Here is a 71,868-nt window from a genome sequence, read left to right on the forward strand (position 1 = left end):
TACATTTGCCCACTGACAAAGAAATGATCAGTCTATAATTTTAATGGTAGGTTTATTTGAACAGTGAGAGACAGAATAACAACAACAAAATCCAGAAAAACGCATGTCAAAAATGTTATAAATTGATTTGCATTTTAATGAGGGAAATAAGTATTTGACCCCCTCTCAATCAGAAAGATTTCTGGCTCGCAGGTGTCTTTTATACAGGTAACGAACTGAGATTAGGAGCACACTCTTAAAGGGAGTGCTCTTAATCTCAGCTTGTTGCCTGTATAAAAGACACCTGTCCACAGACGCAATCAATCAATCAGATTCCAAACTCTCCACCATGGCCAAGACCAAAGAGCTCTCCAAGGATGTCAGGGACAAGATTGTAGACGTACACAAGGCTGGAATGGGCTACAAGACCATTGCCAAGCAGCTTGGTGAGAAGGTGACAACAGTTGGGGCGATTATTCGCAAATGGAAGAAACACAAAAGAACTGTCAATCTCCCTCGGCCTGGGGCTCCATGCAAGATTTCACCTTGTGGAGTTGCAATGATCATGAGAACGTTGAGGAATCACCTCAGAACTACACGGGAGGATCTTGTCAATGATATCAAGGCAGTTGGGACCATAGTCACCAAGAAAACACACTAGTAACACACTACGCCGTAAAGGACTGAAATCCTGCAGCGCCCGCAAGGTCCCCCTGCTCAAGAAAGCACATATACATGCCCGTGTGAAGTTTGCCAATGAACATCTGAATGATTCAGAGGACAACTGGGTGAAAGTGTTGTGGTCAGATCAGACCAAAATGGAGCTCTTTGGCATCAACTCAAACTCGCCGTGTTTGGAGGAGGAGGAATGCTGCCTATGACCCCAAGAACACCATCCCCACCGTCAAACATGGAGGTGGAAACATTATTCTTTGGGGGTATTTTTCTGCTAAGGGGACAGAACAACTTCACCGCATCAAAGGGACAATGGACGTAGCCATGTACCGTCAAATCTTGGGTGAGAACTTCCTTCCCTCAGCCAGGGCATTGAAAATGGGTCGTGGATGGGTATTCCAGCATGACAATGACCCAAAACACACGGCCAAGGCAACAAAGGAGTGGCTCAAGAAGAAGCACATTAAGGTCCTGGAATGGCCTAGCCAGTCTCCAGACCTTAATCCCATAGAAAATCTGTGGAGGGAGCTGAAGGTTCGAGTTGCCAAACGTCAGCCTCGAAACCTTAATGACTTGGAGAAGATCTGCAAAGAGGAGTGGGACAAAATCCCTCCTGAGATGTGTGCAAACCTGGTGCCCAAATACAAGAAACGTCTGACCTCTGTGATTGCCAACAAGGGTTTTGCCACCAAGCACTAAGTCATGTTTTGCAGGGGGGTCAAATACTTATTTCCCTCATTAAAATGCAAATCAATTTATAACATTTTTGACATGCGTTTTTCTGGATTTTGTTGTTATTCTGTCTCTCACTGTTCAAATAAACCTACCGTTAAAATTATAGACTGATCATTTCTTTGTCAGTGGGCAAACGTACAAAATCAGCAGGGGATCAAATTATTTTTTCCCTCACTGTATAGGCCGCATACACATAACCCGCAGACGCATATACCCCGCAAAAATAGCGTTTTTTGTAAAACAAATTTAAGATAGCCCACACCTCCATATACCCCGCATGCATTCATATCTTAACGTCGTTACTGCAGCTTAATTCCATCATTAATACAAAGTTAACATTTGTAATACATTCCACTATCAATCATAACGTGCACAAAGAAAACAAACTAACCGGAAACGAGTGAACTTAAAACAGTGAAGTAACAAAAGTAAATATCCAATAAATAAGTAACACATAACTGGTAGATAAGTAAGCGTACTGTTAGACTTACCAGCATTCGACCTCATCATATTACAGCTAATGGACCAGTAGTTACTGATAGATTGCGCAATGCGCAGACAATAGCGGCACTACGGTAACGCCATTGCCTCCTGGCAACAAAGCCATTGGAAGTTTGAAACAAAGCTCATGGTCGCGACTGTATAGTGCTCAGCCAATAGCAGCGGCCTAAGGGACTCGGCAATTATGATTCCGCGTCTGGTAGATGCTTGTTAAGGCTCTTCCCATTGTGCAATCCATAGTCTCAGCTAAAACTTTCGCACCCCTCTACAGCCACTGAAAGTATTACGGTAAACAAAGTGCGCCCACTTCAAACATTGTCGTTTCATTGTACAAACAATTTGAATCATTTAAAACGTGATAACATGTGCAATTTTAGTGCGAGTGGTTTATTCAGCAGTGCTTTAGTCAAAGGTAAGTGTTGCATAGCGGATAGTGTAAAAAGTGGTATACTCCGCGGGTTATATGCGGGAAAATACGGTACTCGTACAGACACACAGAAACCTACAGAAAACCATACTCATAGAGACCCATACAGACACAGAGACCCATACTCAGAGGCTCATACTCATAGCGAACTGTACAGACCCATAGAGACCCATGCTCAGAGAGACCCACAAAGACCCATACTCATTGAGAGCCACAGAGACCCATACTCCTAGAGACCCATACTCATATAGACGCACAGAGACCCATACTCATATAGACGCATAGAGACCCATACTCATAGAGATCCATACAGACCCACAGAGACTACTACTCATAGAGACCCAAACAGACCCACAGAGACCCATACTCATAGAGACCAATACAGACTCACAGAGACCCATACGCATACAGACTCACAGAAACCCATTCTCAGAGAGACCCATAGAGACCCACAGTGACCCATACTCCTAGAGCACTACAGAGACCCATACTCCTAGAGACCCATTTTCATATAGACGCACAGAGACCATTGCCCGCCACTTTCAGATGATCTTCTGCGGCCATCTGGAACGATTCTTCCTTCAGATATTTGGAAGCCATTTGAGCACTGTACTTTTAAATGTATTTACAAACTCATTTATTTAGAACTGCTTTTTGTGCTTAGTTTGTTGTCCTTCAACAGCACCTCCGATTAGCGCGGTTGGCTACGTACAGTGCGATAGAAGTTCAACATACATACATGTATGTTAGTGCTGTATGTTGTGCATTGGTGTTGCAGCCAGCCAGAAACCGGCGCTACCAGCAATATTGCCAAGCTCTGTGGTCCTACATTGGGATTATTTGTCGATACCGCGTTGGCAGTGGTGCACAAATAACAAAAATCACTGAACACATTCGTTAATAACACGGCTGCCTTAAAAGGAAAATATATCATGGGCGATGTTTCAGGCAATGGGCCCGACTGCATGGCATTTGTTTTCCCAGTTCCATTCTAGAGCGAGTATACATGTGAGAGGAGAGAACCAACGCGTGCAAGGGGGAAACATTCAATCCCCGAGAGATGGAAATATTTCCGCTTGCTGCGCTGCCGTACCCTGGCTAAGCCAGGAGATGGCGACCTCAGCGCCCACAGGGAAAGGAGTTTCACCAAATTTGTGTGGCGATCCACACGTGCACGCACACACACACACAGACTCACTCACACATAGATTCACTCACACAGACTCATACAAAGATCCCCGTATATCCTTAACAGACTGTTGGGGCAAGTACTGTTAGCGAGCACCTATGCAGGCCGGCACGGCACACGAGGGGGTGGGTAGCCAGCACCACGCCCAGCCGCCTTTGTCTCCCTAGTGGCGATGTTTACACACAGCACCGCGCTAACCGCTGCACCACCGCTCCCCCGCTGTTCAGTGCAGCACTGTCCCCAGGTAAGATGGCCGCCCGCCCCCACGTGACTCTACGCGCACTCGGCACGCGGTGTCAGCACCACGTGGTGTCACCCAGAGCGCGCAGTCTCGCGCCGCCGTCCCTGCTCACGGAGTCGCTGCCGCGTGAGTCTCTCGGCCTCTCGTGTCCAGCGTCTGTCGGTCTCTTGGGGCTCTGTGTTCCAGTCGCTGGCTATCTGTAAGGGTCTCTTCTGGGTCTCTGTGTGAGGGTCTCTGGGCCTGGTGCAAGGAACAAAAAATGGAGCCTGCCAATGTCCCCCTCTGCTCCGCGTGGCACTGCAGCAACTCCCCGCTCGTGTGGGCCCATGCAGTTGCACCGCCTGCACACGCGGTAGTAAACGCAGCCACTGGTGGTGTACCGCGTGTTCATAGTTTTATGTACTGTATCGTCATTTCCCGAACAGGAAAATAAAGGTAATTTTTATAGCACAATACAGGTTTATAGCACATAGTTTTCTTTGGGTAAAAATGTACGCAATCTAACCCAAAAAAAACCTGTATTATGGCTATTCATCACGAAAGCCTACGTGTTACACAGTTTATAGCACAGCCTGCGTGTTAAACTTTATTGCATGCGCATGTGTTTTAGTGTTGTCGTTGCTCCCCACACTCCGATTAGCACCGTTGGCTACGTAGAAAGAAGTTCAACACAGTACAAGTTATTTTACTTTCTACATCCATTAAAGGAGCAGGTGATGGCAAAAGTAACAACTAAAGTCTCGAGTAAGGCAATGTGGCCCTTACAAACAGACGACTTTAGCTCATCTGCATATAAAGTAGAGTCTCATTGAGACACAACATGAAGATGCCCGAAGGGGAGAAACAGCGGCAACTCGAATACATTTCTGGGGACCTCGCTTATGTCAGCTCGGCCTTAAATGAGTACCCTGCTCGCTGTGTGGACTCGGAAGACAAAGACGACTGTGATGCTGCTTACATTACCACTAACACAGCACGCTGCTGGCTTCCATAGAAGCTCTCTCGATGCCCTTGATGTTCAGAGCTTAAAGCACCAAATTGAGTCCCCGAAAGACGATCTGAGCAGGTCATAAAATAAGCGGACTAAACTCTGAATAGTTGTTTACGTTTCTTGTCAACACCCACCATTGTATAATTTCAAGTAGCATTGGTTCAACACCACCAGGTAAATGAGTTACTAGATGTACTGTTAATGTATGAAGTTCATAGGTTAAAGAATGTATTCATAAGTACTGTAATTACTATTGTAGTAGCTTAACCCTGCACCCCCCCTCAGCCCAGAGTTACTGCACCACTCACTGCTGGCCTAAACCGGCCCGCGCCTGGAGCAGAGCACGTGGCGAGCACGTGGAGAGGATATCGTAGTCATCCCTGAACACAGGTGCCGCGGGGATGCATTTGCGCTCTTGTAGATGAAGCTTCCGAAATTACACCCTGGCATGTGAGTTCCAACTACACCCTGGCATGAGTTCAAACTACACGACGCGGAGACGGAACTTCTTGTAAGGGCTTTCGCCGGTTTATTAACAGGGGTACATACTCTTTGGTTCTATTCGGTAAAGTCACGTAGGTAAAAATAAAACAACAAAAATCACGACGTTTCGGCCACAACACAAGTAGCCTTCATCAGGTGAAGAAACAGGACTGTCCAGAAGACAGCGCTTGAGTGAACACTGCCAAGCATGGGCCGCGTCTTTTAATCTGTGTGGGAGGAACAGAGTGCCTTGACAAAGGAGTTAACATATAAATTAGCATGTAACTGGGGGATTGGCATGATATTGGTGTGAGGGATTAGCACCACGTAGAACTACGAGCATGTAACTGGGGGACTAGCATGATGTTTGTGTGAGGGATTAGCAGCAGTTTACATATCAACAGTAAAAAAGCATGTAACTGGGGGATTAGCATGATGTTAGTATGAGGGATTAACACCACGGAGAATGACGAGCTTGAAGAATTAAAACATGTACATCTGGCCCTCAAGAGAAACGGATACTCTGACCGTACCATCCGCCAAGCTGTTTCTCCCTCCATACAGAAACAACCACTTGATACTCCGGTCAAAACCATCACACTACCATATATAGCAGGCGTTACTAAAAAGATCTCCAAAATCCTAAACAAACACAAGATCCTGGTCCGGTTCAATACAGTACACAAAATCCGTGACCTGATCCCATCCGTGAAGGATGTCATTCCTGACTTACAGTACCCTGGGGTTTACAAATTGAGCTGCACTTGTGGTGATTGCTATATCGGGGAGACGAAGCGACATGTCTCTGACCGAATTCGCGAGCACAAATCAGATTTGAAACACGGCAGAACGAATTCTTCTGCCGTAGCTGACCACTGTTACAACGCTGTGGGTGATCACGATATAATTTTCTCCGATACCACTGTCCTTTGCAAACTGACAGGTTATCATCAGAGATTCATCCATGAGGCAATTCAGATTTACAAACACAGACACAATTTCAACCGAGAAGATGGTTTCAAATTAAGCAACCATTGGAAAGATGTTCTAAATCGAACCAAACATTAAACTAATTCATATTCTTAGCTCTTTCGGTAAAGTCACGTTGAAGGGAAACAATAAAATATATAAAACAAAAAAATTATCACGACGTTTCGACCATAACACAAACGGTCATCACCAGGTGTGAAACTCAATGGCAAGAAACATTTGAAAGAAGTGGCGGTCTGCATTTATTTATTTTTAAACGGTGTTTGTATTTATTTTTATAAAACGTTAGCACCACGGGCAGCGATTTGGCAGTTTGTTTAAAAGGACGAGTCCATCTATGTTCTGAAAAGAGGAGGGGGGAGACTAAAAATTCATGTATGCTGTTTGAAAGCCACCGTAAGCGTGAACAATCAAGATCTGAAATGGTTTCTCAAATCCTTCCAATGATTGCTAAGCCAGAATCCATCTTCTCAGTTGAAATTGTCTCTGTGCTTGTATATGTGGATAGCCTCATGAACGAATCGCTCATGGTAGCCAGATGGCTTACAAAGAACCTCTGTCTTGGAAAAGTCAATGTCATGTGAGCCTACTGAAATATAACAATGATCTGCCACGGCCGAGGTGTTGGTCCTACCGTGTTAACTTCGCACTCCCCCAAATATGAATTCGCCATTTCTCAAACAAAGCAATTAAATGGCAAAATCACGTAACTTCTGATTCTCTGCATTGTTGCTGTTTGTAAACCATAGGAAATAATATGGATAAACTTGATTATACTACACTATTCTGGTCAATACAGGTTGGGGGAGCATACACTTTGGAGTATAAGTATTTGATTTAGTTAATTGGATTAATTAATCAATTCCATCATTGTGGGTATTTTCTTTCGGGAGGAAATTAAAAAGTTGGAATTGCAAACTATTCTTAAAGTAATGATTGTTTTTTTTACAGTTCATCTTATCACTGTGAACGGTTGAATCGGGTTTCTAATTCTCCTATAAACTGAGGTGAGTAAATCCTCCATAAATGATTGCAATTAAATGCTTATTTATGTAAATACATGTTTTTAAATGAATGTGTAATAAAAAGAAAAATCGGTGGCAGAATAGCTTCGTGGTTGGCAAGTTTACCACTCCACAAATTTTAAGTGAATTGTTAAATGCTGCCAGCCTCCAGGAATGCGTGGGTTATTACCAAACCATGGATTGTGTAGTAACATAGACAAGAACCCTGATATCGCTTGCAAGCAAGAGCATACTTTCAACATGGTTTTATACAATCATAATGTATTGTATTTCGAAATAGCTATTATATAATGCTGTAAAATATAGTTTTTTGTGACTGAATACTAGTCAATAATTAAATTAACTGTCAGGATTTGTGGTCACAATATAATTCAATAACTATTATTTTTTACTTTTATGCAGGAAGATTTGGCTACACCTGCTTCTTACATAGTGCGGGTCATCACCAAGAATTGGAACCATAAACAAATGCAGCACTTACTGATTCATTCCAGTCCGTGTCTCTTTCTGCTTCTTCCATAGCACTGCTCGACTTTGGAATTATCCCATCTCTTTTCGAAAGTTCATATAATCTTACTCAAATAAAAAAAATGTATTACCTTTCATTAATGCTAACTTTTACTTGAACTTATTTTTGCATTGAAAAAAGAGGCCGGTACAGAGCACAAGCAATGAAAAAGGGAGTAGACATCAACCGAGTAAACTAACATACACACCGAGTTAACGTGTCATCATCAATATAAATCTCGTAGGGCAGCCAACTACCTTATGTCATGTCCATGGAGTGGTGCATCAAGAGTCTGTCCCCTCCACCGGTCTCCTCGGCCATGCACACCTTCACGGCAGGTTCAATAGGGACGGGGACCATTTAGCCTTAAGTTCCCGTTCCCTGCCCCTAAGCTTATGGCTAAGTTGCTCTGTTCCTGTAAGGGCTAGGAAGGCGTTTGGCCACATTTTCCAGGAGGGAGGTTCATGATTCGTCCGATTTGCCAGGATAGTCTTCCTTACAGTGAGATGAACGATTTTTAGTCATGCGTGCTGGTGTGTTTTGATGCACCGTTTGGTTTGAGGCCCCATCGCGTTGATTTGATTGAGGGGCTAAGGTTAGTGCCACAGATGTTATTTAAAATAATTCGTAATGTCGGAGTAGAATTTCAGTATATCTGGGCATGACCAAAAGGCATTAAGGTCTGTCTGAGCCATGCCTGGAGGGAATAAAGGGCAGTCTAGGGAAGCTTCTGTGAATTTCCCCTTTCATTGGTCAAATAGGTGCCGTGCATACATTTGAATTGGATAAGCGTTATTGGTAGCGATCTTGGGCCTGACACAGCGGCCTGGCAGATTTGAATTAATTTCTGTTGGAGGATGGCCCAGGAGCTTATTCCAGAGTGTTCTAGTGTCACATGGTACAAGTAACAAGGGAAAATATAATGGGGAGGATGTGGTCCACCTGTATAGGGAAAGGGAGTAATTGAAAATTATGAAAGTGTGCAGCAAACAAGGTGTCAATCACAATTGAGTGTGCCCAGCTTCCGATAAATATGGACCACCCCACCACACAAAGCCCAAAGTGGGTGGTGAACGTCATCTAAGGCTAAAAGTGCCTTAAGGGTGTGTGAGTGTTTGGGAACGTGTAGGCTTAGGTGTGAGTGTCGGGATAAAGGGGTCATCCTGTAACATTGTGAGCGCACCGTGTTGTCCCAGAGATACGCTACTGCGTGACAACTGGCAAGGTGGCTTGTCTAAAAATTTAAGACAGACCAACCCTATTGAATCGCCTCAGGTAAATGGGCACGACTGTTCTCACTAGACTTGACCCACAATACACAGGAGTGACTTGGCTTACCGAAAATATAATAGTAACACCGATAAAGGTGAGCCTGGAACAGCAGGCAAGAGACTAGGTGCCACACCTAATGCTGCGTATAATCCAAAATCCCTCACTGTCCACAAGACGGTATGCTTCTAGTCTATAATTAAGTTTCGGTGCCTCTAGCCGGTCGAGGATAGGGGTGTGCAGAGTGATCAAAGTTCTTGTCTGGGGTTTTGGTGATGGCATCCCACTAATCTGTCGGTTCCTTAAGAAATGCGACCAGGGGATGTTATAACTTGCCTGTACTTGCTCAAAGGATAACAACCCTACTTAGATAAGGGGTTGTCAACTTTTTCCACTCCTGCCACTTTCCAGCTGGGCCATTTGATGCCCTTACTTACCCCTTATTCTCAACGAAGTGTTTACCCCATAGCGGGGATCATTACATCAGCCATACGAAAGAAGATGATATTACTGGTTTTTAAAAATCCAAAAAATGTATTTTTATTATTTTACGAGTGTTTTTAAGTCTGCACGCTCTCCCGTTTTATGTACGTTAACGAGAACGTACTCAACTTATTTATACCCTATCCCGTTTTACGTACTGTGGCACGTTGCGATAACATACTCGAGATTTACGAACTTTACCATTTAGACCCAACATTGTTTACGCTGTTTAGCGACATTTACGTGCCAGGTGGCGCCGAAGCGTTCGCGTCCCTGACTGATCCACCATCCCATCTCTTTACTTCGATAAAATTTCTGGTTTTTAGGGATGCATCCTGGGCGTAAATCGGGGAATGTCTGTTTGTAAAAGTATGGTCTTAACTTTGCCGAAGTGCCTTAAACTTTGTGGATGACATGTGCTCGACAATAAAGATTTAAAAAATGTCGGACTTGTGTATTCACCCATTACTTAAAGGATACACAATACTGCATTACTTTGGCTGTTGAAAATCACTTGTTTTTCTTGTAAAGGATGATGGCCTATTTAGGTTGTTTTTCATGGAGTAGAGGGTAGCCCTGGCCTTTCTCCACTCTACTTACTGGTTGTTATTCCACCATTAGTGTCACGCTTGCTATGTTGCCCACCCTCAACAATCACCAGACATCATGGGACCTCCCTTGCCAGTATCAAAATATAAGAATATTTTTTACCCTTTCTGGCAATAAAACAGGTGTTAAGATTTTGATTTAAAGCTTTCGTGACTGCAGGAATTCATATAATAAAAGGTGTTAAGATGTTAAAACACCAAACTGAAACATTTTGCAAGCATCCATGTCTGCATCAAGCACATATACTTGTGGTGAGCATGCAAACAAACACGTGCTCTGATAGTATATGCATTGTCTTTGAAACGGATTGATCCACACCAGAGATCGCTTTCTTTAAAGCCAAGTCTCAAACAGTGTTAGACCAGAAGAAGCCAAAGGGCGAACAGCACAGAGACAATCAAAATATAAGAATTTGTTTTATTGCCAGAAAGGGTCAAACCTATTATTATATTTTGATACTGGCAAGGGAGGTCCCATGATGTAGCTGCTCACCCCGAGCTCTCACTGTCCTCATAGTGGCATTGTCTTTGTGCTGTTCGCCTTTTTGCGTCCTCTGGTCTGTCACTGAGATTTTGGTCTCCACTTCCATGCTGGGGCAGACATGTTGGAAGAGGTGGGAGTACCTCTCAGAAGCCAAATGGCACGGGGGCTTCCACAAACTCCTAACATTTCTGTCAGGCTGCGCCTATACAGCTGTGCAGTATACTATAATAAAATTTCACATAATACCACCAGATTTGGGCATACATCACAATGCCTGACCACTTCCTACACAGTATACACTTTTATTATATGATACACTAGCTTTACTACCCGGCTTCGCTCGGGACTTGGATTCACCACGCCTGGCCGCCTTTGTCTCCCTACACCAGTAACTCGTTTGAGGCTGAGTCGACCTAGGGGAGGCCTAGGATCGGTTCAAATAATCGTCACCGGTGGTGGCCATGAACGGGAATCGAACTCAGGTCGCCGGGTTCGTAGCGCAGCGCGCTAACCATAGGTACACATACATAGGTACACATACACGCGCTTGCTGCAGACACACACAACTTTCAGGGTGCATTCGGCAGTAAACGACTGAAATAATAAAGCAATGCTGCGTGAAGAACGCCTTAGACCTGCAACACATTTGTATTTCACTTGAGCCGCGATTAGCAGGCACACTCCGTTTCGCTTCCGCACACGGGTCACATGACAGATGTGACATCACAGCTCACTTGCCGTGCAAAAAATATATGCATTATTGAGCCCCCCCCCCCCAACATACAAAAGTCTGTTTTATACTTTTTGCATGGTGTACAGTCTGGAAAGTACCCACATGGCAAATTTAAAGTTTGTTGCATGTCGGGAAGTACACTAAACATTTTGAACAAACACACAATCACAAATTTCCCTTTTATATATATGGAGATTACAGCACTTAGGGTGAAGCAATACACAATCACAGTGCAAACTGGAGAAAAATACCAAGCTGGAACTAATGCCAAAGTTTCCAATTAAATAAACGGCAGCGACAGCAAGGCCATTTTCAATCCAGAAAAACGCATGTCAAAAATGTTATAAATTGATTTGCATTTTAATGAGGGAAATAAGTATTTGTCCCTCTGCAAAAGATGACTTAAAACATGAGTAATTGGTGACAAAACCCTTGTTGGCAATCACAGAGGTCAGACGTTTCTTGTAGTTGGCCACCAGGTTTGCACAGATCTCAGGAGGGATTTTGTCCCATTCCTCTTTGCAGATCTTCTCCAAGTCATTAAGGTTTCGAGGCTGACGTTTGGCAACTGGAACCTTCAACTCCCTCCACAGATTTTCTATGGGATTAAGGTCTGGAGACTGGCTAGGCCACTCCAGGACCTTAATGTGCTTCTTGAGCCACTCCTTTGTTGCCTTGGCCGTGTGTTTTGGGTCATTGTCATGCTGGAATACCCATCCACGACCCATTTTCAATGCCCTGGCTGAGAAAAGGAGGTTTTCACCCAAGATTTGACGGTACATGGCCCCGTCCATCGTCCCATTGATGCGGTGAAGTTGTCCTGTCCCCTTAGCAGAAAAACACCCCCAAAGTATAATGTTTCCACCTCCATGTTTGACGGTGGGGATGGTGTTCTTGGGGTCATAGGCAGCATTCCTCCTCCTCCTCCAAACACGGTGAGTTGAGTTGATGCCAAAGAGCTCCATTTTGGTCTCATCTGACCACAACACTTTCACCCAGTTGTCCTCTGAATCATTCAGATGTTCACTGGCAAACTTCAGACGGGCATGTATATGTGCTTTCTTGAGCATGGGGACCTTGCGGGCGCTGCAGGATTTCAGTCCTTCACGGCGTGTAGTGTGTTACCAATTGTTTTCTTGGTGACTATGGTCCCAGCTGCCTTGAGATCATTGACAAGATACTCCCGTGTAGTTCTGGGCTGACTCCTCACCGTTCTCATGATCATTGCAACTCCACGAGGTGAGATCTTGCATGGAGCCCCAGGCCGAGGGAGGTTCTTTTGTGTTTCTTCCATTTGCGAATAATCGCACCAACTGTTGTCACCTTCTCACCAAGCTGTTTGGCAATGGTCTTGTAGCCCATTCCAGCCTTGTGTAGGTCTACAATCTTGTCCCTGACATCTTTCTGATTGAGAAGGGGTCAAATACTTATTTCCCTCATTAAAATGCAAATCAATTTATAACATTTTTGACATGCGTTTTTCTGGATTTTGTTGTTGTTATTCTGTCTCTCACTGTTCAATTAAACCTACCATTAAAATTATAGACTGATCATTTCTTTGTCAGTGGGCAAACGTACAAAATCAGCAGGGGATCAAATACTTTTTTCCCTTACTTTTTTCCCTTACTTTTTTCCCTTACTCGTTCAGCACACCGGTTGTGTGTTGGAGAGTAAACCCACACCATTAAAAAGTCGAGTACGACGTTTCGACAGTAATTACAACCATCCTTATCAGGTTACAGCCAGAATTGGCTGTGTTTTGTAAATAACATCGCATCAGTTCATCTTATATGATAAGTCATCTCGCCAGGTAGCAGAGCACCCATCCCACAACAGGCAGATAGATCATATGCTAGTCGGAAGTTGACTCAACCCATCGTCCATTCTGGGGTAAGACAAGTAAGGAGCACTTGGATAAGAATGAATATCAGTGGCCCTTTGGAGAGACTATGTGGTGCCACAACAGCAAAGCTGCTCCGTCGGAGCCGTTCCTGCAACGCCACCACGGGAGAGCGTCCGGACCGACGCTGCTTCTCCCTCACCACCCCCCAAATGAGCACACACAAGACACACACCCCCACGTAGGACCTCGTGGGGAAGTCACCTGGCCTCCAGGTTTTCACCCAGGGGCCCTCTTCGTAGGGACATCCCCCACGGTTTCCTGGGGCCAGGGAATTGGACGACTTCCCCCAGGTTGAATTACACCGCGGAGCCATGAATTGACGTGCAATTGCATGGTCACGACGAGGCTACTCAGTCACCGCGGTTAGGTCCACACGAGCACAAGGGGAAGCATCCGTTTGGCCGGAAAAGTATGTTTGCACGCCGTGGCCAATGGCAACGACCCAACGGCGGCCCCTGTTGATGGGTAGAGAGGGAAGCGGATGTCTGTGAAGGCACCGAGGCGGGCGCACCAATGGCGGTGGGGTATCGTGGGTTAGCCGGGCAGACCTTTGATGTAGAGAAGGATATGCCTCACCAAAGAGAAGCAGTTCCAGCCATCACATTAGGGGGCGAGTTAATTAAATGTTTGATCAAATATAACAGGCTAATTTTAAGTTGATAATTTTGTATGGCCTGCGAATGATGTTATAAATATACAAATGGCCCTTGGCAGATAAAAGGTAACCCACTCCTGCCTTAGGTGAACGCAAACAGTGAGTGTGCAGTGAGTTGGAACCTTGCCTCATATAAATTAGCTCGAGTAGGATTTGCAGTTCCATTTATAAGGTGCTTGCCTCAGAAACTCGCATCTTCCATCTCATCTCAATCATTCCAATACTTAACTTTATTTTTAGCCCAGGGGAGCCCCTGATGGCAGCTGTCCCCATATGGCACAAGGTGAACACAGCCCCAGGCTGCAAGTAGGTAGTAGTTTGCCAGTTGCCCGAAATGTTTCTATGGGTTTTATCAATTGAGTAATCTGCAAATATTTGTATTTATTTGAACCATGACCCTAGTGCACGTGGCCTACTCTTTTTCCTAATCGCGTCACGGGATTTGTCACATCCACTTTGGAGCATACGGCATATATTTTCTGGTAATACACCCACGGCATTAACCAGGGTGGCCACGGGGATGAATCGTGAACCTTGCCAACGAGCGGCAATGCCACCGCCAACAACAACTTCTGTTGCTTCCACCGTTGCTGATCGGGGTGTGGATCATTCGTTGTATTTGCTGTGCAGGTGTCCCAGTGCAGGAGCTGCAACAGGAAGTACCAGCCAGTGCTACGGGACAGGGAGTGGGGGAGTGGAGCACTCTTCAACTGCACAACCTGCGATAACACCTTCAGGTTGATGGCGATAAAAGGGACAGCTTGTATGTGTGTATTGATGCATTGATTCGCAAAGCTTACGCGAGTTGTGCGCGTGTGCGCATGAGATCCGGTGTTTTATAAATAAAAAATGTATATCGTAATACGAGAGGAGCAAACCATTTAAAAGGATGTCGCCACTCAAATACATTTGCATAGTGATGTAGAGTATAAAATGGGGGCTGTGAAAGCAAACTGAGAGCAAATCCTCTGGAACCACAAAAGTCGTGTTGAGGACAGATAGTGGCAGCAGGCAAGGAATGAAACGCATCTCAGAGACCGTCCACTGCGGAGATGGAGCGACGACATCGGCTCGCGCACAGGTGCTCGTGTTCGGTGGATTATTAAATTGTTTGGGGGAGGCCTTCATCCGGCAGTGGATTGAACATTGCTGCTGATGATGAGAACGAAAATAATTGAAAATAATTAGCGCAATGTATTTTGTATACGATTACGAAAGTAGTAAATATAGAGCATTATCAAAATAAACAAAAGATTAATAATGAAGACGTATCAAATAAACCTTCTGAAGTGATCACAAGCATGGAACAAATCGATGGGGTCGTCAAGACCTTCCCCAAGCATGGCACGTCTTCTGATGCCCTGGGCACTCATGGTTCAGAAGGCCTTACCAACTATATATTGTTTTAAACTGCCCCTAATTTGTCCTGCTGTCGTGTTTTTGTATTATTTGTGGTTGTAACGTTCTGATCCGCCCCTAACTGGACATCTGTGAAAAAGAGCTTCATAGCTCATGGGATTCCTCCAGTATAAATCAATATTCTGCTTGTTTGTGAGCAGCGGCTGGGGACAGATGGGCGTGCCCACATCGCCGTGCTACCGGTGCCAGGCGGCGTGTGGCCCACGCGTGTGCAGCGCCCTGACACGCACAGCGCTGCGCGCCCTTCCGGGCAGCAGCTCAGCTGCATGGCCGAGGACTGCTACAACCCCCAGGGTGAGCGCAGCTGGAGGGCCACAGCGCCACTCCGCCGACTCTCGCGATCGCCAGCCACGAGCATTAATAAGCGACGATCCAATTATCTCTGTCTCGCAGACCCGCAGGAGTTTTGTGGGGGGGAGTGGGAGGGGGGGTGATGTTGCTGTGCATTTCTCCCAATGAGTGGCTTTTGCAGACAATTTGCACAATTTGGACCGTGACGCCGACATTCCCTCCCATCGTCTCTTTCCCAAGATCTTGTAACCTCGCTCAATGCAAGAAATATTTTGTTTTTTTCAACTTCAGGAGTGCTGTTTGTTGATGGCCGATGGGCATTTTGGGCCTGTGCTAAGCAACTGTGATAGAAAAAAAGATTTGGGCAAGGCAGCATATTGTTCCGGGGGTAGTTACCGACAGCATCCCGATGAAGAAATTAACACTGCAGTAAAGCGCGTGAGTGAATCGACGATTCTCTGATCCGTTCTCTATACCGCTATCGTTTTATCAGCATAATATAAACACAAACCTCACTTTAAGACATCATGACATGCATAAATAACCAACCCAATAAGTTTTGTTGCTGTAATTGTTTGGGTGGAGCAGTATAGTAGCATTTAACACGTACCACTGATGAAAACCCCGTGACCCTAAGTTTGATTCTCAGCCAAGGCTAACGTGAGCGACACTTGAACCAATCCTATTTAGTTTGTTGTCCTACCCCCGCACCCCCGATTAGCACGTTCTCTACGTACGGCGTGAAAGAAGTTCAACATACATATTCATTGGGTAACAATGATTACGATGACAAGTCTCGGCAGATGGTTGACGTTGGATGACGATCACGAGAGACGGAGATTGGCTGCCTCATCATGGGGGCGGTGAGGACGGATAGGAATTGGCTGACGACGATGGTGGTGAGCATCTTTGTAACGATGGCAGTGGTGAGGATAGTAGTAGAGACGTACGTACGTTGAACTTCTTTAGCACCGTACGTGGCCAACCGTAGACGACTGCGATACGCTGGTGGCAGTGTGGTGAGAGTCTCAGGTCGGTGTGCTTTGTGCACCGTGAGCACGCGTGGCAGGGCCCCCGGGTCCCCGGGACACACTGTGTGCACGCGTGCACCCTGCACGTGACGAGGCGCGTCACGTGCTGTGTGCACGCGCGCACCCTGCACGTGACGAGGCGCGTCACGTGCTGTGTGCACGCGCGCACGCGCGCACCCTGCACGTGACGAGGCACGTCACGTGCTGTGTGCACGCGCGCACCCTGCACGTGACGAGGCGCGTCACGTGCTGTGTGCACGCGCGCGAGCCGCACGTCAGCAGCGCCTCCACGGTGGCCACGTGCATCAGCCAGGGCAGCCTCGTGGAGCACGAGGACGTCCTCATCGAGCAGGACCTCTTGGAGGAGGACGAGAATCGGCGCCACTGAGCGTGCCGCGAGCGAGGTTCCAACGCGAGTAACGCGCGAGCCTCCTCCGCGCCTTTGCGTTGGGTCGTGTTTTTAAATCGAGCTGTGAAAGTGCCTTGTTTTCTTCAGCTTTTAAAAAATAGCACTTGCCTAGAGTTGATTTGCGTTTAACCGAAGCACAATATTTACACTGCGTTTCTAAAGCCAACGATGACCCCTTGTTTATCGAAGATGGGGGTGGATGAACGGCGCGGTGGTTTTCGTGCATTGCGCTGTGAACCCAGCGAAGCAAGTTCGATCCCCGGCCACCGCTAAAAAGCAGTGCGGAGTGGTATCTGAACTGGTCCTGGATGCCCCCTTTGTTAAACAGCACTGACAAGCTGAGTGAAGTATGGTCAAACATCCCTCGTGAACCGCACTGCTTGAAGATATTTGACCATTTCTTTTTTGGCCCAAATTTTCATTCATGAAAAATATTTTATTCCACATCCTCCCTCGCTTCATACATTGCAATATTTTGACACTCCGGGCAGCAGTTCCAAGGGGCATCTAAGGTATCGGGCATACCGGACTTATCAGGGCAGGCGGGAGGTTTTTTCCTCCTTTTTAAAGTGCTCTTGTAATTGTTTTGATTTTAACCGTGTTTTTGACTTTTTGTGTTTATTCACATAATAAACAGTGATGCGCACGAGGTGAAAAATGTTACGAAAAAAAAGTATTTACAGTCGGCATGTGAGACGTGATAACAATGGCTCTTTCATGCATCATGCTACCGTGCTGTGTAGTCAGAGGGAAATTCAGTAGGCACCTTGAAACACGCCGTAATTGTTTCTGAGGTGGGGTGGTTTATTTGAAATGTATCGGTTAGTGGAGGTCCACTGGCCAACTGGAGGGCATCTACTCTATAAGTGGCTAATCTGTATGCTTGGCTGTACGTTTGTTTCTATAATCTCCACGAAATTCAATTAACAAGGAGTCATTTTAAAACTAAAGTAGTTTATATTATATTAAAACAATACAAATACTTGTTACCTGATCAATCTTCTAATTTGGCGTTTCGGGCCCCTCGGACTGCTTAGCTGCTCTATCATTTACAATAGCTTGGCATGTGATGGCAAGCTCTTGTAAATTCGTACAATAGATAGGGTTATAGAGGGCGGGGTGGCACAGAGAGCTGTTGAAACTCAATGTCTTCTCTTTAGTCTCCAACAAAACCACCTCCATAACAAGGATAGACAACTTATATACAGCACAGCATATCTCAAAGTAAAATCAAATACACTTGTATGTACGTGTAGCGCAGGGACGTGCGGTCAGGGGAGGCACAGCCTCACCTGTCATACTCCAATGAGAATAGCTGTTACGAAAAAAAAGAATAATCAAATAAAAATTTACATTTTCCCACTGATCTGTGTTATAAATGTCATTTCTGTACTATTCCAAACATTTTTATAGTCAAAGTCGCCAAATTTGCGGAGCTCCGCTGCAAATACAGGAAGAGACGAGAGGTGAGGCAGCGACGCGCTCAGCCTCCCCTCTGATTGCGCAACCCCTGTTCTGTAATGCTGCGTGTTTTCATAAGGCGAATTGGATATAATTCTATGAATGTATTAGGGAACACATTTTTATAACGCGCATACGAATTAGTTATAAAGCAATCGAGTGAACAGAACTACGTTGCGCGAGTAGGAACAAGCAGTTGTAAGGCGACCTCGGTGTAGCATCACACAAGGTGGGATGCTGCTGGATGCTCTTGATGCTACCCACACGCCTCAGTCTTTGTTCAGGCTGCGTACGCACATCACGTGTTATCGCAGACATTGCTTTACCTTATATTATGCAGGGTGCTTCAACATGTTTTTAACACTTATATGGGACTATCGTTTTTAATGGAAAAAGAACGGATAATACACTAACATGATAAAGAAATGTATGTTAATAGCTGCAAAAAGTCAAAGAGTCTCCACTTGCTCGCCATCATTGTCAACACATGCCTGGAATCTTCTCTAGGTGGTCTCCAGAGCCCGGAGGCACATTTCTTGTGGTATTGTTGCACATTCTCACAAGTATTAAAACAATTTAAGCACCCCGTACATTATTTATTGTAACGCGATTTTCCATACGCGGTGTTCTTCAGGAACGCAACTACCGCGTTATAGGAGAATAGAACTGTATAATCATGCAGGGTCTCGAACTCAGGACACTAGAGGTCGACTAAATTTAAGCTCGATTTCAATTTCTAAGGAATATTTTAAAAAGTGATTCAATATAAAACTGCTACATCTTCCGTGTCGCCTCATAATGAGTTTATGGATAGGAAAGGGGTAGGGGCAAAACCATTTCTGCTCGGGGTCACCAAATAGGCCAGCACCACCACTCAAGGGTGGGAAAAACCCGATTTTTTTGCCTGACAAATTGGGTTATTGGTTTTAATGGAATTAAACCCAATTTTGCCGATTAAAACCTGGTTGTATTATCGGCGTCTCGTGCACACTTCAATCCTGCTCCTCCTCGTCGTCGTCGTCCGCCGCCGCGTCGTCTTCGTCGTCGCTCTCGCCGCTGGACTCGGTGTTGTCGTGGCCATCGCCGGGCGTGGGGTAGTCGTAGAACGCGTTGAGGTTCGACTTAATGAAGACGAGCTTCTCGACTGTGCTGGGCGCCAGGCTGTTCCTCAACTTAGAATGGATAAATCCCATCGTCGAGAAGTTTCGCTCAGACGCAGCAGCAGCGGCGGTCGACGTGGCCATGCCGCCGTGCGCGTGACTCACGCGCACGGCGGCTGAGCCCGGGCCCCGGCCCGAACGCTGCTAATGGGTGCGTGCGACTGAAATCCCGACTTCACTTTAATAAAACTGAATAAAACCGGATTTGGGCAGGATCCAGGTGCTCCGGTTTTATATAAAAAACGATTAAAGCCCGAATGAATAAAACCGGGCCGTGCCAGCCTTGCAAACCACTGCCTGCATGTACCACGAGGAGACGTTTCAATGTCTTGCGCTCGCAGTCTCAGTCTCGCATACTAGACATGCCCCTCACCCATCGCCCACAAACACCGCCTTGTTGTGAAAGAGCCAACGCAAGAAGATCCCTAGGTTTGATCTTCCACGAAGCTCATGGTCCACCCTAAACTGTATCCACTGCACAAACCACGGCAGTAGATGCGGATACCTGATGCACAAGTGGAAAATTAAAAACTCCCCAGTAGTGTGTGACTGTGGTCATCCAGAACAGACCGTACAGCATATAACGACGCAACGCCCGATCCACAAATACGAAAGAGACATCTCAGTGATGATACACTCCACTGCTCTTGGCGCGGTTGTCTGGCTTGACCACCTGAATGTGAGATTGCAGTTGTTGCTCTGCGTCTATATTAGCCAGCTTGAGGGCGGGGTGGGGTCTAAATCAGGAATTCACCATAAAAACACATGATTTCAGTAAAGCAAATCCATATGATCTCGCAAGTGCGTGTCACATAACGGCATATCAAACACAATGTGACAACGAACTCACCTGCGATATAGCAAACTCAAGGTATCCGTGTGCTACCGATTTTGTCTTTATAGTACTGTATTCGCTATTCATGGTTTCCTGCTGCAACAAAAAAATGTTACAGCAATTGTTTTTACCTTTAGCTGGATCCAAGATAATGGATGGAGTGATGATGCAGTGGTTCATGCACTGCGCTATCTGAGTTTGATTCCTGGCCATGGCTGACATCGGTGACATCTGAACAGATCCTGTACCCCCCCCCCAACCCATACCGAGCAGCATGGTAAAGTATGGTCGAACAACAAAAATGACCGACACGGTGTGTGGAGGCCCTTGTACAGCAGTGGACTCGCAAATGAGCTGTAAGGTTTGCTTTTGTAAATGAAAGTGTATTTTGGCATAAACTGAAAAATCTGAGTCTTGCTGCTCCAAACGAGCATGGGGTGCAATGCCATTCTGTATGCAGCTCTCAGCAAGGTGGTCAATATTCCACTTTCCTTTGGGAGGGGGAAACTCGATGTAACCACCACTTCTGCTCCGCCCACTCTCGTCCTAGGCTCTGTGTTCGATGTGTTCAATACTCACGTGGGTCTCATTCCTTTGACATTTGATGGTGCTGTTTGTTGCTGGACGCTTGGCGTCTTTGGGACTCTGCGCAGATCAACTTGAATATTTTGATTGTGTGGAATAACCTCCAATATTTGCAATTAATCAATTACACTAATATTCGATTCTGAAGATTGCAATTTAACCGCACTGTATAGCAGCACTTTCAAAACAATTTTGCAATATGACCCTATTTGAATACAAAATTCCTATTAAACTGACAATAACCATAATTTAAAAACATTTCAAGTGACAGGATATTCTGTACGTTCATTTTGTGTCGGTATTATAGAACAACAAATATGATTTTTTTTTTAATAAAGAAATGAAGCAATAATTTGGACTCACCAGGTCGAGTGTCGAGACGCGTGTTGCTTGAGGCATGCGACACAGCTTCTCAAAATCTTGCGGTGTGGCTGACATTGCACATCCCACCTTCAGCGGTCACATCCAAAGTCAGTGCGCTCACTCACGTGTACACTACATGCTTGCAAAGGGTACCATCGGTTTCGAGGCACGCGTTAAGATGTCGGGGTTTGCGGATTCTCTCTTTTCCGTGAGAAAAAAAAAACTCATCACGTGACATTTCAATGAGTTGTTTCGTTTCAGCCGCGGTCACATCCATTGTTTTAGGCTGGGCATTGAAATGGGTTTCGTGCCTAGTGACACCTTTTCACGTCGAAATCAGGGAAATTGGTTGCGAAGTGTGCGTCCAGGCAGCTGAGGTGGTGAGTCTTCGCCCAAGTGGAAAGACACTTTGGAAATTGAGTGGAGCCGGCAGTTCAACTTCAACAAACTCATCTTGCACACACCATTTCTCACGGATGCTGTGATTTGATCGCTCATTTGTATATTTGTGGTTTCATTGCAACATTTGCATTCACGTCGTTTCGTTTCCCAACCACAGGCGCGTCTCGCTTAACGAGCGTTCTCCTTCACGAGAGTCTGCTATAACGCTCAATTTGTTCGCAACACGAGAACATGTTCCCGAAACAAGCGGAGGCCGATCAACCAAACGCGTCCCGTGTTGGCAAGGGCCGCTACGCTACAACAATGGGATCGTATTACCACGTGCCCTGCGCCCAGCCGTCAGATTCTCACTCTCCTGTGCTGCGCATGTCGCTTGAGCACGTGACGCCTGAGCGCGTGACCCAGGTGGGGGCCACGTGGTGTTGGTGGCGGCACTGTCATGGCGGCGCGTGGGGAGCTACTCGCGACTCCCGCTCACGGCCAACACGGGTGACGATTGTACGAGGTGGTCCTGGGACACTCCGAGGTCGACTCGGCATCAAATGAGTACGGTGTGTAAATATCGCCACCGGGGAGACAAAGGCGGCCGGGCGTGGTGTGAGCCACCCACACCCGAGGATCGGCGGGCGGGGCCGCCATCGCAAATTGCCAGCCCTCGTAAACAACAGCGGTCGGTAAGTAAGCTCTTGACTATGCATACATTATTGTTGTGTTACATATAGATTTTATATATCAGGTATGTAGTCTTCTCTTTGTGCCCGGCGCTTAAGGGCTGCAGTTTTTGGTAGCGGCAAGTTTGAGTAAAACTCACGTGTACAGTATTTTGGCGGGACAAATGCTACTGTACTAACATTCGTGGACATATCACAGAATCGTTTTGCGCGTTACCCCCTCCCCCCACCTAGAGGTTCACTCAATGTTTATTTTACTTTCTATCGAAAACAAGTGTTAAGATAAGCGTTTAAAAGTCAAACTTAACCAAGTCGTCAATTTAAGTGTCTTTTGTACATTTATGTTCGTAGGTTTGAATATATTCTGTCTAGATTAGTTTAAAAAGAATGCAACCTTCTCTGGCTACTATTAGCCCTCTTGTAGAATTGTGTTTCAACCGATTACCCTCGCTTGCCTGACCCATCACGGCTCTGAGAAATAAATGTATGACTAATGGACATCAATGTTAACCAGTTGTCCATTTTGTGAGGTATCCCTAACTAGCCAGTAACTTGTAAGCGGATAAAAAAAATCAACGGCGTAATTTGTTCGCGCTCGCTGGTTACTTTTGGAAACAACATTGTTGATAATTAATTTAGAAAGGTCTTTTATACCGATCTAGGTCACGATATGGACTTCGATGTTAGCGTGGCAGATTCATACGTGATTATTCACCAGTGACTCATGTTTGCTATAATTTCACACATTTATAAATCACCTCACGTACCCCCCCCCCCCCCCGGTTGCGAGCCACTGGCCTAGAGAAGCCATTAGTGACAGACATTACCATCACATCGACAGTGAGGATGGCTTTATGAGACCCAAGGCGACATGGAATGCACAAAAGACGTTTGAAATGCCAATGTGTTCTTTGCGCGGCATTGACCTGCAAGGCTGTGAGCCTGAAATCGGTGAAATAATGCAAAACGATCCCACCCAGTTGTGTCGCGTCATTGACAATGACCCTGAAGAAGAATGCAGTCGTGTATTTTGACGGTACAATATATGAAATGCACAATCGATGATTCATCTAGATGAAGGGTGAGCAGTCAGATTCATTCCCTCACCCATGTTAACAATTTTGGTCTACCGCACCGACTGTTTGCTCTCATGTACACAGCGCACAGCGAATGACTTGGTGTTTCTACTTTGGCAGTGGTACACAAGCACAACAACAAATACATGGACGCATTCGTCAATAACACTGGCTTCTTCCAGGATAAAATATGGACAGTAAACCCTCTCAAACCACAAGGGTTATGTTCTTGAAAACGCGCGCGAATGTAGAAACCTTGTTGACCAGGAAAAATGGGGTTGCGTTCCTGGCACGAGTGAACATAGGGGGGAATAGTAAATGTTTAATACCACTGACTACAATAAATAATAAAATATGAATGACAATTCGTTTTTATTACCTTTCATGATGATTTGATGACAATGGAGATGGTGAGGAATTCAGGTGGACGACTCATCGGGAGATGCAGGTGTTTGATAACAACAACGCACAGTTATCATTTTAGCACTCGAGAGCACGTCTGTCATAGGCCGACATTTTGGCGTGGACTGTGAGATCCATCAAGAATGAGGCGAATGCAATCAGGGAAAGTGTTGCGGCTATCGCCCCCCAGTGCTGTGTTCTCTTATCAATAACTATCACATTTTTACTGTGAACAAGATTTCTACATATTCTTGGTTCTTTCGGTAAAGTCACGTTGAAGGGAAACAATAAAATATATATAAAACAATAAAATTCTCGCGACGTTTCGACTGCAACACAAGGCTGTAACCCTCGTGAATAGAGAAGGTTTACTATATTGGCATAGTCACTCTGGTTTGTCAGTGCGTCGTCAACCGCGAGCCGGTGGGGAGTGTCAGGGAAAGCTGTCCCAGGTAGTCCAGGAAGCCGGTAACATGACTTCTATGATTTCATGGGTGCCACATTTCTATTTACAGCGATGTTCAATGTACTGCTGGATCACGGCTTTCCTACTAGAGCTCCTTCTACTGGAGGCCCCTTCCACCAACAGTGACGTGAGCAAGCAATTCCAGGGTTGCACCTTTACATTTTTAAAATTAATGTATTTATTTGGTAAGAGCGTGTGTGTGTGTGCGAGTGAGTATCAGAGCATGTGGATTCTGTATGTTCGCCCGCTATTCCGCAGTGTGAGTATGCAAGAGGTTGAGTGAGTGAATATAAGAGTGAGTATAAGAGAGCGTGGAGTTTGTATGTTCTCCCCCATTAACATTGCATTTTACTATATCAACATTGATAAATGGTAACATATATTACAATACAGTAGCCTCTTGACTATCCGTGCTAATGCCGAGGACAGCCATGGCTAATAAAAAATTGCGGACCATCCAAAAATATCCATTTTACGTGGATCTCTTTGCCAAAAACCACTAATATAGATATACATTATGTTTAAGTTAAGGAAATTGAGTTTGTTAATGAACAACATTTTTTTAGTAAAGAATGTATTGATCTTGTTTTTTGTTACAAAAGTATTTGATTTAGAACGAATGCTAACGATCGACCGAACGATGCACATGCTCAGGGATAACTTTCCTGCTCCCGCGCAGAAGACTCGGCCCACTAAGTGGACAGAAGCAGAGCCACGCCAATCAACATCAAACTCCGCCCACTGTTGTAAAGATATGCAACTAAAGTACCGTAGGGGCGATCACATGGATTTCAGATTAACCGGAGCACGTGACTTGTAATAAACATTTCCATGAATAAGTGTATCACTGTTTTTAGATTATTAATTTGGGATTAAGGGAAACATCCATGAGTTATTAATTTGTGTCAATATCAGGTGCGTGGTTAATCCTCAAATGGGATAAAACGCAAGCGGATAATTGAGTCAACTGTATTATGAACTAAATCGACATTAACAACATTGCATTCTTCTATATCAACATTGACAACCTTTATAACATTCTTAACATTGTTTAGAACAATAAACTATGATAAAATTAACAACATTGCATTCTACTTGATAAACAACGATAATATTTCGAAGGTGGTAACATTATTCATGACTATAATAAACTGTTATAACAATTTCTGTGCTCCCCTCTGTCACGCGCGCTCCTTTATGGCGTGCCTTCCTCTACTACTGCTGCCACTAAACACTGAGGGGTTAGCATCTTCATCATTAGACCTCCTTTGCCAGTACCAAAATATAATAATAGGGTTTTTCCCCTTTTTTTTGGCAACGAAACTGAAACCTTTTTACAAGGATCCATGTCTGCATTAACCACAATACTTGCAGTCAAAATGCAAACAGGAAAACATACTATGATAATATATGCATTGTCCTTGAAACTGATTGGTCCACACCAAGGGACGGCTTTCTTTCGAGCCTCGACCCAATTGGTGCTCGACCAGACATGAATCCTTGTAAATAGGTTTCAGTTTCGGTGCCAGAAAAAAGGGGAAAAACCCTATTACACTGAGGGGTTGTTTTCATGGAGGTGGACACCACCTGCATCATGAACATGGCGAGTCCACCTCATCGGAAGCCAAGTTCACATTTCTTCCTGAGAAGTGGAGCTGCTTTGGCTGCATCTGCTGCTGCTGCTGCTATAGCAGACGGACAGAGAATACTACATCCGTGCAGGCCGCCCCGTCTGAAGCCACACTCGGGCACTGCAAGCCTTTCCTCGGTGTGTTTGGCGAGAGGGCGATGTTGAACATTTTTTTGCTAGGACCTTTCCCGGCACGCTGAGTAGGAAGATGCTCCGGTAGTACGGTCCCCCTTATAGAGGGGGACCACTAAGGTATCCTTCCAATCCTGCAGCACGTGTCCTCTGTGGTCCAGAAAGTTGTGATTATATCATATCGGGCAATCTGCAGACACACGCTACTTGGGAAAAGTGCTGTTCGAGAGCACCTGTGAAGGTCGACACATCACACGAGAGGGTGGGTGGCCAACACCACACCTGGCTTAGTCTCCCCAGTGCTGATGTTTTACACACAGCACCAGGTACATGTCGTCCCCGGGTTACGAAAGGGTTAGGTTCCTGAGAACGATCCGTAACCCGAATTTTCCATATGTCAGTAATTGAACAATTTGTCCCTGAATTAAAGCTAAAATCCAATAGCCAGAAATAGTTGTGCCTCCCCTACCTGAATACTAGTTCGTTTTCCCTCAGGACTGTATTGTGCTGTTTTCTATTGCTACCTATATTCTATTGCTCTACATACTCTGCACTTCATATTCGTTTTTCATTTAATCGAATAACACTACCCATAATTAAACTAATGGGACATATTCTGGATCCAATTGTTTATGAATACCAGGAAACATTTTAATAAAAATCGTTAACAGAAAGCAGTCACTTCCGAATGTTTGTTTACCGTGCATTAGGCTAGGCCTAGACTTTACATACACACGCACACACATGCACGCACATTAAATACAGTAAAAACCTAACAATAGAAACATGGGGGAAAAGATAATTCGAAGCATAGAGAACAAACAATAATGTATTGGTATACAAAAATTACATTGCCCATAATCGTGGTGGGGCTTGGTGAAGGAGGCGTTTTGGTGGAGTGAGGCGTAAGGCGGCGTGCCTTATGCGTCCCTCCGCGGTATTCATCCGCAACCTCACCGCGCTGCACTATTTGCGCTTAACTTATGCAAACATTTCTGCATCTTAATTTTTTTATGCATTTATCAGAGCATTTTCATAAAACAATAAAATTCTCACTAAAAGAACCAAGAATATGAATCCCTGCAGTCACAAAAGCTTTAAATCAAATTTCATTTTCATAAAGTCGGGTCTTCCGTAACCCAGGAACTGCCTGTACTCATTTAAGGCTGATTTAGGGGAGGCTCGGAACAGGTTTGTATATTTGTCACTGATAATGGTCGTGAGCAGGAATAGAACTCGGTTCGCTGGGTTCACGCCACTACGCTACTGCTCCCCACTCGCAAACACTTGTACATTATCACACACTCAGACACGCTCCCAAACACATATATACTCGCTCACACTCTACACTCTGCAAAAAAGGGAGACACCATACAAACTCAGCACGTGGTTTCAACTCGGCACTTGCCCCAACGTAGCATTGAGGCTATGGGGGAATCTTCGTGTTTGTTGTTGTTGTTTCAGGACCAGGACCCCCCGGTGGCGGAGAGTCGATCTGCACGATCGTCGCCGGCGCGTGGAGCCACCGGCTCACCGACTACTCCCAGAACGCGTGCGGGAAGGGCAGGTGGTGCACAGCGACACGTGATACATGTGCAGTGGATTCCTAAATATCAGCCTCTTGTCTCCACTTACACATGGCAGGTTTTCTCCCGGGGTCTCCGGTTTCCTCCCACATGATGCTAATCTGTGACGAGTAATGGAATTTGTCGTCAAACATCCAAATGTGGCGGCACCCGCCTCACGGTGTCTTAGTTCAATCGCCGGCATTGCTGTTACGATGCGATGCAGCCGTGGAGACAGGCGTCCTCATTATATGTTGTCTCGCTACTTGTGAAGCCGTCCCACCCCGATTGTCCCCGCCCACCAACACCGCCTTCCCCACAGTTCCTGCACGAGCTCCCAACACGTGGAGCAAGACGTCGCTCATCGTGCTGAACCACGCCTCGCGGCACGACCCAGAAACACACCTGTGAACCAGACACGATTCTTAAGTGTCCCAGAGTTGATTTTATGTCACCAGGTGAGGACTCGAGAGAGGAGCTTGGAAGCATTTGCAAGGGTGAAATAGAGCAAGAACAACCGTATCCTGTGAGGAATCAAGAATATTCCATGAACTCCCTGTGGTGGGAGTCTGCTCGGGCAGATCCTGATCCTGTTCCTCCCTCCTGCGCTCCCCCTCTGCACGTCGATGCGCTGCCACGTCGTCCACCCAGCAGCGAATCAATCGGCGAGCATCTGCTTCTCTCTGTGTCTGCCCCCCGCCCCTACAGCGCAGCTGGGGTCTGCACCCAGCTGTGGCGCGGCGAGTGTGGTGGGAACTCAACACCAGCGGCGCCACTCGCCTACTTGGAACTGCGCGCAGGTCCTGGCGCTCCCCGGGGCAGCTGGCATGGCTACAATGCAACGCAAACTCGCAGGGAAGAAACAGGTGAGTTTGTGGAGGGGAGTAGAGTAAGATGGAAGGGGAGTGTGTGGAGGAGAGTAGAGTGGGATGGGCGGGGACAGAGGAAGCAGAGTGTGTGGAGGGGCGTAGAGTGGGATTCCAGAGGAGCGACAGTGAGTGTGTGGAGGGGAGTACATTGAGATGAGGGGAGAGACTGGTGAGTGTAGAGCTGAGTAGAGTGAGATGAGCGGGGAGAGACGGGTGAGTTTGTGGAGGGGAGTAGAGTGGGATGAGAGAGGAGAGGCAGTTGAGTGTGTGGAGGAGAGTAGAGTGAGATGAGAGGAGACAGGTGATTTTTCTGAGGGGAGTAGAGGGGAATGAGAGGGGTGAGACAGGTGAGTGTGTGGAGCTGATTCGAGGGAGGTGAAAAGGGAGAGGCAGGGGAGTGTGTGGAGGGGTACAGTGAGATGAGAGGTAAGATACAATTGTGTGGATGGGAGTCTAGTGGGATTAGAGGGGAGCGACAGGTGAGTTTGTGGGGGCGAATCGAGTGGGATGAGAGGGGAGAGACAGGGGAGTGTGTGGAGAGGTGTCGAGTGGGACGAGAGTGGGTGACAGGTGAGTGTTTGGAGAGGAGTAGCGTAAGATAGAAGGGGAGAGTCAGGGAAGTGTGTGGAGGTGGAGTACAGTGGATGAGAGGGGACAGAGGAAGGAGAGTGTGTGGAGGGGCGTAGAGAGGGATGAGCGGGGAGAGAGGGATGAGTTTATTGAGGGGAATAGAGTGGGATGAGAGGGGGAGACAGGGCAGTGTGTTGTGAGGAGTAGTGAGATGAGAGGGGAGAGATAGGTGAGTGTGTGGAGAGGAGTACAGTGGATGATAGGGGACATAGGAAGCAGAGTGTGTGGAGGGGCGTAGAGTGGGATTCGAGAGGAGCGACAGTGAGTGTGTGGAGGTGAGTACATTGAAATGAGGGGAGAGACTGGTGAGTGTGGAGCAGAGTAGAGTTAGAAGAGAGGGGAGAGAGGCAGGATAGTGTGTGGAGAGGAGTAGAGAGAGATGCGCGCGGAGAGACGGGTGACTTTGTGGAGGGGAGTAGATTGGGATGAGAGGGGGAGACAGATGAGTATGTGGAGTGGAGTAGAGTGAGGTCAAAGGGGAGAGGCAGGGGAGTGTGTGAGGGGAGTACAGTGGGATGACAGGTTAGTGACTGTGAGTGTGTGGAGAGGAGTACATTGAGATGAGGGGAGAGACAGGTGAGTGTGGTGCGGATTTGAGTGAGATGAGAGGGGAGAGATGGGTGAGTTTGTGGAGGGGAGTAGAGTGGGATGAGAGGGGAGTGACAGTGAGTGTATGGAGAGGAGTAGTGAGATGAGATGGGAGATACAGATGAGTGTGAACTAGAGTGAGATGAGACGGGAGAGACAAGTGAGTTCGTGGAGGGGAGTAGAGTGGGATGAGAGGGGGAGACAGGTTAGTGTATGGTAGGGAGTAGAGTTAGATGAAAGGGGCGAGACATGCGAGTGTGTGGAGTGGAGTCGAGTGAGGTGAAAGGGTAGAGGCAGGGGAGTGTGGAGGGGACTGCAGTGGTATGAGAGGGGAGTGACAGTGAGTGTGGGGAGAGGAGTAGAATGAGATGAAGGAGAGAGACAGCTGAGTGTGACCTAGAGTGAGATGAGAGGGGAGAGAGACAGCTGAGTGTGGCCTCGAGTGAGATGAGAGGAGAGAGAGACAGCTGAGTGTGGCCTAGAGATGAGAGAGGAGAGAGACAGCTGAGTGTGGCCTCGAGTGAGATGAGAGGGGAGAGAGACAGCTGAGTGTGGCCTAGAGATGAGAGAGGAGAGAGACAGCTGAGTGCGGCCTAGAGTAAGATGAGAGGGGAGAGAGACAGCTGAGTGCGGCCTCGAGTGAGATGAGAGGAGAGAGAGACAGCTGAGTGTGGCCTCGAGTGAGATGAGAGAGGAGAGAGACAGCTGAGTGTGGCCTAGAGTGAGATGAGAGGAGAGAGACAGCTGAGTGTGGCCTAAAGTGAGATGAGGGGAGAGAGATGGATTGGTGTGTGAGGGGAGTAGAGTGAGATGAGAGGGGTGAGACAGGTGAGTGTGTGGAGGGGACTACAGTGGTATGAGAGGGGAGTGACAGTGAATGGGGAGAGGAGTAGAATGAGATGAAAGGAGAGAGACAGGTGATTGTGGCCTAGAGTGAGATGAGAGGGGGAGACAGGTTAGTGTATGGTAGGGAGTAGAGTTAGATAAAAGGGGCGAGACAGGTGAGTGTGTGGAGAGGAGTAGAGTAAGTTGGAAGTGGAGAGGCAGGTGAGTGTGTGAAGGAGAGTACAGTGGGATGAGAGAGGAGTGACTGAGTGTGTGGAGGGGAGAACATTAGGATGAGGGGAGAGACTGGTGAGTGTGGAGGGGAGTAGAGTGAGATGAGAGGGGAGAGACGGGTGAGTGTGTGAAGGTGAGTAGAGTGAGATGAGAGGGTCAGGTGAGTTTGTTGAGGGAGTAGAGTGGGATGAGAGGGGTTAGGTGAGTGTGGAGCGGAGTCGAGTGGTATGAGAGGAGGAGACACGTGAGTGTCGAGGGTAGTAGCGCTAGATGAAAGGGGAGAGGCAGGGGAGTAGAGTGGGATGAGAGGGGAGTGACAGTGAGTGTATGGAGAGGAGTAGTGAGATGAGATGGGAGATACAGATGAGTGTGGACTAGAGTGAGATGAGACGGGAGAGACAAGTGAGTTCGTGGAGGGGAGTAGAGTGGGATGAGAGGGGGAGACAGGTTAGTGTATGGTAGGGAGTAGAGTTAGATGAAAGAGGCGAGACAGGTGAGTGTGTGGAGTGGAGTCGAGTGAGGTGAAAGGGTAGAGGCAGGGGAGTGTGTGGAGGGGACTGCAGTGGTATGAGAGGGGAGTGACAGTGAGTGTGGGGAGAGGAGTAGAATGAGATGAGAGGAGAGAGAGACAGCTGAGTGTGGCCTCGAGTGAGATGAGAGGAGAGAGAGACAGCTGAGTGTGGCCTAGAGTAAGATGAGAGGGGAGAGAGACAGCTGAGTGTGGCCTAGAGTGAGATGAGGGGAGAGAGATGGATTAGTGTGTGAGGGGAGTAGAGTGAGATGAAAGGGGAGAGACTAGTGAGTGTGGGGAGGGGAGCACAGTGGATGAGAGAGTACAGAGGAAGCGGAGTTTGTGGAGCGGCGTTGAGGGGGATTCAAGAGGAGCGACAGTGAGTGTGTGGAGGGGAGTACATGGAAATGAGGGGAGAGACTGGTGAGTGTGGAGTGTAGTATAGTTAGATGATAAGGGAGACACAGGTGAGTTTGTGGAGGGGAGTAGAGTTCAAAGAGAGGCAGGGGAGTGTGTGGAGAGTAGTACAGTTGGATAAGAGGGGAGTGACGGTGAGTGTGGGGAGGGGAGTACAGTGGGATGAGGGTAAAAACAGGCGAGTGTGGCCTAGAGTGAGATGAGAGGGTAGAGACAGGTTCTTGCATGTGATGGGGAGTAGAGTGAATGGGTTGATTGGGGAGAGACAAGTGAATTTATGGAGAGCAGTAGAGTGAGATGAGAGGTAGGAGGCAGAGGAGTGTGTGGAGGGGCATGGACTGGAATGAGGTGGGTGAGAAAGGTGAGTGTGTGGAGCGGAGTCGAGTGGGTTGAGAGGGGGAGACAGGTGAGTCTGGAGTGGAGAAGAGTGAGGTGAAAGGGAAGAGGCAGGGAAGTGTGTGGAGGTGGAGTACAGTGGATGAGAGGGGACAGAGGAAGCAGAGTGTGTGGAGGGGCGTAGAGGGGGATGAGCGGGGAGAGAGGGATGAGTTTATTAAGGGGAGTAGCATGGGATGAGAGGGGGAGACAGGGCAGTGTGTTGTGAGGAGTAGTGAGATGAGAGGGGAGAGATAGGTGAGTGTGTGGAGAGGAGTACAGTGGATGATAGGGGACATAGGAAGCAGAGTGTGTGGAGGGGCGTAGAGTGGGATTCGAGAGGAGCGACAGTGAGTGTGTGGAGGTGAGTACATTGAATTGAGGGGAGAGACTGGTGAGTGTGGAGCAGAGTGGAGTGAGAAGAGAGGGTAGAGACAGGTGAGTTTGTGGAGGGGAGTAGAGTTAGAGGAGAGGGGAGAGAGGCAGGATAGTGTGTGGAGAGGAGTAGAGAGAGATGAGCGGGGAGAGACGGGTGACTTTGTGGAGGGGAGTAGATTGGGATGCGAGGGGGAGACAGGTGAGTATGTGGAGTGGAGTAGAGTGAGGTCAAAGGGGAGAGGCAGGGGAGTGTGTTGGGGGGGGGGGGAGTACAGTGGGATGAGAGGTTAGTGACTGTGAGTGTGTGGAGAGGAGTACATTGAGATGAGGGGAGAGACAGGTGAGTGTGGAGCAGATTTGAGTGAGATGAGAGGGGAGAGATGGGTGAGTTTGTGGAGGGGAGTACAGTGGGATGAGAGGGGAGTGACAGTGAGTGTATGGAGAGGAGTAGTGAGATGAGATGGGAGATACAGATGAGTGTGGACTAGAGTGAGATGAGAGGGGAGAGACAAGTGAGTTCGTGGAGGGGAGTAGAGTGGGATGAGAGGGGGAGACAAGTTAGTGTATGGTAGGGATTAGAGTTAGATGAAAGGGGCGAGACAGGTGAGTGTGTGGAGTGGAGTTGACTGAGGTGAAAGGGTAGAGGCAGGGGAGTGTGTGGAGGGGACTGCAGTGGTATGAGAGGGGAGTGACAGTGAATGTGGGGAGAGGTGTAGAATGAGATGAAGGAGAGAGACAGCTGAGTGTGGCCTAGAGTGAGATGAGAGAGGAGAGAGACAGCTGAGTGCGGCCTCGAGTGAGATGAGAGAGGAGAGAGACAGCTGAGTGTGGCCTAAAGTGAGATGACGGGAGAGAGATGGATTAGTGTGTGGAGGCGAGTAGTGAGATGAAAGGGGAGAGCCTAGTGAGTGTGGGGTGGGGAGCACAGTGGATGAGAGAGTACAGAGGAAGCGGAGTTTGTGGAGCGGCGTAGAGGGGGATTCAAGAGGAGCGACAATGAGTGTGTGGAGGGGAGTACATGGAAATGAGGGGAGAGACTGGTGAGTATGGAGTGTAGTATAGTTAGACGATAAGGGAGAGACAGGTGAGTTTGTGGAGGGGAGTAGAGTTAGAAGAGAGGGGAGAGAGGCAGGATAGTGTGTGGAGGGTTTCGAGTGCAATGAGCAGGGAGAGATGGATGAGTGTATTGAGGTGAGCAGAGTGGGATGAGAGGGGTGAGACAGGTGAGTGTGTGGAGGGGACTACAGTGGTATGAGAGGGGAATGACAGTGAGTGGGGAGAGGAGTAGAATGAGATGAAAGGAGAGAGACAGGTGATTGTGGCCTAGAGTGAGATGAGAGGGGAGAAACAGGTTAGTGTATGGTAGGGAGTAGAGTTAGATAAAAGGGGCGAGACAGGTGAGTGTGTGGAGAGGAGTAGAGTAAGTTGGAAGTGGAGAGGCAGGTGAGTGTGTGGAGGAGAGTACAGTGGGATGAGAGAGGAGTGACTGAGTGTGTGGAGGGGAGAACATTAGGATGAGGGGAGAGACTGGTGAGTGTGGAGGGGAGTAGAGTGAGATGAGAGGGGAGAGACGGGTGAGTGTGTGAAGGTGAGTAGAGTGAGATGAGAGGGTCAGGTGAGTTTGTTGAGGGAGTAGAGTGGGATGAGAGGGGTTAGGTGAGTGTGGAGCGGAGTCGAGTGGTATGAGAGGAGGAGACACGTGAGTGTCGAGGGTAGTAGCGCTAGATGAAAGGGGAGAGGCAGGGGAGTAGAGTGGGATGAGAGGGGAGTGACAGTGAGTGTATGGAGAGGAGTAGTGAGATGAGATGGGAGATACAGATGAGTGTGGACTAGAGTGAGATGAGACGGGAGAGACAAGTGAGTTCGTGGAAGGGAGTAGAGTGGGATGAGAGGGGGAGACAGCTTAGTGTATGGTAGGGAGTAGAGTTAGATGAAAGAGGCGAGACAGGTGAGTGTGTGGAGTGGAGTCGAGTGAGGTGAAAGGGTAGAGGCAGGGGAGTGTGTGGAGGGGACTGCAGTGGTATGAGAGGGGAGTGACAGTGAGTGTGGGGAGAGGAGTAGAATGAGATGAGAGGAGAGAGAGACAGCTGAGTGTGGCCTCGAGTGAGATGAGAGGAGAGATAGACAGCTGAGTGTGGCCTAGAGTAAGATGAGAGGGGAGAGAGACAGCTGAATGTGGCCTAGAGTGAGATGAGGGGAGAGAGATGGATTAGTGTGTGAGGGGAGTAGAGTGAGATGAAAGGTGAGAGCCTAGTGAGTGTGGGGAGGGGAGCACAGTGGATGAGAGAGTACAGAGGAAGCGGAGTTTGTGGAGCGGCGTTGAGGGGGATTCAAGAGGAGCGACAGTGAGTGTGTGGAGGGGAGTACATGGAAATGAGGGGAGAGACTGGTGAGTGTGGAGTGTAGTATAGTTAGATGATAAGGGAGACACAGGTGAGTTTGTGGAGGGGAGTAGAGTTCAAAGAGAGGCAGGGGAGTGTGTGGAGAGTAGTACAGTTGGATAAGAGGGGAGTGACGGTGAGTGTGGGGAGGGGAGTACAGTGGGATGAGGGTAAAAACAGGCGAGTGTGGCCTAGAGTGAGATGAGAGGGTAGAGACAGGTTCTTGCATGTGATGGGGAGTAGAGTGAATGGGTTGATTGGGGAGAGACAAGTGAATTTATGGAGAGCAGTAGAGTGAGATGAGAGGTAGGAGGCAGAGGAGTGTGTGGAGGGGCATGGACTGGAATGAGGTGGGTGAGAAAGGTGAGTGTGTGGAGCGGAGTCGACTGGGTTGAGAGGGGGAGACAGGTGAGTCTGGAGTGGAGAAGAGTGAGGTGAAAGGGAAGAGGCAGGGAAGTGTGTGGAGGTGGAGTACAGTGGATGAGAGGGGACAGAGGAAGCAGAGTGTGTGGAGGGGCGTAGAGGGGGATGAGCGGGGAGAGAGGGATGAGTTTATTAAGGGGAGTAGAATGGGATGAGAGGGGGAGACAGGGCAGTGTGTTGTGAGGAGTAGTGAGATGAGAGGGGAGAGATAGGTGAGTGTGTGGAGAGGAGTACAGTGGATGATAGGGGACATAGGAAGCAGAGTGTGTGGAGGGGCGTAGAGTGGGATTCGAGAGGAGCGACAGTGAGTGTGTGGAGGTGAGTACATTGAATTGAGGGGAGAGACTGGTGAGTGTGGAGCAGAGTGGAGTGAGAAGAGAGGGTAGAGACAGGTGAGTTTGTGGAGGGGAGTAGAGTTAGAGGAGAGGGGAGAGAGGCAGGATAGTGTGTGGAGAGGAGTAGAGAGAGATGAGCGGGGAGAGACGGGTGACTTTGTGGAGGGGAGTAGATTGGGATGCGAGGGGGAGACAGGTGAGTATGTGGAGTGGAGTAGAGTGAGGTCAAAGGGGAGAGGCAGGGGAGTGTGTTGGGGGGGGGGGAGTACAGTGGGATGAGAGGTTAGTGACTGTGAGTGTGTGGAGAGGAGTACATTGAGATGAGGGGAGAGACAGGTGAGTGTGGAGCAGATTTGAGTGAGATGAGAGGGGAGAGATGGGTGAGTTTGTGGAGGGGAGTACAGTGGGATGAGAGGGGAGTGACAGTGAGTGTATGGAGAGGAGTAGTGAGATGAGATGGGAGATACAGATGAGTGTGGACTAGAGTGAGATGAGAGGGGAGAGACAAGTGAGTTCGTGGAGGGGAGTAGAGTGGGATGAGAGGGGGAGACAAGTTAGTGTATGGTAGGGATTAGAGTTAGATGAAAGGGGCGAGACAGGTGAGTGTGTGGAGTGGAGTCGAGTGAGGTGAAAGGGTAGAGGCAGGGGAGTGTGTGGAGGGGACTATAGTGGTATGAGAGGGGAGTGACAGTGAATGTGGGGAGAGGTGTAGAATGAGATGAAGGAGAGAGACAGCTGAGTGTGGCCTAGAGTGAGATGAGGGGAGAGAGACAGCTGAGTGTGGCCTAGAGTGAGATGAGGGGAGAGACAGCTGAGTGTGGCCTAGAGTGAGATGAGAGAGGAGAGAGACAGCTGAGTGCGGCCTCGAGTGAGATGAGAGAGGAGAGAGACAGCTGAGTGTGGCCTAAAGTGAGATGACGGGAGAGAGATGGATTAGTGTGTGGAGGCGAGTAGTGAGATGAAAGGGGAGAGCCTAGTGAGTGTGGGGTGGGGAGCACAGTGGATGAGAGAGTACAGAGGAAGCGGAGTTTGTGGAGCGGCGTAGAGGGGGATTCAAGAGGAGCGACAATGAGTGTGTGGAGGGGAGTACATGGAAATGAGGGGAGAGACTGGTGAGTATGGAGTGTAGTATAGTTAGACGATAAGGGAGAGACAGGTGAGTTTGTGGAGGGGAGTAGAGTTAGAAGAGAGGGGAGAGAGGCAGGATAGTGTGTGGAGGGTTTCGAGTGCAATGAGCAGGGAGAGATGGATGAGTGTATTGAGGTGAGCAGAGTGGGATGAGAGGGGTGAGACAGGTGAGTGTGTGGAGGGGACTACAGTGGTATGAGAGGGGAATGACAGTGAGTGGGGAGAGGAGTAGAATGAGATGAAAGGAGAGAGACAGGTGATTGTGGCCTAGAGTGAGATGAGAGGGGAGAAACAGGTTAGTGTATGGTAGGGAGTAGAGTTAGATAAAAGGGGCGAGACAGGTGAGTGTGTGGAGAGGAGTAGAGTAAGTTGGAAGTGGAGAGGCAGGTGAGTGTGTGGAGGAGAGTACAGTGGGATGAGAGAGGAGTGACTGAGTGTGTGGAGGGGAGAACATTAGGATGAGGGGAGAGACTGGTGAGTGTGGAGGGGAGTAGAGTGAGATGAGAGGGGAGAGACGGGTGAGTGTGTGAAGGTGAGTAGAGTGAGATGAGAGGGTCATGTGAGTTTGTTGAGGGAGTAGAGTGGGATGAGAGGGGTTAGGTGAGTGTGGAGCGGAGTCGAGTGGTATGAGAGGAGACAGGTGAGTGTCGAGGGTAGTTGTGCTAGATGAAAGGGGAGAGGCAGGGGAGTAGAGTGGGATGAGAGGGGAGTGACAGTGAGTGTATGGAGAGGAGTAGTGAGATGAGATGGGAGATACAGATGAGTGTGGACTAGAGTGAAATGAGACGGGAGAGACAAGTGAGTTCGTGGAGGGGAGTAGAGTGGGATGAGAGGGGGAGACAGGTTAGTGTATGGTAGGGAGTAGAGTTAGATGAAAGAGGCGAGACAGGTGAGTGTGTGGAGTGGAGTCGAGTGAGGTGAAAGGGTAGAGGCAGGGGAGTGTGTGGAGGGGACTGCAGTGGTATGCGAGGGGAGTGACAGTGAGTGTGGGGAGAGGAGTAGAATGAGATGAGAGGAGAGAGAGACAGCTGAGTGTGGCCTCGAGTGAGAGGAGAGATAGACAGCTGAGTGTGGCCTAGAGTAAGATGAGAGGGGAGAGAGACAGCTGAATGTGGCCTAGAGTGAGATGAGGGGAGAGAGATGGATTAGTGTGTGAGGGGAGTAGAGTGAGATGAAAGGTGAGAGCCTAGTGAGTGTGGGGAGGGGAGCACAGTGGATGAGAGAGTACAGAGGAAGCGGAGTTTGTGGAGCGGCGTAGAGGGGGATTCAAGAGGAGCGACAGTGAGTGTGTGGAGGGGAGTACATGGAAATGAGGGGAGAGACTGGTGAGTGTGGAGTGTAGTATAGTTAGACGATAAGGGAGAGACAGGTGAGTTTGTGGAGGGGAGTAGAGTTAGAAGAGAGGGGAGAGAGGCAGGATAGTGTGTGGAGGGTTTCGAGTGCGATGAGCGGGGAGAGATGGATGAGTGTATTGAGGTGAGCAGAGTGGGATGAGAGGTGTGAGACAGGTGAGTGTGTGGAGGGGACTACAGTGGTATGAGAGGGGAGTGACAGTGAGTGGGGAGACGAGTAGAATGAGATGAAAGGAGAGAGACAGGTGATTGTGGCCTAGAGTGAGATGAGGGGGAAGTGATTGTGTGTGTGGGGAGGGGAGTACAATGGGATGAGAGTGGACGATAGTTGTGTATGTGGAGTTGAGTAGAGTGAGATGAGAGGGGACAGGCAGCAGAGTATGTGGAGGGAGTAAAGTCGGATTAGAGGGGAGTGACAGTGAGTGTGTGGAGGGGCGTAGAGAGATGAAAGGGGAGAGACAGGTTAGTGTGAAGGGGAGTCGAGTAGGGTGAGTGGGGAGAGACGGATGAGTTTGTGGAGGGAAGTAGATTGAGGAGAGGGGAGAAACAGGTGAGCGTGTGGACTAGAGTGATATGAGAGGGGAGAGGTAGGTGAGTGGACGAGAGTGTTGAGCAATTGAGCAATCATTGGAAGGATGTTATTAACCAAGTTAAACTTTAACTGCCTTATAGTTTATATTCATATCTCCGGTCTTTTACTCCCAGCCTTACACACTACCATCACTATGAAATTTGACGTGCAATGTTTTAGTCGTGCAAATTTGTCCCTCATCCCACTCTCCCCCCCCCCATCCGTGGTACATGAGTACCATGCCCAGGAGCTTCTCTAATCTCCGTCCCCCAACACCCCCCCACCCTGCATCCGTCCTCCCTGGCTCCTCCCCCCTTCTTACCCGATATAATCTCTTGTCACAAACAGCTCTCTCGACTCACCACAGTAATTTTGCTGTGACTGTTGCCACCTGATGACGGAAGCTTGTGCTGCCTCCGAAACGCCGTGATTTGATTTAGTTTTCACTTTTTGTTTTATTTTATTTTTTACCTACGTGACTTTACCGAAAGAACTAAAGAGTATGGATCTTTGCAGTCACGAAAACTTCAAATCTAGAATGGGAGACAAGTCACTTTGTGGAGGGGAGTAAAGTGAGATGAGAGACAGGTGAGTGTGTGGAGGGAGGTAGAGTGAGATGAGAGGGTACAGGCAGGAAGAGTGGTGCTGAAGGTCACATGTCAGACTTTTGTGCCATGGGGTTGACTGGTGGTGCCAGGCTATGTGCAGGATATCACAGGACACACCCAGGTGTCAAGGGGTTGACTTATGGTGCCAGACCAGGTGCAGGATGTAACTGGTAGATCCTTGTGCCATGGGGTTTATAGATTGTGCGAGGCTATGTGCAGGAGGTCACGCTACAGACCCAGGTGTCAAGGTGTTAACTGGTGGTGCCAGGCTAAGTACCGGATGTCACAGGACAACCCCAGGTGCCAAGGGGTTGTTGAAAATGCCAGGCTATGTGCTGCAGAAGATCACAGGATAGACCCAGGTACTTTGGGTTGTCTGATTGTGACATGGTTGGTGTAGGAGGTCATTGGACAGACACATGTGCCAAGGGGTTTACTGATGATGCCAGGCAAGGTGCAGAAGGTCATTCTGCAGGCCCAGGTGCCACGGGTTTGAGTGATGGTGCCAGGCTAGGTGCAGGAGGTTTCGTGACAGACCTAGGTGTTATGGGTTAACTGATGTTACCAGGCAATGTGCAGCAGGTCATATGACAGACCCAGGTGCCAAGGGGTTTAATGATTGTGCCAGGCTAGGTGCAGGAGGTCACGGGGGAAACCCAGGTGCCATGAGGTTTACTGATGGTGCCAGGCTAGGTGCAGAAGGTCACGGGGGAAGCCCAGGTGCCATGAGGTTTACTGATGGTGCCAGGCTAGGTGCAGAAGGTCACGGGGGAAACCCAGGTGCCATGAGGTTTACTGATGGTGCCAGGCTAAGTAGAGGAGTCGTATCTCCAGAATAGTCTATTGTTCTTTACGTAAGTCATCGGTGATTGAGCTGAGACCATCAACTCACTGAAATGGAGGATCAGGTTTAATCACAACTCATTGGGAGTCTGTGTCTCTATGTGCGCTTATGGGTGTCTTGTGCGACACACTGGGTCTTGATGTAAATCATTGGTGGCTGTGCTGAAACCATGAAATCAATACAACTCGAGGATCCATTTTAATGACAACTCTGTCTATGTATGTGTAGGGTGTAGGTGGATTCCTGCTCACGGCCACCATCGGTGACAACTATCTTTGCCAGCCACACGATGGAGCTACGCGTGGGGGTGCACGACCTGCAGTGGCAGCCACAGCCTCGTGCCCGACCCCCCACGCAACGGTGAGAGGGACGCTGCCTTGCTCGCGACTCACGCGCTTGCTCACTCACCTTGGTCTGTCTCACTGTCACACTCACCTCTCTAGGGTTCCCTCTAGTTGAGGCCCTGCAGCCAGCAGTGGTTTCAGTCATACAGTTCAGGATTGTATCTCATCCTCCCTTAAACAATGTGTCTAATGCACTCTGCTTCCTGGTGTAGTGTTTAGTGAGTGCTGTGCGAGGGTTAATTGAGTTTTGTTTTTTGTGCCCGCTATGCCATTATATTTGATGAAGCACATGAGTGGACACTGTACACCAATATTCATTACGCTTGGGCTGCTGAGAAAGTTAGAACAATTTACCTTATTTATATGGGAACGTTTTAACCTCGGTGTAATGAGCTAAGATTGACAGTAATCGTAATGGAACAGCTGTACTTTCTGTACAGAATTAATCGTCAATGTACTGTATATGTAAATGTACATTGTCAACATCAGCCCTGGTATCTGCACTGCTGAATGAACAGATCCCCATGCCATCGGCATCCCTCATTGCCCTGCGCGGTGCCACAATCCATCACGCTCTTGAACTAATCTCATCGCTCTGTCTTGCCCTTGTTTTCTTCTTTGGCTGCAATTCCGGCACCGGTTTTGTCCATCGGCTATCATCCCATCGAGTGGTGTCCAGCCTAAGCCCCTCCTTGCTTTTCTTAACAGTTTGATTGGCGTGGTTGGCTTTATACTGTACGAAAGAAGTTGTACATACATATGTAGTGTTTATAATGATAAATACACTTCTTATGAGGCACACTCTTTATTGTCTTCTCTTACACAGTCCTTAACACACAAAGGAGTATACGGTCCCCTCACCTAAGAAGGTACAGCCTCTAGACTTAGCGGGACCTACCCACAGGTCTCTTCCTAACCTAAGGAGGCACAGCCTCCAGACTTAGCGGGACCTACACACAGGTCTCTTGCTAACCTAAGGAGGCACAGCCTCCAGACTTAGCGGGACCTACCCACAGGTCTCTTCCTAACCTAAGGAGGCACAGCCTCCAGACTTAGCGGGACCTACACACAGGTCTCTTGCTAACCTAAGGAGGTACAGCCTCTAGACTTAGCGGGACCTACACAGGTCTCTTGCTAACCTAAGGAAGTACAGCTTCCTGTCTTGGCGGGACTTACTCTCGAGTCTACCGCTATCCTAGAGTCCTCCGGCTGGGACCTAGGGGAGGCTATCTGACCCACTGCTGGCCCGGTGGGTCTTGACCATTGGATACGCTGAGCCTTAGCCCTCAGAAGGGCTGGAAGGCTGGGTCCAGGGTCCTGGCTATCTTCAGCCCGGGCTTCGGTCTTCGTGTAGGGAGAGAACTCCCCGCGCTTCGCGCGCTCACCCTTCTTATACCCGTTTGTGGCCAGGTGTAACCAATCCCACATTCCCACGTGGAACTGTCTGATTGGTTGTTACCAAACTGTGGCTACGATCCAGTTCACCTCGTCTGACCCCAACCGTTATTCACACAGAGGTAGCGCTGCACTGCCCCTTTGATACCTAGTGGCAATGCAGGTTACCGAACAGTGAGTAGTTAGCACCTCTACATCTACAATAAGATTTCTCTGATTCTGTTTGTTCCCTGAATCACATGTTCCCCTATCTGTCTTTCACTGCAATCCCAAGAATGCAACTCTGTTCTTTGCATAAGTTTCAGCTTAGTGTCATTGTTTTCTGATCATTTTCACAGTGGGTAATGTGTACCGATTGGAAACAACCTTTATTATTCAGGCACTTTGTCGTGCTGCTTTTGATGATCAAATCGATATTCCAAAAGCACTATCTCCTGCCCTAATTGTCTTTATTTCATACTTTTATTCACAATTCACCTTAAATTTCCACACCTCCGATTAGCACAGTTGACTTTGAATGGTGCAAAAGAAGTTTCAACATACATACTTACACATGGTATTCTTTTTATTGGCAAATCAAGAAGAAGAGAGAAGAGCTGAGGATTATTACATCTGCTACTTTTGATATAGAGGTTTGAGTTGATTGTGTGGTTGATGCTAGCGTGGCTTTAAAATGCAAGTATCGATGCCGTGCTATTGCATGTGATGAGCAGGCCGTGTTGGTTCTCAGTGCTACGGTTATACTGACCCATGCTGCTTTGTTCCCATTATTGTAGGTCAACTCTGAGTAAAAGTAGTCGGTGGCTTCTGATGTATCAACAGGAGCGTTAATTTTGTTAGTTACCAAATACCTGTGGAATTTACGTAACGTCTTATTCTGTGGATTTCATTTAGTTGGCATGTTTATTTTAATGGCTAAATAAAACAGATGATGGGTTGACTAAAATGTTGCAGGTTATTGTAGACGAATACTAAACGAGTGAAATGCTGACGAAATCAACACTGATGATCACCAACCTCAGGAACACAAAGGCCTCGCCACTGCTTGGTGCACCAGCCACTGCACGGTCTCTCGAGTGGAGGCCCTTCTGCCAGCAGTGACACAAGCAAATAATTGTAGAACTGCACCATGACTTTCTACTTTTAATCCAGAAATTCCAAAGCTCTTCAACCACAAGTACACGAGCACCGTCCTAACCGTGGAGGGATGCAACCATCTCTCAGAGATGTTCTACAAGTACAGATGACTTCCCGACGATGTCTGCTTCTGCCCAGGCTAGGGGCACTTTGAGACCATGTGGAGTGACAGACTCACGGGCTGAACTCGTGCGAGTCCGATCCAAGTGTCACAGGTAAACATATCGGGTTGACCGGTAGTTGCGGTTACCTGGGTTCCCAACTATGTCAATGCAGTGGTTTGTAAGCGTTCATCGTAATTTTATTCGCAATTCACCTTCAAGTAGCACACTTTCCTTTAGTATGGTTGCCTAGATCAGTCTCTGAGTGCGGAGGAGTGCAACATTCCTTCCCATACAGATGGAACAGGTGGCGTCAAGATTTGTGCTGTGCTGCATTCTAACAAACATTTGTGTGACGCCAACTCTTGCCTCCACAGTACTGGATCACAGGCTTGCGCCACCTCTGCCTGGCTGAAGTGCAAAACCAAATGTAATGTTACATGTTGCATGACAACTCTTATCTCATTGCTCTTGTCCATCTCTTGTCGTCGTTATAACCGAGGGTTGATGCCCAAGAACGATGCTCTTCATCTTTCGTGATCTTCAGGCTCTTCTCATGGAGAGTCCCGTCTAACTGTTCACATTTTTCCACCAACTGATCAGTTCCTCCCTCTTCCCCTTCTCCTTTCCATTTTTATTTGCAGCGTTATCTTCATCAAATCCCCAGCTGACCCAGGATATTTCCCACATTGCCAACTTTCTCATTATCTGCTCTTACCCGTGGACAAATACAGATAAGGCGAAAATTGAATCACAGATAATTGGATTTTAATTTTGATTTGAGTCTTTCGTGACTGCAGGAATCCATACTCTTTGGTTATTTCAGTGAAGTCACGTAGGTAGAAAATTAAAAAATATATATCACGTTTCGATCGCAACACAAGCGGTCGTCCTCAGGCAGAAAAAATAATCCAGCAGCGGAACTGCTGAAGCAGCGCTTGTGTTGCGATCCTAACGTCGTGATATATTATTTTTTTGTTTTATTTTTCTGTCTTCGTGACTTTACTGAAAGAACCAAAGAATTGGATTTGAGTCACTATTCCCAATGTGTGTGTTGTGTGTCTTGTTTTCCGCTCCATCTGCATGAGTAGGAGATGCCAACCCCGTGCATTGTGTCCGGTTTCTTCACCAATGCTGCCAAACTGCACCACAGTGAATCTTACAGGTGCAGTTTCTCCATCCTGCCTCATGTTTTAATGTGACGAAGTGGTCATGTGCCTTAGGGGTTTTTGAGATTATCGCGAAGGTTAGAGAGGTTAGACTTTGATGGTATGTGTTGAGAAGAGACAAAGGAGGTGTAAGGGAAAGTTGCTATGGAGATGCTACCGATGCAGCACCAAAGGAGTAGAGCGTGACCGAGGGGGAGATGGGAGGCTGCGGTGGCACGAGACACGAGGACGGTGGATATGACGAGAAAAGAGGCACGGAATGGAAGCTCACGGAGAAAGGAAATAGAAGCAGCTGACTACATGCAATAATGGAACGTTTGGCTTGGAATAAGAAAAGTTGGTTGTGTGGTTCAGGGCAATCAGAATGGCTATGTCCTACATGAAGTGAGCACTGCTGAGCTCCTGGATTAAGAGGGGTATCTACCTGCTGCTCTGAAAGAGTTCACAATGGCCAGGGTCAGATACACTACGCTGGCACTGTTGACACCTGAGGTTGGATCCCTGGTAATTTCTGTTTGTTTTTTCAGGGGTCTGAGTGTACGTGTGTAGAAATTGGCGTATGTGTTGCAGGAGGCTAGTGGCTACAAATCCAGCGACCTAAGTTTGATTCCGTGCCATGGCTCACATCAGTGGTGAGTGATATCTTAACCAATTCGAGTCTCCTGTATGTAGACTCGGCTCCAAATAAGTGCATGTTTCAGCGTGTATTAACATCAGCAAAGGGAGCTAGGCTTGGAACTGGCCCCACCACCCCCTTGTGCACATTGCCAGTCTTAATAGGCACATACCAGCAGCACTTGCCTGGCAGCCTGTATAAACGATGTGACTCTTTGTGTTTTTGTTTTGTGTGTGAGTGTACGTATGTGTGCAGTGGTGGGGAGTGGTATTGTAGCGCTTAGCGAGCTGCACTACGAACCTGGTGACCCGAGTTCGGTCCCGCTCATGGCCAACACCAGTGACGATTATCCGAACCGGTCTTCGGCCTCCTCTATGTCGACTCAACCTGAAATCAGTACCTGGTGCGGTGTGTAAACATACCCACTTGGGAGACGAAGGCGGCCGGGCGTGGTGCTGGCCACCCAGCTCCAAGTATGCCAGCCGGACTTCATGGGTTCTTGCAAAAACACCACTTGTTCCAAAAGTTTGGTAAAGGCTATATGGGGTATCTTTGTCTTTGTATGTGTACATGCTTCTGTGTCAGTGTCTTTGCCAGAGAAACTGATCTAACAGTACTGAGATTCTTCATGCTGTCCCCAGCTTTGACTGTCTCACTGGGTTCATCACGGCCATGTTGTAGACGTGGACAATTTCATGCAAATGTGTGTGTTATATATTTTTTGTTGATATTAATGGCAGTAGACGTCTGTTGACTAGTACTCTGATTTTACACTTTTTATTGGAACAGGAAGGTATGAGATGACTTTCAGCTCCACATCCACACCCACCTCCGTGCTCAATGCCAAGAAGCCACTGTATTGGTAATAAACCCGCAATGTTTTTTATTCGTAAACCTGCATTTTTTTCCATATTTTCCCAATTTACCGCGACTGTGCTCTCGCCATCATGTCATGGGTCCCCAAGTAGTCATTCGTGTCTTACAGAGCAATACAAGCCTTGTGTTAGATCATAGCCCACTAAATCTGATATCACAGAGCTACTTTGTACCCTTTAAATTGACCTTTCGTCCACATAGTAAAGGGCAGGACTTTCCCACCCGTTCCTCATATGGGAGTAATGTTAGTCGTAATAATGTTGTGACTTCTCATAGCTGGAAATATATCCCAATAAAGTGCAGAGTGACAGTAATGTGATGCATTATTTTGTGCAGTCAATGACGACCGGACTGAGACCATTAACTCACTCGATTTGAGAACCCGCTTTAATCACAGGCAGCTGCCTGGATTCAAACTCAGGTACTCGGTGGTGCCAGTTCAGTGCTCTGGCCTCTAAACACCCACGTGTTAAATACATAAGCAACCTTTTTAATTAGCAACATTCTTTGACCACTTTGCCAAAACAATTGGGATTGTGGAGCTGTGGCACAGTCATGATATTGCTTTTTCTCATGCCTCTGCTGGCAGAAAGAATTTCCACGAGGATGCTCGTGTGAGAGCCCCTTTACAAAATATTTGGTCTACTCTTCCACACTGGTCATATGTTTTACCGCTTGGTAGATAGGCAGGGGAATTTAAGATTACTTGACCATTTGTTTCAACTGCTGTGCCAGAGGGTCTAACGAGCAACCTCTCTGTTGCCAGGCCAGCGTGCTAGGCATTGCACCACAGCAGCCCCCTCCAGTATTTAATTCTAAACGAAGGTCACTCTCTGCGTGCTTTTGTGCACGCGCGTTTGGGTGGTGTTGAACGAGATGGTGCAGACGTCTCGCTTCTTCGTGAGGAAAGTGATGGCACTGGAGCCGGCCTGGCTCACGGGACTCGCTCCGCGCTTCTGGCAGAGCGCCGTCTGGAGGCTCCATTGTCGCCACTGCGCTCCGGTGACATTCACCGGGTCACGGTTCATTTGGTTCGTGAAATTAGTGGCGAAAACAAACGTCAACAAAGTGATTTGTTTTCATGCAAAGATAATGGGAGGTCGAAAATCAAATGGGCGGTGACCGCCTAGCAGTCGTGCGTTTGCCGCTTATTACGAAGGTGCGCGGTTAGAATCCAGCGGCTGCTCGGATTTGATACTGCGGGTTTATTAACTGTAAACATACACTCAGTCTGCTTCAGAGTGGACATTAAAGATCTTGTGACGTCATTCGCAAGGTTAGGCCATTGTGTGGCGGCATCATGAGTCATGTTATTCTCATGAACAATTGTGCCCGAATGATTCAATTGGGAATATACATAGCAATCGTAACCCCCTCCTGTGAGAACCTGGCAAGACTCTTCTGAAAAATAGTCACTGCTCAGTGACGCTTTGCTGGGTAAATCAGCATGATAACCATTGTGACATGAGCCTGTGAACCAGTGGTTTGTAGTTGGGGTTTGGTGGGATTTGTGGAGATGGAGCCATCGTGTTTGCTGGGGGCACGCGCCTGCAGGGTGATGGGATGGTACCTGTAGGATTTGGTACAGCAAGAATGCTTGACATAGAGTACGTTGCATGTTCGTCCTGATCAATTCACCGGCCACACCCAGTGCAGCATCTTTGCATGTATTGACTGTCATTGTATATAGATGTTCAGTCACATACAAACGTTTCACCGATATGCCTATACCACACTCCCCAGCAAGTCGGATATGCGACGTAGTACTGAATGACTTAGCTTGAGTGTTATCCCGTGGTTTCTGTGGGCTTTCTCTGGTTAATTTCCATACGTATAATATTCAAAGGGACAGATTGCAAACAAACATTGAAATGAAATGTTTTCCTTTTTAAACACAAAAAGTTTGTACAAAATTAGAGAAAGTCATGTTCAAATACTGCTTGCAATGTATATATTGTAGGAAGATTACTTTTACGGAATGTTTTGTTGCACTATACCCATAACAAAACTCTACTATTAAGAAAAAATGTTGTGGTAATCCGTCGTGAAACATTACTGTATGCTCTCAATCAGCAGCCATGATGGTCACTGATCAAGGCCACTTACCACCCTGCATTGTCCTGTGATGCCAGGACCCGTCCCCTGCACACAGCCCATCTCATCGTTCCATTTCCACCATGGGCAACTTCCTGCGTGGCGAGTTTTCTCCCCATTGAGTGTACATGACAACGTTGCAAGACCCATGCTGCAAATTTACATCTAAAATACAAGCACATACACTTTCATATGAAGTGTAACCTTCCGGCTACAGACAGGAGCAAATGTTCGGAATAGATTTAGGGGTAGGGTGGATAGTATGGTTATGAGTATTAGTTGTAATAATTGTGCCTTGTATGTATCCAAAGTAAACCATAAGGGAGGGCCAATTTAGGTTTGTATTAACTTAAGGCTGATTTGACCTAGGGGAGACCTAGTATAGGTTCAGACTAATTTAAGGCTGGGTTGACCTAAAGGTGAAAGCATGTTTCCTAAATTCACAGTGCCTGTCCACCCAGCAGTAAAATAGGCGCACTGCAACGAGTTTATCGGCAATACGCATGTGGGTACTTCCTTTCCAAGACGCCTGTTCATCTTTAAAGATAATTGATAATCCTCGAGGAGCTCTCCAGAGCTCCCCCAGTTGAGTTCCTTCTGCCGGCAATGGTGTGAGCAATCAGCTGCATGTGGATATTTCTGAGATGAGCACTTACACTAAAACAATGTGAAGTTAAATGTACTTATTTTCACATTTCAAAAGAAAATTTGTGACCAAAGATGGAATTTTACTCATCGCCAATATTTGTTTTGTGATGCTGGCAGATTCGTATGTGGACGTCTCCGATTCCAAACAGTATTCCTCTTCTGTGAAGATGTGGACGACGGACTTGTCCCAGACCCCCATTCTCCACCGAGGACCACACGCGCTGCACACTTCGAGTGAACCCCAGCAGCGACGTCTCGATGTTCCTGCCTGCCCACTGAATGACACCTAGCAGCGCAACAACACTGGATTAGAGTTGCAGTGCACAGTAGTGCAGAGGCGGGTCTATAAACTTCGTAACGGGAGAGACGGTAGCGCCGACATTTTAAGCTGCTTAAAACACGTCTTACTGGTAAATATCAATAAAAGATTATTTGGGTCTTTTGGGAAAGCCACGTAGATAGAAGAAATAACACTAGAAAAGCTATTTTGGCGTCTCAAGGGGGATGCGATCACCCCCATCGCCTCACCCTTGGATGGAACCCGCACTAATGGCGTGATCACAAAGGTGTACAGCAAGCGCCGGGCATCTTAAAAGTGTTGAGCAGCCAGTCTATGCAGACGAGGGCTCTCCCATGTTCTCTGCAGCAGGGCTCGGTGCAGCCGCACGTGACCCTTGCGCCATTCCGGTTCCTTCAGAGGCTTGTCCATCTGAACCACTTGACAGTGGAGAGATTGAGATGGGGAAGCAGGGAGCATCTGTTTTAGTAAAGGAGACGGTATCCAACACAGTCCCTACACGTTTGTACTGTGATTGCTACTTTAAAGAAAGTCTCATGGTTTAAAAATGGAAGATGTTGCTCACGCACTATTCTCTCTCTCTTTTGTGTGGAAGAGGATGATGACGGCCCAAGATATCTGTTTTTGAAAGATGTTACATCCAGGTGCTCCAGCATTAACTAACATTATTTAGAACTGATTTAAGTACTTATTAGCATGGTTGGATATGTATGGTACGAAAGACGTTCCACATACGTCCAGCAACCTGCTGTGTCAGAATATTTCTTCAAATTCAGCCTAAAAAGTCAATAGTGCACACTTTCAATTGAGTATTAATTTTTTGAGAATTATGAATGTGGATTATGTGATATCCTATGGTTTGTATGTTGAAAGTTTTGTGCAACCCCGTAGTGAATTTGACTGATTTTGAATAAGGCTAGTCCTTAAAGGCAACACAGTTTTGTATAAAATTGTATTTCATCCAAGATGCTGTTTAGTGCAGTCCTAGTGGTACAGTACATGAGTTGGGGGAATCTTTGCATGTCTACATGTCTGTGTCAACCATACTACGTATGCGGATTATCTGGCGATTGCTTCCCACTGAGAAAGAGTTGCAGATCCTACTGCTGAACCTGGAGCATGCTACTTCAGAAATAGCGCCTTGCCATTGGCCCCACAAAAACAAAGTACCTGCCTGGGTATTTTATGTCATCACATGCTCCCCTCCATTAACTCCTCATAAGTGATGGGAGAGTTGTGGGGAGAGTAGAGAAGTCTCTGTACTTGGGCAGTGCGCTTATGACCAGCTCTGGTTTGGCAGCCGAGGTCTCTGAATCAGTCGAGCGACATCTTTTCATCAGCTGTGTAACGCTATGTAGAAGCTACCTGGCTTGTTATGCCCTCTATGCTTGTGAAACGTGTAGCCCTCTTAATGGAACATCTGCGTAACTTTTAAACCTTCAGGCTAGCCATACGATCCATTCTGGATTTAACCAGACTGGATTGTGCGAGGAACCCACAGAACCTTGAAAGATCTGGACACTTCCATCGGTGACATGTAGCCTGCATACCTAGCCACTGCATGCCAGCTTCTGTTTGGCCAGATAGATAGGGCTAAATGGGTGTGGCACATACTAGGGAGATGGAATACAGTGGTGCAGAAGGATGCGGAGCTGATTGGACTGCCGATTACTGGTACCAGCGGTGTCAAGATCGGCCACTGTGGAGGAGGTTCGTGAAGGACGCCGCTGGGGAGTTGGAGGCAGTCGCCCTCCAGTGACAACGAGCCGAGCGCTATACGGTTAAAACCCAGGTTAGCAGTTGGGACCATGGTGTGTCTTCCAGTCAGTCATCTCAGCCCACGGCACCTGGGTATGTTGTGCACTTTGCCGTTATCGGCGCCGACACCTAGTGGTGAATGGCGGTAGTGCGTGCATCGTTTACTGGCGATGTTCATGAGCGGGCACGTGACCATTCCTCGAGTCGATGGGCGTGGCCTTGTTCACCACGCCCCCTTCCCTACTACGTCGCCTAGCAACAGAATGCACAACGGCGGAAGTTGCGGCAGCTGCGGCAGCACGAAGTCGTCTCGCCGCACGGACGCGGTTTTAAGCTCTGTCGACATTCGAAACGACAGACATCCAAGTGGCGGAGCAGATACGGGTGAGTACGTGTGAATCAGGTCACGTTGAAGGATACATCATCAATTACAAGTAGCTACAATTGCGCTACCACTGCGACTTATTACGTTGTACGAATACACTACATTCTATACCGCTTAATCACGCCGTTTGCTATACCCGGCCGTTGCTAGGGACGCCGTCGCTAAGGCTGGACCAACGGTCAAGCGAGCGCCGGGCTCCGTACGTTACAGTCGTGTTTGTGTCACGTCTGCTCGTGTGGTTGTTGCGCTGCAACGTTTCGTACAGCGCCCTTTGCGTTTATGGGCGTGAAGGAAGGGGGCGACGTCTACCACGCCCTCTTATTACGTCGCGGCGGAGAGCGCCAAGTCTTTGGGCGTCTCCGCACGCACGCGGTTTGAGCCTCGAGTGGAGTCGACGGACATCGAGGGGCGGGTGAAAGTGCGGTGCGGGTCAAACTTAAGGCGACATCAATTTCAAGTTGGCTCAACTGCGCTCCGCCTCACGACTGCACTGTACCACAACACTACCACACGACTATTAACACGCTGTACACTTCCACCACGACCGCACAACTAGACACCGCTTTACCACAACATTTGCTATGGCCAGCCGATACTAGGAATGCCGGCGCTAAGGCTGTACACTCGTGTGAGTGTTTCACTCGTGTGAGTGTTTCACTCGTGTGAGTGTTTCACTCGTGTGAGTGTTTCACTCGTGTGAGTGTAACACTCGTGTGAGTGTAACACTCCTGTGAGTGTAACACTCGTGTGAGTGCTACACTCGTGTGAGTGTAACACTCGTGTGAGTGTAACACTCGTGTGAGTGCTACACTCGTGTGAGTGTAACACTAGTGTGAGTGTTTCATTCGTGTGAGTGCTACACTCGTGTGAGTGCTACACTCGTGTGAGTGCTACACTGGTGTGAGTGTTTCACTAGTGTGAGTGTTTCACTAGTGTGAGTGTTTCACTAGTGTGAGTGTTTCACTAGTGTGAGTGTTACACGAGTGTGAGTGTTACACGAGTGTGAGTGTTACACTGGTGTGAGTGTTTCACTAGTGAGTGTTACACTCGTGTGAGTGTAACACTCGTGTGAGTGCTACACTCGTGTGAGTGTAACACTCGTGTGAGTGTAACACTAGTGTGAGTGTTACACTAGTGTGAGTGTTACACTAGTGTGAGTGTTACACTCGTGTGAGTGTAACACTCGTGTGAGTGTTTCACTCGTGTGAGTGTAACACTCGTGTGAGTGTTTCACTCGTGTGAGTGTAACACTCATATGAGTGTAACACTCGTGTGAGTGTTTCATTCGTGTGAGTGCTGCACTCGTATGAGTGTAACACTCGTGTGAGTGTAACACTCGTGTGAGTGCTACACTCGTGTGAGTGTAACACTAGTGTGAGTGTTTCATTCGTGTGAGTGCTACACTCGTGTGAGTGTAACACTAGTGTGAGTGTTTCATTCGTGTGAGTGCTACACTCGTGTGAGTGCTACACTCGTGTGAGTGCTACACTCGTGTGAGTGCTACACTCGTGTGAGTGTAACACTCGTGTGAGTGTAACACTCGTGTGAGTGTAACACTCGTGTGAGAGTAACTCTCGTGTGAGTGTAACACTAGTGTGAGTGTTTCACTCGTGTGAGTGCTACACTCGTGTGAGTGTAACACTAGTGTGAGTGTAACACTAGGGTGAGTGTAACACTAGTGTGAGTGTTTCACTCGTGTGAGTGTTTCACTCGTGTGAGTGTAACACTCGTGTGAGTGTTTCACTCGTATGAGTGTAACACTCGTGTGAGTGTAACACTAGTGTGAGTGTTTCACTCGTGTGAGTGTTAGAGCGACTCGTGTGAGTGTTACACTCGTGTGAGTGTTTCACTTGTGTGAGTGTTTCACTTGTGTGAGTGTTTCACTCATGTGAGTGTTAGAGCGACTCGTGTGAGTGTTTCACTCGTGTGAGTGTTACACTCGTGTGAGTGTTTCAGTCGAGTGAGTGTTTCACTCGTGTGAGTGTTTCAGTCGAGTGAGTATTACACTTGTGTGAGTGTTTCACTATCGTGAGTGTTTCACTAGTGAGTGTTACACTCGTGCGAGTGCTACACTCGTGTGAGTGTAACACTCGTGTGAGTGTAAAACTAGTGTGAGTGTTACACTAGTGTGAGTGTTACACTCGTGTGAGTGTAACACTCGTGTGAGTGTTTCACTCGTGTGAGTGTAACACTCGTGTGAGTGTTTCACTCGTGTGAGTGTAATACTCGTGTGAGTGTAATGCTCGTGTGATTGCTACACTCGTGTGAGTGTAACACTCGTGTGAGTGCTACACTCGTGTGAGTGTAACACTCGTGTGAGTGTTTCACTCGTGTTTGTGTCACGTTCACTAGTGTGAGTTACACTCGTGCGAGTGTTACACTCGTGTGAGTGTAACACTCGTTTGAGTGTAACACTAGTGTGAGTGTTACACTAGTGTGAGTGTTACACTCGTGTGAGTGTAACACTCGTGTGAGTGTTTCACTCGTGTGAGTGTAACACTCATATGAGTGTAACACTCGTGTGAGTGTTTCACTCGTGTGAGTGCTGCACTCGTGTGAGTGTAACACTCGTGTGAGTATAACACTCGTGTGAGTGCTACACTCGTGTGAGTGTAACACTAGTGTGAGTGTTTCATTCGTGTGAGTGCTACACTCGTGTGAGTGTAACACTAGTGTGAGTGTTTCATTCGTGTGAGTGCTACACTCGTGTGAGTGCTACACTCGTGTGAGTGTAACACTCGTGTGAGTGCTACACTCGTGTGAGTGTAACACTCGTGTGAGTGTAACACTCGTGTGAGTAACTCTCGTGTGAGTGCTACACTCGTGTGAGTGTAACACTAGTGTGAGTGTTTCACTCGTGTGAGTGTTTCAATCGTGTGAGTGCTACACTCGTGTGAGTGTAACACTAGTGTGAGTGTAACACTAGGGTGAGTGTAACACTAGTGTGAGTGTTTCACTCGTGTGAGTGTTTCACTCGTGTGAGTGTAACACTCGTGTGAGTGCTACACTCGTGTGAGTGTAACACTCGTGTAAGTGTAACACTCGTGTAAGTGTTTCACTTGCGCGAGTGTTTCACTCGTGTGAGTGTAACACTCGTGTGAGTGTTACACTCGTGTGAGTGTAACACTCGTGTGAGTGTTTCACTCGTGTTTGTGTCACGTTCACTAGTATGAGTGTTACACTCGTGCGAGTATTACACTCGTGCGAGTGTTACACTAGTGTGAGTGTTTCACTCGTGTGAGTGTAACACTCGTGTGAGTGTTACACTCGTGTGAGTGTTACACTCGTGTGAGTGTTTCACTTGTGTGAGTGTTTCACTTGTGTGAGTGTTTCACTCGTGTGAGTGTTTCACTTGTGTGAGTGTTTCACTCGTGTGAGTGTTAGAGCGACTCTTGTGAGTGTTTCACTCGTGTGAGTGTTACACTCGTGTGAGTGTTTCAGTCGAGTGAGTGTTTCACTCGTGTGAGTGTTTCACTATCGTGAGTGTTTCACTAGTGAGTGTTTCACTAGTGAGTGTTACACTCGTGCGAGTGTTACACTCGTGTGAGTGTAACACTCGTGTGAGTGTTTCACTCGTGTGAGTGTAACACTCGTGTGAGTGTAACACTCGTGTGAGTGTAATGCTCGTGTGAGTGTAATGCTCGTGTGATTGCTACACTCGTGTGAGTGTAACACTCGTGTGAGTGTAATGCTCGTGTGAGTGTAACACTCGTGTGAGTGTAACACTCGTGTGAGTGCTACACTCGTGTGAGTGTAACACTAGTGTGAGTGTTTCATTCGTGTGAGTGCTACACTCGTGTGAGTGTAACACTCGTGTGAGTGCTACACTCGTGTGAGTGTAACACTCGTGTGAGTGTAACACTCGTGTGAGTAACACTCGTGTGAGTGCTACACTCGTGTGAGTGTAACACTAGTGTGAGTGTTTCACTCGTGTGAGTGCTAGACTCGTGAGAGTGCTACACTCGTGTGAGTGCTACACTCGTGTGAGTGTAACACTCGTGTTAGTGCTACACTCGTGTGAGTGTAACACTCGTGTGAGTGTAACACTAGTGTGAGTGTTACACTAGTGTGAGTGTTACACGAGTGTGAGTGTTACACTGGTGTGAGTGTTTCACTAGTGAGTGTTACACTCATGTGAGTGTAACACTCGTGTGAGTGCTACACTCGTGTGAGTGTAACACTCGTGTGAGTGTAACACTAGTGTGAGTGTTACACTCGTGTGAGTGTTTCACTCGTGTGAGTGTAACACTCATATGAGTGTAACACTCGTGTGAGTGTAACACTCGTGTGAGTGCTACACTCGTGTGAGTGTAACACTAGTGTGAGTGTTTCATTCGTGTGAGTGCTACACTCGTGTGAGTGTAACACTAGTGTGAGTGTTTCATTCGTGTGAGTGCTACACTCGTGTGAGTGTAACACTCGTGTGAGTGCTACACTCGTGTGAGTGCTACACTCGTGTGAGTGTAACACTCGTGTGAGTGTAACACTCGTGTGAGTAACTCTCGTGTGAGTGCTACACTCGTGTGAGTGTAACACTAGTGTGAGTGTTTCACTCGTGTGAGTGCTACACTCGTGTGAGTGTAACACTAGTGTGAGTGTAACACTAGGGTGAGTGTAACACTAGTGTGAGTGTTTCACTCGTGTGAGTGTTTCACTCGTGTGAGTGTAACACTCGTGTGAGTGTAACACTCGTGTGAGTAACTCTCGTGTGAGTGCTACACTCGTGTGAGTGTAACACTAGTGTGAGTGTTTCACTCGTGTGAGTGCTACACTCGTGTGAGTGTAACACTAGTGTGAGTGTAACACTAGGGTGAGTGTAACACTAGTGTGAGTGTTTCACTTGTGTGAGTGTTTCACTTGTGTGAGTGTTTCACTCATGTGAGTGTTAGAGCGACTCGTGTGAGTGTTTCACTCGTGTGAGTGCTACACTCGTGTGAGTGTTTCAGTCGAGTGAGTGTTTCACTCGTGTGTGTTTCAGTCGAGTGAGTGTTACACTTGTGTGAGTGTTTCACTATCGTGAGTGTTTCACTAGTGAGTGTTACACTCGTGCGAGTGCTACACTCGTGTGAGTGTAACACTCGTGTGAGTGTAAAACTAGTGTGAGTGTTACACTAGTGTGAGTGTTACACTCGTGTGAGTGTAACACTCGTGTGAGTGTTTCACTCGTGTGAGTGTAACACTCGTGTGAGTGTTTCACTCGTGTGAGTGTAATACTCGTGTGAGTGTAATGCTCGTGTGAGTGTAATACTCGTGTGAGTGTAATGCTCGTGTGATTGCTACACTCGTGTGAGTGTAACACTCGTGTGAGTGTAACACTCGTGTGAGGGCTACACTCGCGTGAGTGTAACACTAGTGTGAGTGTTTCACTCGTGTTTGTGTCACGTTCACTAGTGTGAGTGTTACACTCGTGCGAGTGTTACACTCGTGTGAGTGTTACACTAGTGTGAGTGTTTCACTCGTATGAGTGTAACACTCGTGTGAGTGTAACACTAGTGTGAGTGTTTCACTCGTGTGAGTGTTAGAGCGACTCGTGTGAGTGTTACACTCGTGTGAGTGTTTCACTTGTGTGAGTGTTTCACTTGTGTGAGTGTTTCACTCATGTGAGTGTTAGAGCGACTCGTGTGAGTGTTTCACTCGTGTGAGTGTTACACTCGTGTGAGTGTTTCAGTCGAGTGAGTGTTTCACTCGTGTGAGTGTTTCAGTCGAGTGAGTGTTACACTTGTGTGAGTGTTTCACTATCGTGAGTGTTTCACTAGTGAGTGTTACACTCGTGCGAGTGTTACACTCGTGTGAGTGTAACACTCGTGTGAGTGTTTCACTCGTGTGAGTGTAACACTCGTGTGAGTGTAACACTCGTGTGAGTGTAATACTCGTGTGAGTGTAATACTCGTGTGAGTGTAACACTAGTGTGAGTGTTTCATTCGTGTGAGTGCTACACTCGTGTGAGTGTAACACTAGTGTGAGTGTTTCATTCGTGTGAGTGCTACACTCGTGTGAGTGCTACACTCGTGTGAGTGTAACACTCGTGTGAGTGCTACACTCGTGTGAGTGTAACACTCGTGTGAGTGTAACACTCGTGTGAGTAACACTCGTGTGAGTGCTACACTCGTGTGAGTGTAACACTAGTGTGAGTGTTTCACTCGTGTGAGTGCTAGACTCGTGAGAGTGCTACACTCGTGTGAGTGCTACACTCGTGTGAGTGTAACACTCGTGTTAGTGCTACACTCGTGTGAGTGTAACACTCGTGTGAGTGTAACACTAGTGTGAGTGTTACACTAGTGTGAGTGTTACACGAGTGTGAGTGTTACACTGGTGTGAGTGTTTCACTAGTGAGTGTTACACTCATGTGAGTGTAACACTCGTGTGAGTGCTACACTCGTGTGAGTGTAACACTCGTGTGAGTGTAACACTAGTGTGAGTGTTACACTAGTGTGAGTGTTACACTCGTGTGAGTGTAACACTCGTGTGAGTGTTTCACTCGTGTGAGTGTAACACTCATATGAGTGTAACACTCGTGTGAGTGTAACACTCGTGTGAGTGCTACACTCGTGTGAGTGTAACACTAGTGTGAGTGTTTAATTCGTGTGAGTGCTACACTCGTGTGAGTGTAACACTAGTGTGAGTGTTTCATTCGTGTGAGTGCTACACTCGTGTGAGTGTAACACTCGTGTGAGTGCTACACTCGTGTGAGTGCTACACTCGTGTGAGTGTAACACTCGTGTGAGTGTAACACTCGTGTGAGTAACTCTCGTGTGAGTGCTACACTCGTGTGAGTGTAACACTAGTGTGAGTGTTTCACTCGTGTGAGTGCTACACTCGTGTGAGTGTAACACTAGTGTGAGTGTAACACTAGGGTGAGTGTAACACTAGTGTGAGTGTTTCACTCGTGTGAGTGTTTCACTCGTGTGAGTGTAACACTCGTGTGAGTGTAACACTCGTGTGAGTAACTCTCGTGTGAGTGCTACACTCGTGTGAGTGTAACACTAGTGTGAGTGTTTCACTCGTGTGAGTGCTACACTCGTGTGAGTGTAACACTAGTGTGAGTGTAACACTAGGGTGAGTGTAACACTAGTGTGAGTGTAACACTCGTGTGAGTGTTTCACTTGTGTGAGTGTTTCACTTGTGTGAGTGTTTCACTCATGTGAGTGTTAGAGCGACTCGTGTGAGTGTTTCACTCGTGTGAGTGCTACACTCGTGTGAGTGTTTCAGTCGAGTGAGTGTTTCACTCGTGTGTGTTTCAGTCGAGTGAGTGTTACACTTGTGTGAGTGTTTCACTATCGTGAGTGTTTCACTAGTGAGTGTTACACTCGTGCGAGTGCTACACTCGTGTGAGTGTAACACTCGTGTGAGTGTAAAACTAGTGTGAGTGTTACACTAGTGTGAGTGTTACACTCGTGTGAGTGTAACACTCGTGTGAGTGTTTCACTCGTGTGAGTGTAACACTCGTGTGAGTGTTTCACTCGTGTGAGTGTACTACTCGTGTGAGTGTAATGCTCGTGTGATTGCTACACTCGTGTGAGTGTAACACTCGTGTGAGTGTAACACTCGTGTGAGGGCTACACTCGCGTGAGTGTAACACTAGTGTGAGTGTTTCACTCGTGTTTGTGTCACGTTCACTAGTGTGAGTGTTACACTCGTGCGAGTGTTACACTCGTGTGAGTGTTACACTAGTGTGAGTGTTTCACTCGTATGAGTGTAACACTCGTGTGAGTGTAACACTAGTGTGAGTGTTTCACTCGTGTGAGTGTTAGAGCGACTCGTGTGAGTGTTACACTCGTGTGAGTGTTTCACTTGTGTGAGTGTTTCACTTGTGTGAGTGTTTCACTCATGTGAGTGTTAGAGCGACTCGTGTGAGTGTTTCACTCGTGTGAGTGTTACACTCGTGTGAGTGTTTCAGTCGAGTGAGTGTTTCACTCGTGTGAGTGTTTCAGTCGAGTGAGTGTTACACTTGTGTGAGTGTTTCACTATCGTGAGTGTTTCACTAGTGAGTGTTACACTCGTGCGAGTGTTACACTCGTGTGAGTGTAACACTCGTGTGAGTGTTTCACTCGTGTGAGTGTAACACTCGTGTGAGTGTAACACTCGTGTGAGTGTAATACTCGTGTGAGTGCTACACTCGTGTGAGTGTAACACTAGTGTGAGTGTTTCATTCGTGTGAGTGCTACACTCGTGTGAGTGTAACACTAGTGTGAGTGTTTCATTCGTGTGAGTGCTACACTCGTGTGAGTGCTACACTCGTGTGAGTGTAACACTCGTGTGAGTGCTACACTCGTGTGAGTGTAACACTCGTGTGAGTGTAACACTCGTGTGAGTAACTCTCGTGTGAGTGCTACACTCGTGTGAGTGTAACACTAGTGTGAGTGTTTCACTCGTGTGAGTGTTTCAATCGTGTGAGTGCTACACTCATGTGAGTGTAACACTAGTGTGAGTGTAACACTAGGGTGAGTGTAACACTAGTGTGAGTGTTTCACTCGTGTGAGTGTTTCACTCGTGTGAGTGTAACACTCGTGTGAGTGCTACACTCGTGTGAGTGTAACACTCGTGTAAGTGTTTCACTTGCGCGAGTGTTTCACTCGTGTGAGTGTAACACTCGTGTGAGTGTTACACTCGTGTGAGTGTAACACTCGTGTGAGTGTTTCACTCGTGTTTGTGTCACGTTCACTAGTATGAGTGTTACACTCGTGCGAGTGTTACACTCGTGCGAGTGTTACACTAGTGTGAGTGTAACACTCGTGTGAGTGTTTCACTCGTGTGAGTGTAACACTCGTGTGAGTGTTACACTCGTGTGAGTGTTACACTCGTGTGAGTGTTTCACTTGTGTGAGTGTTTCACTTGTGTGAGTGTTTCACTCATGTGAGTGTTAGAGCGACTCTTGTGAGTGTTTCACTCGTGTGAGTGTTACACTCGTGTGAGTGTTTCAGTCGAGTGAGTGTTTCACTCGTGTGAGTGTTTCACTAGTGAGTGTTTCACTAGTGAGTGTTACACTCGTGCGAGTGTTACACTCGTGCGAGTGTAACACTCGTGTGAGTGTTTCACTCGTGTGAGTGTAACACTCGTGTGAGTGTAACACTCGTGTGAGTGTAATGCTCGTGTGAGTGTAATGCTCGTGTGATTGCTACACTCGTGTGAGTGTAACACTAGTGTGAGTGTTTCATTCGTGTGAGTGTAACACTCGTGTGAGTGCTACACTCGTGTGAGTGTAACACTCGTGTGAGTGTAACACTCGTGTGAGTAACACTCGTGTGAGTGCTACACTCGTGTGAGTGTAACACTAGTGTGAGTGTTTCACTCGTGTGAGTGCTAGACTCGTGAGAGTGCTACACTCGTGTGAGTGCTACACTCGTGTGAGTGTAACACTCGTGTTAGTGCTACACTCGTGTGAGTGTAACACTCGTGTGAGTGTAACACTAGTGTGAGTGTAACACTAGTGTGAGTGTTACACTAGTGTGAGTGTTACACTAGTGTGAGTGTTACACGAGTGTGAGTGTTACACTGGTGTGAGTGTTTCACTAGTGAGTGTTACACTCATGTGAGTGTAACACTCGTGTGAGTGCTACACTCGTGTGAGTGTAACACTCGTGTGAGTGTAACACTAGTGTGAGTGTTACACTCGTGTGAGTGTAACACTCGTGTGAGTGTTTCACTCGTGTGAGTGTAACACTCATATGAGTGTAACACTCGTGTGAGTGTAACACTCGTGTGAGTGCTACACTCGTGTGAGTGTAACACTAGTGTGAGTGTTTCATTCGTGTGAGTGCTACACTCGTGTGAGTGTAACACTAGTGTGAGTGTTTCATTCGTGTGAGTGCTACACTCGTGTGAGTGTAACACTCGTGTGAGTGCTACACTCGTGTGAGTGCTACACTCGTGTGAGTGTAACACTCGTGTGAGTGTAACACTCGTGTGAGTAACTCTCGTGTGAGTGCTACACTCGTGTGAGTGTAACACTAGTGTGAGTGTTTCACTCGTGTGAGTGCTACACTCGTGTGAGTGTAACACTAGTGTGAGTGTAACACTAGGGTGAGTGTAACACTAGTGTGAGTGTTTCACTCGTGTGAGTGTTTCACTCGTGTGAGTGTAACACTCGTGTGAGTGTAACACTCGTGTGAGTAACTCTCGTGTGAGTGCTACACTCGTGTGAGTGTAACACTAGTGTGAGTGTTTCACTCGTGTGAGTGCTACACTCGTGTGAGTGTAACACTAGTGTGAGTGTAACACTAGGGTGAGTGTAACACTAGTGTGAGTGTTTCACTCGTGTGAGTGCTACACTCGTGTGAGTATAACACTCGTGTGAGTGTTTCACTCGTATGAGTGTAACACTCGTGTGAGTGTTTCACTTGTGTGAGTGTTTCACTTGTGTGAGTGTTTCACTCATGTGAGTGTTAGAGCGACTCGTGTGAGTGTTTCACTCGTGTGAGTGCTACACTCGTGTGAGTGTTTCAGTCGAGTGAGTGTTTCACTCGTGTGTGTTTCAGTCGAGTGAGTGTTACACTTGTGTGAGTGTTTCACTATCGTGAGTGTTTCACTAGTGAGTGTTACACTCGTGCGAGTGCTACACTCGTGTGAGTGTAACACTCGTGTGAGTGTAAAACTAGTGTGAGTGTTAAACTAGTGTGAGTGTTACACTCGTGTGAGTGTAACACTCGTGTGAGTGTTTCACTCGTGTGAGTGTAACACTCGTGTGAGTGTTTCACTCGTGTGAGTGTAATACTCGTGTGAGTGTAATGCTCGTGTGATTGCTACACTCGTGTGAGTGTAACACTCGTGTGAGTGTAACACTCGTGTGAGGGCTACACTCGCGTGAGTGTAACACTCGTGTGAGTGTTTCACTCGTGTTTGTGTCACGTTCACTAGTGTGAGTGTTACACTCGTGCGAGTGTTACACTCGTGTGAGTGTTACACTAGTGTGAGTGTTTCACTCGTATGAGTGTAACACTCGTGTGAGTGTAACACTAGTGTGAGTGTTTCACTCGTGTGAGTGTTAGAGCGACTCGTGTGAGTGTTACACTCGTGTGAGTGTTTCACTTGTGTGAGTGTTTCACTTGTGTGAGTGTTTCACTCATGTGAGTGTTAGAGCGACTCGTGTGAGTGTTTCACTCGTGTGAGTGTTACACTCGTGTGAGTGTTTCAGTCGAGTGAGTGTTTCACTCGTGTGAGTGTTTCAGTCGAGTGAGTGTTACACTTGTGTGAGTGTTTCACTATCGTGAGTGTTTCACTAGTGAGTGTTACACTCGTGCGAGTGTTACACTCGTGTGAGTGTAACACTCGTGTGAGTGTTTCACTCGTGTGAGTGTAACGCTCGTGTGAGTGTAACACTCGTGTGATTGCTACACTCGTGTGAGTGTAACACTCGTGTGAGTGTAACACTCGTGTGAGTGCTACACTCGTGTGAGTGTAACACTAGTGTGAGTGTTTCATTCGTGTGAGTGCTACACTCGTGTGAGTGTAACACTCGTGTGAGTGCTACACTCGTGTGAGTGTAACACTCGTGTGAGTGTAACACTCGTGTGAGTAACACTCGTGCGAGGCTACACTCGTGTGAGTGTAACACTAGTGTGAGTGTTTCACTCGTGTGAGTGCTAGACTCGTGTGAGTGCTACACTCGTGTGAGTGTAACACTCGTGTTAGTGCTACACTCGTGTGAGTGTAACACTAGTTTGAGTGTTACACTAGTGTGAGTGTTACACTGGTGTGAGTGTTACACTGGTGTGAGTGTTACACTGGTGTGAGTGTTACACTGGTGTGAGTGTTACACTGGTGTGAGTGTTTCACTAGTGAGTGCTACACTCGTGTGAGTGTAACACTAGTGTGAGTGTTTCACTCGTGTGAGTGCTACACTCGTGTGAGTGTAACACTAGTGTGAGTGTAACACTAGGGTGAGTGTAACACTAGTGTGAGTGTTTCACTCGTGTGAGTGTTTCACTCGTGTGAGTGTAACACTCGTGTGAGTGCTACACTCGTGTGAGTGTAACACTCGTGTAAGTGTTTCACTTGCGCGAGTGTTTCACTCGTGTGAGTGTTAGAGCGACTCGTGTGAGTGTTACACTCGTGTGAGTGTTTCACTTGTGTGAGTGTTTCACTTGTGTGAGTGTTTCACTCATGTGAGTGTTAGAGCGACTCGTGTGAGTGTTTCACTCGTGTGAGTGTTACACTCGTGTGAGTGTTTCAGTCGAGTGAGTGTTTCACTCGTGTGAGTGTTTCAGTCGAGTGAGTGTTACACTTGTGTGAGTGTTTCACTATCGTGAGTGTTTCACTAGTGAGTGTTACACTCGTGCGAGTGCTACACTCGTGTGAGTGTAACACTCGTGTGAGTGTAAAACTAGTGTGAGTGTTACACTAGTGTGAGTGTTACACTCGTGTGAGTGTAACACTCGTGTGAGTGTTTCACTCGTGTGAGTGTAACACTCGTGTGGGTGTTTCACTCGTGTGAGTGTAACACTCGTGTGAGTGTAACACTCGTGTGAGTGTAATACTCGTGTGAGTGTAATGCTCGTGTGATTGCTACACTCGTGTGAGTGTAACACTCGTGTGAGTGTAACACTCGTGTGAGTGCTACACTCGTGTGAGTGTAACACTCGTGTGAGTGTTTCACTCGTGTTTGTGTAACGTTCACTAGTGTGAGTGTTACACTCGTGCTAGTGTTACACTCGTGTGAGTGTTACACTAGTGTGAGTGTTTCACTCGTATGAGTGTAACACTGGTGTGAGTGTAACACTAGTGTGAGTGTTTCACTCGTGTGAGTGTTAGAGCGACTCGTGTGAGTGTTACACTCGTGTGAGTGTTTCACTTGTGTGAGTGTTTCACTTGTGTGAGTGTTTCACTTGTGTGAGTGTTTCACTCATGTGAGTGTTAGAGCGACTCGTGTGAGTGTTTCACTCGTGTGAGTGTTACACTCGTGTGAGTGTTTCAGTCGAGTGAGTGTTTCACTCATGTGAGTGTTTCAGTCGAGTGAGTGTTACACTTGTGTGAGTGTTTCACTATCGTGAGTGTTTCACTATCGTGAGTGTTTCACTAGTGAGTGTTACACTCGTGCGAGTGTTACACTCGTGTGAGTGTAACACTCGTGTGAGTGTTTCACTCGTGTGAGTGTAACACTCGTGTGAGTGTAACACTCGTGTGAGTGTAATACTCGTGTGAGTGTAATGCTCGTGTGATTGCTACACTCGTGTGAGTGTAACACTCGTGTGAGTGTAACACTCGTGTGAGGGCTACACTCGCGTGAGTGTAACACTCGTGTGAGTGTTTCACTCGTGTTTGTGTCACGTTCACTAGTGTGAGTGTTACACTCGTGTGAGTGTAACACTAGTGTGAGTGTTTCATTCGTGTGAGTGCTACACTCGTGTGAGTGTAACACTCGTGTGAGTAACACTCGTGCGAGGCTACACTCGTGTGAGTGTAACACTAGTGTGAGTGTTTCACTCGTGTGAGTGCTAGACTCGTGTGAGTGCTACACTCGTGTTAGTGCTACACTCGTGTGAGTGTAACACTAGTTTGAGTGTAGCACTAGTGTGAGTGTTACACTAGTGTGAGTGTTACACTGGTGTGAGTGTTACACTGGTGTGAGTGTTACAATGGTGTGAGTGTTACACTGGTGTGAGTGTTTCACTAGTGAGTGCTACACTCGTGTGAGTGTAACACTAGTGTGAGTGTTTCACTCGTGTGAGTGCTACACTCGTGTGAGTGTAACACTAGTGTGAGTGTAACACTAGGGTGAGTGTAACACTAGTGTGAGTGTTTCACTCGTGTGAGTGTTTCACTCGTGTGAGTGTAACACTCGTGTGAGTGCTACACTCGTGTGAGTGTAACACTCGTGTAAGTGTTTCACTTGCGCGAGTGTTTCACTCGTGTGAGTGTTAGAGCGACACGTGTGAGTGTTACACTCGTGTGAGTGTTTCACTTGTGTGAGTGTTTCACTTGTGTGAGTGTTTCACTCATGTGAGTGTTAGAGCGACTCGTGTGAGTGTTTCACTCGTGTGAGTGTTACACTCGTGTGAGTGTTTCAGTCGAGTGAGTGTTTCACTCGTGTGAGTGTTTCAGTCGAGTGAGTGTTACACTTGTGTGAGTGTTTCACTATCGTGAGTGTTTCACTAGTGAGTGTTACACTCGTGCGAGTGCTACACTCGTGTGAGTGTAACACTCGTGTGAGTGTAAAACTAGTGTGAGTGTTACACTAGTGTGAGTGTTACACTCGTGTGAGTGTAACACTCGTGTGAGTGTTTCACTCGTGTGAGTGTAACACTCGTGTGGCTGTTTCACTCGTGTGAGTGTAACACTCGTGTGAGTGTAACACTCGTGTGAGTGTAATACTCGTGTGAGTGTAATGCTCGTGTGATTGCTACACTCGTGTGAGTGTAACACTCGTGTGAGTGTAACACTCGTGTGAGTGCTACACTCGTGTGAGTGTAACACTCGTGTGAGTGTTTCACTCGTGTTTGTGTAACGTTCACTAGTGTGAGTGTTACACTCGTGCTAGTGTTACACTCGTGTGAGTGTTACACTAGTGTGAGTGTTTCACTCGTATGAGTGTTAGAGCGACTCGTGTGAGTGTTACACTCGTGTGAGTGTTTCACTTGTGTGAGTGTTTCACTTGTGTGAGTGTTTCACTTGTGTGAGTGTTTCACTCATGTGAGTGTTAGAGCGACTCGTGTGAGTGTTTCACTCGTGTGAGTGTTACACTCGTGTGAGTGTTTCAGTCGAGTGAGTGTTTCACTCATGTGAGTGTTTCAGTCGAGTGAGTGTTACACTTGTGTGAGTGTTTCACTATCGTGAGTGTTTCACTAGTGAGTGTTACACTCGTGCGAGTGTTACACTCGTGTGAGTGTAACACTCGTGTGAGTGTTTCACTCGTGTGAGTGTAACACTCGTGTGAGTGTAACACTCGTGTGAGTGTAATACTCGTGTGAGTGTAATGCTCGTGTGATTGCTACACTCGTGTGAGTGTAATACTCGTGTGAGTGTAACACTCGTGTGAGTGCTACACTCGTGTGAGTGTAACACTAGTGTGAGTGTTTCATTCGTGTGAGTGCTACACTCGTGTGAGTGCTACACTCTTGTGAGTGTAACACTCGTGTGAGTGTAACACTCGTGTGAGTAACACTCGTGTGAGTGCTACACTCGTGTGAGTGTAACACTAGTGTGAGTGTTTCACTCGTGTGAGTGCTAGACTCGTGTGAGTGCTACACTCGTGTGAGTGCTACACTCGTGTGAGTGTAACACTCGTGTTAGTGCTACACTCGTGTGAGTGTAACACTCGTGTGAGTGTAACACTAGTGTGAGTGTTACACTAGTGTGAGTGTTACACTAGTGTGAGTGTTACACTGGTGTGAGTGTTTCACTAGTGAGTGTTACACTCATGTGAGTGTAACACTCGTGTGAGTGTAACACTAGTGTGAGTGTTACACTAGTGTGAGTGTTACACTCGTGTGAGTGTAACACTCGTGTGAGTGTTTCACTCGTGTGAGTGTAACACTCATATGAGTGTAACACTCGTGTGAGTGTTTCACTCGTGTGAGTGCTGCACTCGTGTGAGTGTAACACTCGTGTGAGTGTAACACTCGTGTGAGTGTAACACTCGTGTGAGTGCTACACTCGTGTGAGTGTAACACTAGTGTGAGTGTTTCATTCGTGTGAGTGCTACACTCGTGTGAGTGTAACACTAGTGTGAGTGTTTCATTCGTGTGAGTGCTACACTCGTGTGAGTGCTACACTCGTGTGAGTGTAACACTCGTGTGAGTGCTACACTCGTGTGAGTGTAACACTCGTGTGAGTAACTCTCGTGTGAGTGTTTCACTCGTGTGAGTGCTACACTCGTGTGAGTGTAACACTCGTGTAAGTGTTTCACTTGCGCGAGTGTTTCACTCGTGTGAGTGTAACACTCGTGTGAGTGTTACACTCGTGTGAGTATAACACTCGTGTGAGTGTTTCACTCGTATGAGTGTAACACTCGTGTGAGTGTAACACTAGTGTGAGTGTTTAACTCGTGTGAGTGTTAGAGCGACTCGTGTGAGTGTTACACTCGTGTGAGTGTTTCACTTGTGTGAGTGTTTCACTTGTGTGAGTGTTTCACTCATGTGAGTGTTAGAGCGACTCGTGTGAGTGTTTCACTCGTGTGAGTGTTACACTCGTGTGAGTGTTTCAGTCGAGTGAGTGTTTCACTCGTGTGAGTGTTTCAGTCGAGTGAGTGTTACACTTGTGTGAGTGTTTCACTATCGTGAGTGTTTCACTAGTGAGTGTTACACTCGTGCGAGTGCTACACTCGTGTGAGTGTAACACTCGTGTGAGTGTAAAACTAGTGTGAGTGTTACACTAGTGTGAGTGTTACACTCGTGTGAGTGTAACACTCGTGTGAGTGTTTCACTCGTGTGAGTGTAACACTCGTGTGAGTGTTTCACTCGTGTGAGTGTAATACTCGTGTGAGTGTAATGCTCGTGTGATTGCTACACTCGTGTGAGTGTAACACTCGTGTGAGTGTAACACTCGTGTGAGTGCTACACTCGTGTGAGTGTAACACTCGTGTGAGTGTTTCACTCGTGTTTGTGTCACGTTCACTAGTGTGAGTGTTACACTCGTGCGAGTGTTACACTCGTGTGAGTGTTACACTAGTGTGAGTGTTTCACTCGTATGAGTGTAACACTCGTGTGAGTGTAACACTAGTGTGAGTGTTTCACTCGTGTGAGTGTTAGAGCGACTCGTGTGAGTGTTTCACTTGTGTGAGTGTTTCACTTGTGTGAGTGTTTCACTCATGTGAGTGTTAGAGCGACTCGTGTGAGTGTTTCACTCGTGTGAGTGTTTCACTCGTGTGAGTGTAACACTCGTGTGAGTGTAACACTTGTGTGAGTGTAATACTCGTGTGAGTGTAATGCTCGTGTGATTGCTACACTCGTGTGAGTGTAACACTCGTGTGAGTGTAACACTCGTGTGAGTGCTACACTCGTGTGAGTGTAACACTAGTGTGAGTGTTTCATTCGTGTGAGTGCTACACTCGTGTGAGTGTAACACTCGTGTGAGTGCTACACTCGTGTGAGTGTAACACTCGTGTGAGTAACACTCGTGTGAGTGCTACACTCGTGTGAGTGTAACACTAGTGTGAGTGTTTCACTCGTGTGAGTGCTAGACTCGTGTGAGTGCTACACTCGTGTGAGTGTAACACTCGTGTTAGTGCTACACTCGTGTGAGTGTAACACTAGTGTGAGTGTAGCACTAGTGTGAGTGTTACACTAGTGTGAGTGTTACACTGGTGTGAGTGTTACACTGGTGTAAGTGTTACACTGGTGTGAGTGTTACACTGGTATGAGTGTTTCACTAGTGAGTGTTACACTCGTGTGAAAGTAACACTCGTGTGAGTGCTACACTCGTGTGAGTGTAACACTCGTGTGAGTGTAACACTAGTGTGAGTGTTACACTAGTGTGAGTGTAATACTCGTGTGAGTGTAATGCTCGTGTGATTGCTACACTCGTGTGAGTGTAACACTCGTGTGAGTGTAACACTCGTGTGAGGGCTACACTCGCGTGAGTGTAACACTCGTGTGAGTGTTTCACTCGTGTTTGTGTCACGTTCACTAGTGTGAGTGTTACACTCGTGCGAGTGTTACACTCGTGTGAGTGTTACACTAGTGTGAGTGTTTCACTCGTATGAGTGTAACACTCGTGTGAGTGTAACACTAGTGTGAGTGTTTCACTCGTGTGAGTGTTAGAGCGACTCGTGTGAGTGTTACACTCGTGTGAGTGTTTCACTTGTGTGAGTGTTTCACTTGTGTGAGTGTTTCACTCATGTGAGTGTTAGAGCGACTCGTGTGAGTGTTTCACTCGTGTGAGTGTTACACTCGTGTGAGTGTTTCAGTCGAGTGAGTGTTTCACTCGTGTGAGTGTTTCAGTCGAGTGAGTGTTACACTTGTGTGAGTGTTTCACTATCGTGAGTGTTTCACTAGTGAGTGTTACACTCGTGCGAGTGTTACACTCGTGTGAGTGTAACACTCGTGTGAGTGTTTCACTCGTGTGAGTGTAACGCTCGTGTGAGTGTAACACTCGTGTGATTGCTACACTCGTGTGAGTGTAACACTCGTGTGAGTGTAACACTCGTGTGAGTGCTACACTCGTGTGAGTGTAACACTAGTGTGAGTGTTTCATTCGTGTGAGTGCTACACTCGTGTGAGTGTAACACTCGTGTGAGTGCTACACTCGTGTGAGTGTAACACTCGTGTGAGTGTAACACTCGTGTGAGTAACACTCGTGCGAGGCTACACTCGTGTGAGTGTAACACTAGTGTGAGTGTTTCACTCGTGTGAGTGCTAGACTCGTGTGAGTGCTACACTCGTGTGAGTGTAACACTCGTGTTAGTGCTACACTCGTGTGAGTGTAACACTAGTTTGAGTGTTACACTAGTGTGAGTGTTACACTGGTGTGAGTGTTACACTGGTGTGAGTGTTACACTGGTGTGAGTGTTACACTGGTGTGAGTGTTACACTGGTGTGAGTGTTTCACTAGTGAGTGCTACACTCGTGTGAGTGTAACACTAGTGTGAGTGTTTCACTCGTGTGAGTGCTACACTCGTGTGAGTGTAACACTAGTGTGAGTGTAACACTAGGGTGAGTGTAACACTAGTGTGAGTGTTTCACTCGTGTGAGTGTTTCACTCGTGTGAGTGTAACACTCGTGTGAGTGCTACACTCGTGTGAGTGTAACACTCGTGTAAGTGTTTCACTTGCGCGAGTGTTTCACTCGTGTGAGTGTTAGAGCGACTCGTGTGAGTGTTACACTCGTGTGAGTGTTTCACTTGTGTGAGTGTTTCACTTGTGTGAGTGTTTCACTCATGTGAGTGTTAGAGCGACTCGTGTGAGTGTTTCACTCGTGTGAGTGTTACACTCGTGTGAGTGTTTCAGTCGAGTGAGTGTTTCACTCGTGTGAGTGTTTCAGTCGAGTGAGTGTTACACTTGTGTGAGTGTTTCACTATCGTGAGTGTTTCACTAGTGAGTGTTACACTCGTGCGAGTGCTACACTCGTGTGAGTGTAACACTCGTGTGAGTGTAAAACTAGTGTGAGTGTTACACTAGTGTGAGTGTTACACTCGTGTGAGTGTAACACTCGTGTGAGTGTTTCACTCGTGTGAGTGTAACACTCGTGTGGGTGTTTCACTCGTGTGAGTGTAACACTCGTGTGAGTGTAACACTCGTGTGAGTGTAATACTCGTGTGAGTGTAAAACTAGTGTGAGTGTTACACTAGTGTGAGTGTTACACTCGTGTGAGTGTAACACTCGTGTGAGTGTTTCACTCGTGTGAGTGTAACACTCGTGTGGGTGTTTCACTCGTGTGAGTGTAACACTCGTGTGAGTGTAACACTCGTGTGAGTGTAATACTCGTGTGAGTGTAATGCTCGTGTGATTGCTACACTCGTGTGAGTGTAACACTCGTGTGAGTGTAACACTCGTGTGAGTGTAACACTCGTGTGAGTGCTACACTCGTGTGAGTGTAACACTCGTGTGAGTGTTTCACTCGTGTTTGTGTAACGTTCACTAGTGTGAGTGTTACACTCGTGCTAGTGTTACACTCGTGTGAGTGTTACACTAGTGTGAGTGTTTCACTCGTATGAGTGTAACACTGGTGTGAGTGTAACACTAGTGTGAGTGTTTCACTCGTGTGAGTGTTAGAGCGACTCGTGTGAGTGTTACACTCGTGTGAGTGTTTCACTTGTGTGAGTGTTTCACTTGTGTGAGTGTTTCACTTGTGTGAGTGTTTCACTCATGTGAGTGTTAGAGCGACTCGTGTGAGTGTTTCACTCGTGTGAGTGTTACACTCGTGTGAGTGTTTCAGTCGAGTGAGTGTTTCACTCATGTGAGTGTTTCAGTCGAGTGAGTGTTACACTTGTGTGAGTGTTTCACTATCGTGAGTGTTTCACTATCGTGAGTGTTTCACTAGTGAGTGTTACACTCGTGCGAGTGTTACACTCGTGTGAGTGTAACACTCGTGTGAGTGTTTCACTCGTGTGAGTGTAACACTCGTGTGAGTGTAACACTCGTGTGAGTGTAATACTCGTGTGAGTGTAATGCTCGTGTGATTGCTACACTCGTGTGAGTGTAACACTCGTGTGAGTGTAACACTCGTGTGAGGGCTACACTCGCGTGAGTGTAACACTCGTGTGAGTGTTTCACTCGTGTTTGTGTCACGTTCACTAGTGTGAGTGTTACACTCGTGTGAGTGTAACACTAGTGTGAGTGTTTCATTCGTGTGAGTGCTACACTCGTGTGAGTGTAACACTCGTGTGAGTAACACTCGTGCGAGGCTACACTCGTGTGAGTGTAACACTAGTGTGAGTGTTTCACTCGTGTGAGTGCTAGACTCGTGTGAGTGCTACACTCGTGTTAGTGCTACACTCGTGTGAGTGTAACACTAGTTTGAGTGTAGCACTAGTGTGAGTGTTACACTAGTGTGAGTGTTACACTGGTGTGAGTGTTACACTGGTGTGAGTGTTACACTGGTGTGAGTGTTACACTGGTGTGAGTGTTTCACTAGTGAGTGCTACACTCGTGTGAGTGTAACACTAGTGTGAGTGTTTCACTCGTGTGAGTGCTACACTCGTGTGAGTGTAACACTAGTGTGAGTGTAACACTAGGGTGAGTGTAACACTAGTGTGAGTGTTTCACTCGTGTGAGTGTTTCACTCGTGTGAGTGTAACACTCGTGTGAGTGCTACACTCGTGTGAGTGTAACACTCGTGTAAGTGTTTCACTTGCGCGAGTGTTTCACTCGTGTGAGTGTTAGAGCGACACGTGTGAGTGTTACACTCGTGTGAGTGTTTCACTTGTGTGAG

The 71,868-nt window shown here is 47.3% G+C and overlaps 1 protein-coding gene across 1 annotated transcript; it reads left to right on the forward strand.

Moving 5' to 3' along the window:
• The first annotated feature begins 22,227 nt into the window (after positions 1 to 22,227).
• LOC116941166 (uncharacterized) lies at positions 22,228 to 49,889 on the forward strand. Its single transcript, XM_076066428.1, has 10 exons — positions 22,228 to 22,509; positions 24,500 to 24,577; positions 27,677 to 27,779; positions 28,486 to 28,643; positions 40,475 to 40,606; positions 43,601 to 43,653; positions 44,315 to 44,388; positions 45,798 to 45,870; positions 48,017 to 48,102; positions 48,744 to 49,889. Exons 1-10 carry the CDS (start codon positions 22,378 to 22,380, stop codon positions 48,914 to 48,916), a joined length of 1,062 nt encoding a protein of 353 aa, XP_075922543.1. The 5' UTR covers positions 22,228 to 22,377; the 3' UTR covers positions 48,917 to 49,889.
• The last annotated feature ends 21,979 nt before the right edge of the window (positions 49,890 to 71,868 follow it).

This window comes from Petromyzon marinus, chromosome 11, assembly GCF_048934315.1.
Source record: "Petromyzon marinus isolate PM22_M1 ecotype Great Lakes invasive population chromosome 11, UKy_Petmar_22M1.pri1.0, whole genome shotgun sequence".
Taxonomy (NCBI): Eukaryota; Metazoa; Chordata; class Hyperoartia; order Petromyzontiformes; family Petromyzontidae; genus Petromyzon; species Petromyzon marinus.

Excerpts from the sequence above, each read along its gene's own strand:
- LOC116941166 (XM_076066428.1), top strand. The coding sequence starts at position 22,378 with ATGAGTACGGTGTGTAAATATCGCCACCGGGGAGACAAAGGCGGCCGG. Across the intron at positions 22,510-24,499 it reads CTCGTAAACAACAGCGGTCG|CGATGTTCAATGTACTGCTG; the intron begins GTAAGTAAGCTC and ends TTCTATTTACAG. Across the intron at positions 28,644-40,474 it reads AACTCGCAGGGAAGAAACAG|GGTGTAGGTGGATTCCTGCT; the intron begins GTGAGTTTGTGG and ends ATGTATGTGTAG.